The sequence below is a fragment of the Tachyglossus aculeatus genome, chromosome 11 (assembly GCF_015852505.1).
Source record: "Tachyglossus aculeatus isolate mTacAcu1 chromosome 11, mTacAcu1.pri, whole genome shotgun sequence".
Taxonomy (NCBI): domain Eukaryota; kingdom Metazoa; phylum Chordata; class Mammalia; order Monotremata; family Tachyglossidae; genus Tachyglossus; species Tachyglossus aculeatus.
Window position 1 is genome coordinate 41,616,807 of NC_052076.1, and position 60,948 is coordinate 41,677,754.

The 60,948-nt window shown below is 44.3% G+C and overlaps 1 long non-coding RNA gene across 2 annotated transcripts; it reads right to left on the reverse strand.

Moving 5' to 3' along the window:
* Window positions 1-20,679: 20,679 nt before the first annotated feature.
* Window positions 20,680-60,176, reverse strand: LOC119934618. Of its 2 annotated transcripts, none has more exons than XR_005452984.1 (3): window positions 60,095-60,176; window positions 38,045-38,182; window positions 20,680-20,950 (listed from the first exon to the last, which is right to left on the reverse strand). It is a non-coding gene; the product is annotated as an uncharacterized LOC119934618 (long non-coding RNA). The 2 variants fall into 2 exon arrangements; XR_005452986.1 differs by lacking the exon at window positions 20,680-20,950 and adding an exon at window positions 22,585-22,735.
* Between the last annotated feature and the right edge of the window lie 772 nt (window positions 60,177-60,948).

Genomic DNA, 60,948 nt, shown 5'->3' on the forward strand with positions numbered 1-60,948 from the left:
AACCTCCCTTCGTTCGGGCTCTAGCTCCCTAGGCTCAAACTAGACCTTCACCTGATTGGGTCTGAGCCACCCATTCCTTAAAGGAGCCCACCCACTTTATTTCTGATTAATCCAGCCTTGAAGGTAGCATTCCTGGCTCCAGAACTAAATGCCGCAGTCCTCAAATGAATCTCTCCCTTTCTCATTGTTTACATCCTGCCAGCCAGATAATAATAATAATGATGGCCTTTATTAAGTGCTTACTATGTGCAAAGTACTGTTCTAAGCACTGGGGAGGTTACAAGGTGATCAGGTTGTCCCACATGGGGCTCACTGTCTTAATCCCTATTTTACAGATGAAGTAACTGAGGCACAGAGAAGTTAAGTGACTTGCCTGAAGTCACACAGCTGACAAGTGGCAGAGCTGGATTTGAACCCATGACCTCTGACTCCAAAGCCTGTGCTCTTTCCATTGAGCCACGCTGCTTCCCATTTTCATCCTGTTTTCATCCACATGGCAATGTTTATAACTGAATTGACTTGTACTTATTTGGCAAGTCAATATGTCATGAGGCACCATCAGGTGACTTACTAAAGACCAAATTTAGAATTTTTGCCTTTGTCATTTGATTATTGGAATCATTTTGCAATTTTATGTTTTTCTGAAAGGATTTGGTTTCTGCAAATGCAGGATAATTACTACACACAAGCCTATTGTCTCTGAGATCTTGGCAAATGGTCTCTATCCCACTGATGTTGTGATTTGGGAAAATGCTGAGTTGTTTTGTGAAATGGTCGATCCTTAAATGGGGTTTGCAAACATGAACTTAGATTAGTGAACCTCACTGGAGCAAATCATCTCTTGGCAACTGAAGGGATGCTATTTAGTTTGGAGGATGAAAGTTTAGGGGGAACAAAATGGATTTTCTCTCACAATGTAGCAAAGGCATTTTAAAAAGTTTTCTTTCAAAATGAAATAGATTGGAAAATAAGAAACAATGATCAGTATTCTCCCATAGTAAGTGAGTTCTGCAATAATAATAGTAATAGTAATAATGGTGGTATTTACTAAGTCAAAAGTGTTTATTGAGAGCTTACTCTGTGTATACCATTGTAATGACTACAATAGTGTTGGTAGAAATGATCCCTGCTCTCAAGGAGCTGACAATCTAGTCGTACATGCTCACTATGTGCTAAGCACTGGGCTAGAGAAAACGTAATTGATTGAGCTCTGCCCCTGTCATGCATGGGTCTAACAGTCTAAGAAGGGATTGAGAGAGTGTATGCCTGTTTGAGAGGGTATAGGTGCATAGAAGTAATTGAGACTCAGCTGCAGTTCCATGACCTTTCTTCTTCTCCAGGAAGGACAAATCTGTGTTTATTCATTCATTCATTCAATTGTATTTATTGAGCGTTTACTGTGTGCAGAGCACTGTACTCAGTGCTTGGGAAGTACAAATCGGCAACATATAGAGATGGTCCCTACCCAACAACAGGCTTACAGTCTAGAAGGGCTCACAGAAAGAGCAATTTCATAGTACATGAAGGGGAAATGAATGGAGGCTTATCCCTAAGCAATCAATCAATCATTGGTAGTTATTGGGTGCCTACTATGTGTGGAATCCTGTACCAGGCATTTGGGAGAAAATACAGTACACCATCATCCCTGTCCTCAAGAAAGGCTTGGAGTCTGGAGGGTGAAATAGAGCAGGATCAATGGGAATGGAGTGGGGTCTTGGTCTGCATCTAATGGCTGGTAAATCTGGATATTGTTTGTTTCCCTGGCCCATTGGAGTGTGGAAAATGGCAGAGGGTTTTGGCCATTTGGGCTTCTTCTGGAAGGTCAGGCAGGATGGCAGTCTCCAAGCAGTGATGCTGACTGAGTCAGGGACCCATCTGTTAGGAGGTGCAAGAACAGAACCCTGAGAAATGCTTCTCTGGGGTGGTGATGGGGAACCCACTATTTCTTCTTTACTCATATATCTTGTAGTCCCTGGAACCCAGGCCCTGAGAGGGAAAATTGACTGACCAGTGGTCCAAAACCAAGATATCCCCCCTTCTCTGGCAAGGGAGAGACTTGCCCCCATTTGCCTCTCTGGGATCTAGCCCAGCATTTTTCATTCCCTAAAGGAACTGCTCTTCATCAGTCGTATTTATTGAGCACTTACTATGTGCAGAGCACTGTACTAAGCACTTGGGAAGTACAAATTGGCAACATATAGAGAAAGTCCCTACCCAACAGTGGGCTCACAGTCTAAAAGGGGCTCTTGTGAATGGAACTCAAAGAAGTAAGGGGGGAGAAACCCTAACCATGCACTCTGCTGTAGATTGTGGCTGTTGGAAGCCAAGGAAGCTAAAGCCCCTGGTCTTTCCAATGTGGGGTTCCCTTTGGGGAGAATTGGAGATCTCAATTTTTTCTGAAAAATTGAAGAAAAGAGGGCTGTGTCTCACAGTTCCTAATTCAAAGCAGAGAGCCAAGGCTGGCTCATTCTCATTTCTCAGTCTCCTCCTCTGCTAAACTGACCCAGGAGCCAAAAGAGTTGCAATTCATCACCTGTTTTCACTTTTCAATCAGAATAGGTAAATTGAAGCCCCCTCTGGTCCTCAGGAGCCAGGGAAGGGTAAGGAGGAACCTCCACTTGGAAATACGATGTGATGGGTGATAGCACTGGGTAACATCTTGTGGAGTAAACCTAGGCATCATGGGCAGGTTTTTATTTTAGTGAAACTGAAAACAGGGTTTGAGGCTACGTAATCCCAGTATCTGATGCCAGGGGTTTTACGTGCTCCTCACTTGAAAATTTGGATGGCACATCTTTAAAGCTTCATTATAAAACTATCCAAATAGGGTTCTTTGAAACTGTTGGGTTATCGCATCTTGGAGATGCCTTGGGGGTTACTCTTTTAAAACTTAGAATACCAAATCCTGGAGTAGAGCAAAAGATTTCCGTTAGACTTAGGAGAGATAATGGCTGTTTAGGAATTTCTCAACTTTTTCACTATGCCTTCAGTGAATTTCAGTGCCAAGCTGGCAACTACTTAGTCTAGGAGATATCTAAAGTCTAGGAGATATCTAAAGAACCTTATTCTCTTTTTCTTCCACAGTCAAATTCTGCCATTTTTTCTCTTACAACTTTCCAATACTTATCTTTTCCTGTCCAGTCCCTTAGTTTAATAAGGTCTGTCATCTACTACCTGGACTCTTGCCCCCAGCTTCTCACAGCTTAAACAAATCCAGTCTCTCACCATGATACCTTGAAACTGGTAGCACTCCCCTCTTCACCCCCCCCCCCATATTATCTTAGTTTGTCTACACACCATCTCTGTGAATTAGGAAGAGACAATTGGTATTACCCCCATTTTACAGATAAGGAGACTGAGGGACAGAACAATTCCCAGACCTATGCCCTTTACACTAAACTATTGCTGCCTCACTCATCAATGTGCTAAAATGACCATCCTTACCCACCTCTTCAGTATTGCAGTTTTGTAACTGTATCTGAGTCACCAGCCTCTCTTTCTGTTCCTGATGGAGAGGTCCATGGTGGAGCTACAAGAGATAAGAACTCTACTGGAACTTTACCCAAGAGCCAGTTGGAAGGCACAATTCCTGAGGCCACCAAATAACCCCTTGGAAGAAAACAGCATGAGGGAAAGCCATAAGTGAGACTAAGAGTGAAGGCCCAGGGCCTGGAGCAGTAGCTGGAAGGGCACTGGTTCTGGAATCTACCGTTCCTGAAAGGAGTACAGAAGGTGTCACTGATAGAACTGCCTGAAGGCTGAGAGACATCTGAAATAAGCCAGGCCCTTCTTGACATTAGCTGCTGATAGGTGACTACTTCAGAGGCCAGCTTGGCTGCTTTTCCGCCGAGTTGTACTGGATCAGTCACCAGGAAGCTCTCTTGACATGTGAGCAGCACTACAGAAAAGCTTCCAGTGACCCTCTCTGCTACCTCAGCAGTGGCCATCATCCCCTCACTTCCTCATCCCCACCTCTTTTCCCCCTTCAGCTAAAGATGGAAGGAGGGGCAGGAGATGGCAGAGCAAGTCTGGGATGAGCTCCACTTCTCTGTTTCTTTGAAGAAATGCAAATCTAGGCACTGGTTTGCTGTCCTTTTACAAGGTCTCTGTTCTACAAAAGTAGAACAGGCTTAACTACACAGCTGAGTCCCACAGTTCCAATGACAGAAGAACTGCAATGTACAGGAGTAACAGTTAAACATAAATGGCAGAAGTAAACAGTTCAACCTCACAGCTAGTAGTAATAAGGATTTATCAAATGATCAACTCTCTCTCTCTTTCTCTGTATATATATATATATATTATATATATATATAGCATTTGTTAAACATTTGCCAGCCATTGCACTAAGCCCTGAGGTAGATATAAGATCATCAGGTTGGACACAGTCCACATCCCACATTGGGTTCACACCTTTAATCCCCATTTTACAGATGAGGTAACTGAGGCCCAGAAAAGTTAAGTGACTTGTCCAAGGTCACTCAGCAGACATGTGGCAGAGCAGGGATTTGAACTCAGGTCCTCTGACTCCCAGGCTTGTGCTCTTTCCGCGAGGTCCCAGTGCTTCTCTACTGCTTCACTGGACAATGAACAAATATCCTATCAAAGGGGTTTGGGTTTGCAATGGGAAGGAAAGTTATTTTCCTTACTGAGGATTGGATCCAAACCTGGAAATAATTTAAAGTTGCCTATGAGATCAATCTACCAGGACATGGTTGAAGCCACCGGCACAATAGATTCCACTTAGCCCTAGCCTCCATTAACTCCCAATCCTGAACATCTTTTCCAGAATTAGATTAAGTTAAACAGATTTAGGGGGGATGGAATTTCACATGAACTATTGAGCTCTTGCTTCAAAATATCAATTAATTTTACCATATTGAGCCTTTCATTCTAGCAACAGAAACATTATGAGTTTAATGAAGCCTTCTGTTTCTCATGTCAGCTATGGGCCTGCAGGGTATTGGTTCATAGTCTGGCTGCCAGATTTGAGCTTCAACCTCTTCTCCTCAGTAAGTTCAAGTCTCTTTTCCAGGCCACAGTCGGGAGCAGAGTCTCTCAGTTCCTACTTGACTGCAGCACCCCAAAAAGCCACCCTGTCCAGGAAGCATTCCCCAATCAATCCCCACCTTTATAAAGGGGTCAGAGCATTTAATCAGTCTCCCTTAGCATTTGCCTTTATATCCATTTAGTCATTCCCCTTATTAATTGCTTGCTAATTTATTCACTTGGGGCTTGCTTTTGTTATCACTTGCATTTTGATTACCTCCTGGTTCCCGTTGTATAAATACCGTACCTGCTTCTGTCAGTATCCTTCATGAGGACGTAAGCTCCTTGAGGGCAAGAACTGAATATTCTCTTACTGTCTGCCTCCAAACATCTAGTACAGTGCTCTCCCCAGCATAGGCACTTAATAATGATGATGGTAAGGGTGATGATGAAGGCATCCCCTGACCTCTGAGTGAAGCAGCTTGGTCGACTGAGTGGCTCCAGCTGGTAGGTAAAAACGCACACAGGAAGGCTGGAAGTATCTTGGGAGAATGCGGGGGTAAAGGGGAGTATGCTCACAGTTCCCCCCGCCCTCAGTCACTCTGGACTTGCCCTAAATATGGTTCCGTGACTTGGATTGTCTTTGGGCAACAGGACTTCTGCATGGCAGATCTAAGGTGGGGGTATCCGAAAGGGAGGTCCTCCCCATCTGTGCAAAGCTTTTTATTTTTAATGGGATCTGTTCAGCACTTACTAGGTTCCAGACACTGTACTAAGTGCTGGAATAGGTACAAGCTAATCAGGTTGGACACAGTCCATGTTCCATATGAGGCTCACAGTGAAGTGATTTGCTCAAGGTCACACAATAAGCAAGTGGTAGAGCAAAGCTGTGGAAGTGTCCCCTTGGGGTCTTTCCATGCCTATTTTATAACTTGGCCCCTCACTTTGTTGTGGGGCAGCAGGGGAGAGGGGTGAGATCAGTGATTCCAGGCTAGGCAGCACGCTCAGAGCTTTCAAAAATCCCATGACCAATGTGATGTAGCCTTTGTCACCCAGAAAATCAAACTTTCCTGCTTTGGTGAACAAAGGAAGTAGTAGCACAGGAAGGAATGGGCTTTTTGGGACCTGAGCAAGGTGGAAGGTGGTCATGATGGATTTTGGGGTCTTCTTTTATGGGTCTACTTCATGGCAGGGTAAGGAGAGAGAGTCACCTCTTACAGTTGCCCACCCCACGACCACACTCATCCACTCTGTTAGTACTGGGTAACTTACGGGCAGTGGTGAGTGATTGCGCCATAGTAGTGTCAATGAATTAGGAGAACCCAAGATCCACCCCCCTCCGGCTTTCTTCACCTTCTCATTTTCTCCTCTCTCTTCCACCTTGCTCTCCTTTTCTCTTTCCCCTTACCTTTCTTTTTTCCCCCTTCCTCTATTCCTTTCCCCTCTCTTCTTTTCTCCCTCTTTGCCACCCTCCCTTCTTTCTGATACCCATTTCTTTCTGCCCTGACCTCACTCCCCTTTCTGCCTAAACTGACCAGAATTCTGGTCACCTGAATTAAAAGTAGCCTTACTCTCAAATGTGGAGCTGCAAGATAATCTCTAAGATAGACAAGCCCAGTGGCCTTTGGAGGTGCCAGCCTCTAAGCAGAGTCTACCTGTTGTTTAGTTATGATTACTCAGTAGACAGAATTATAGGCCATGCTGAGCCTTATAATTTCCCTCCAAAGAGCCCAGCTTGGATTTACCTGCTCCCAGGAGAGGCCTAAGACCTCAATAAATATGGCAGATTGATTGGTTCACATCTTAATTATGGTTTTGAGACTATAGTTCAGCTAGTCCTCCTGTTCAGGTTTACATCGATTAATTATGACATTGAAAGAAGATAAAACTTCCTGGTAGCAGCCCCGGGGTTTTTCAGCCTCATTTCTCAATGGCTTTTGTTCTACGACAAGATGTGCCCACATCCGGTGCTCGGTGTTCTGAATGCGTGTTGGAAAGAAGAGGGAAGTAAACTTTCTCTTTGGAGACTCATGGTCATACGGGACTCATTACTGTGTGGAGTGCTTTTTTCCTAGCCCTGCTTTCTCCCCTAACCGGGTGACTCCGACGACGGATGAAGGGGGCCTGGAGGGGTGTGGCTGTGTGATTATTGCAATCCGCCCTTGGAGGAGGTGCACGTCTGGGGGAGTCACGCTGCTGGTGCCAGCTTATGTGCGTGCTTCCTGCTCTGTAACCCCAGGCTCACATCCGGCAGTTGCATGGCAATCGGCATTGGAAATGGGCCCTCAGCTTGTCTACTCCCAGGAGAAGGGGCTAGGGGGGCAGGAGGAGGGACTGGCTAAGTTCACACCCTCCAACCACCACCCAAGATCTCTAGACTACCCCTCTGTTCCTACCATCTCTGTTTTACCCACCCCCCCACCCCCACCCCCCACAGACACACGCACACATCCCCACCTCCACCCATCGCATGGTTTTTTTTTTTCCTTTCATTCAGGACTTTTACAGGAGCATTTCATTATATTAGCTATTGAGCATCATGCTTCCAACTGGCCCCTACTTGCTCTGCAGGGTGGTCCAGGTCAGACTGCAGTTGGACTAATTTTCCCAACAGGCTGGACAATTCCTAGGATGCTTGACCATTGGGGGGACATTGTTTGACCTCTTGGCTTGGGTAACATTCCTGTGATGTTACTATAAGTTGGGATAGGTGGTAGAGGAATCAATCAATGGTATATATTGAGCACTTACTATTTGCAGAACACTATACTAAGTGCTTGGGAGAGTACATCGGAGTTGGTAGATATGTTACCTGCCCATAATGTGCTTACAGTCTAGAGGAGGAGACAGACAGTAATATAAATAAGGGCTATTCCACAGGCAATCCATAACCACACCCCAAAATATGGGCTTGATTGGGGACTACCAAAAAACTACTAGATTTATTTCTGGCATACTACATCACCTGGCATAAACCTGTATGGAATGGGGGGCTAATGGAGAGATCTTGTTCAGATCAAGCACAACTTTGGGGCCTCTCTTCCCCCTCTCCCAGACACTTAATCCTTGCCATCTCTGGAATGCCCAGGAGTACCTGACCCAATCAATCAATTAATCAGTTAATATTATTCATTAAGTGCCTACTGGAAGCTAAGAACTTGGGAGAGTACATCATCCCTAAACTCAGGGAGCTTAAAACCTAGTGGGGGAAGCAGACAAAAAAAGTGAATTACAAATGGGAAAGCAGTGTGGCCTAGTGGGAAAAGCACTGGCTTGGGTGTCAAAAGACCTGGGTTCTAATCATGGCTCCATCACTTTTCTGCTTTGTAACCATGGGCAGTCACTTCACTTTTCTTCTGTAAAATGGGGATTCAATACCTGTGCTTCTGCCTACTTAGAATGTGAACTCCATGTGGGACCTGATTATCTTGTATCTACCCAGCACTTAATACAGTGCTTGACAAATAGTAAGTGCTTAACAAATACCATTATTCTTATAATAAATCATAGAGTACAAAGATGTCTTTGTAAGTGATATGGGGGGTTGTGAGTACTTAGATGTTTAGGTGACATGGAAGGGCTAATAAGGCAGTTGGGTGACATGAGGTGGGCCTATGAGAAGTCAAATGGAGCGGGCATCCAGGAGGAGACGTGATTTCAGATGGGCTAAGAGCATCCACTGTCTGCCCAGAAAGGAAAGCCCACTGTGGCTCTGGACCAACCCCAGTTCCGAGAATCCCTGAGCAGCCTAGTTTGGGGTCTCCCTCAAAGTTTCTGTTCTGCTCTGGAAGTTCCCAGCCCAGTGTGGGGCCTGAGATCACCTCCCAACATCTGCATTCCTGTGCTAGAACCAGATGCTGACCAATAATTCTCTTTTCTTTTCTGCAGCCTGGGGCAGATTTGGGCTCCAATCAGAATAGGGCCCTTCTCTTCAATCTATGGTGGAACATTCTCAGGAGGGGATACTGCCCACTAAGTTCAGTCATACAAGCCCTGGGTGGCTGCATTCATGAGTGTGCCTCCAGAAGGAAAACAAATCTGATCCAAACCAGAGCTGGCCCAAGGAATTTGATGTTATCTCTCCGCAACGCTATATGCACACTAAGGGAAACAGACGTTTTCACATCTCAGTAGTGAGACATTTGGACAAGTTCTCTGTTGCTTGAAAGATTTTGGATTAAATTGCCACGAGGGATCTTAGAAGTATACATCTCCAAGCAAGAGCCTACTAGAGTGCTCTGGATCCTGGGGGCCTCCAGTACTCATTGACTGGCTGACAAAAAGACAGATGTGCCCTCGTCCAGCTGGGCCTCTTCTTAGGTTACAAGAAGTGGATTTAGAGGATCGGAAAAGACACCTTGGTTTGGGCCTTAACCAGGGATCATTGGCTGGTCAGGGCCACTTTAGCCCTGTGTGGCGCTGAGGGAGCCTAGTCCCAAATCGGAGCCAGAAGGGGGACGAGATAAGGACGCCACCAAAGCCTTCATGCAGCTTCCGTGCTGCCAGGTTCTTGACCTCTGACCCCGGTGATTCCTAACATTTGCTGCCTGCTGTGCAATCCTGGACATCATTTAATTTTCTTTGCCTCAACTTCTTCATCTGTACAATGGGAATTACAACCTTGTTCTCTCTCTGTCTGGGACTATGAGCCTTATGTGGGAGAGGGGCTGGGTCTGGGTCTGATTTGATTTGATTGTATCCATAATAAAAATAATAATAACAATAATGGCATTTATTAAGTGCTTACTTTGTGTCAAGCACTGTTCTGAGCACTAGAGAGGTTACAAGGTGATCGGGATGTCCCACGGGGGGCTCACAGTCCTAATCTCCATTTTACAGATGAGGTAACTAAGGCACAGAGAAGTTAAGTGACTTGCCCAAAGTCACACAGCTGACAATTGGCAGAGCTGGGATTTGAACCCATGACCTCTGACTCCAAAGCCCGGGCTCTTTCCACTGAGCCATGCTGCTTCTCATAACACTTAATGCAGTGCTTGGCACATAGTAAATGTTTGACAAATACTGGAATCATCATTACTTTGTTATAAGAAGCAGTGTGACAGTGGAAAGAGCACAGACTGGGGTTCAGAGGTTCAGAAGTGGTTCTAATCCCAGCTCCATTTATCAGCTGCATGACATTGGGAAAGTCACTTAACTTCTCCGTGCCTCAGTTCCCTCATCTGTAAAATGGGGATTAAGACTGAGAGCCCCAAGTGGGAAAACTTGATTACCTCGTATCTACCCCAGCACTTAGAATGGTGCTTGGCACATATTAAGCACTTAACAAATACCATCATTATTTTTATTATTATTATTATTATCATTATTATTGCATGGTTTAGTCCAAAGGGCTTTTGTTTAAGGAAACAGACATGATTTGTTTTCCTTATTATTATTCAATGATGACTTTAGATAATTATAACAGTAATACTTGTGGTTTTGTTAAGCACTTAGTTTGTGCCCAGCACTGCTTTAAGCACTGGGGTAGATACAAGATAATCAGGTCCTGAAGCAGCATGGTCTAATGGATAGAACATGGGCTTGGGAGTCAGAAGGACCTGAGTTCTATCATCCGCTCTGCCACTTGTCTGCTGTGTGACCTCGGGCATGTCACTTAACTTTTCTGTGCCTCAGTTACCTCATCCGTAAAATGGGGATTAAGACTATGAACCCCATGTGGGACATGGACAGTGTCCAATGTGATTAACTTAATACAATATCCAACTCAGTGCTTAATATAATACTTGGCTCATAGTAAGCACTTAACAAATACCACATGGGGCTCACATTCTAAGAAGGAGGGAACACAGGTATTTAATCCCCATTTTGCAGATGAGGAAACTGAAACGTAGAGAAATGAAGTGACTTGCCCAAGGTCACAAAGCAGACGAGTGGTGGAGCCAGGATTAGAACCCAGGTCCTCTGACTCCCAGTCCCATGGTCTTCCCACTAGGCTGTGCTCCTCCTCACCCTGTCACACACTGCTGTGACTTTTTTTAAGAGGTTGGTTCTCCCTTTGCCATTTTGTCAGGAGCCATGGGACAAGGAGGCAGTAAAAGTCCTACTTTTTCCTCAAGAGACCCTAAATGATGGCTGGATTGTAATATAGATTGTCTCTCCCTTGTCAACTCCTTGAGGGCAGGGATCCTGTCCACTAAGTCTAATCATACCCTCCCAAGTGCTTAGTACAGTGCTCTGCCCACAGTGAGTGCCTAATAAATACCTTTGACTGATTGGTAGCAGTGGTATAGGGAATGTCTATGTCTCCTCTAGGATCAAGGTCATCAGAGCCTTTGGGTGTTTCCAGTGTTGGGACTTGGCAATATCACTTGCAAGATTTCAGTATTAAATCCAGTTGGCTGAATAAAAAAGTTGTGCAATGTTAAGTGAAACTATATCACCAAAGCAAGGGGAGGACACACTCTGACACAGAATCATCAGTCAATCTGCCAAAGTGTCTTCAGTCTTGGGTGAAATTGGAAAAAAAAAAATGTGGTTGCCAAATGCTGTGTCTGGTTCTCTGGTTTACATTCTGGTATCCAGGAATTGCAGGGACAGACATAATTTCTCTTTCAAGCTTTACTCCTGAAGAGGGCCTTTCGATGCCCTCACTAAGGTAATGCACAGTGCTATTTTCAGCAGAACACACACACACACACTTTTGCGGGACCCTTACTTTGTTCCTGGCTCTGGTGGTGAGAGAAGGTCCAGCCTGCCAGTCTCAGCTGTTATATAATTGTTCCCTAAAGTCTGTAAACTTCCAGATCAACCCGAGGTTAGCTCCACCAGCTGGTCCTTGTGATGTCAACTTCAGCTTGAGAAAGAGCATATGTGGGGTTTGGGTTGGCTTGAGCACCACTGATCCTCCCTCCTGCCCCTGAATCCTCCAGGGAGGCTCAGAGGGCTTTGATCAGATGCTGGTGGAGAGCGGATGTACCAGCAGCAGGCCTGAGACATCTGTCAGCCCAAGCAGGCTGGAGAGGAAAATCCCAACAATAACATTGTGTGTTCTTGGATTCATTGTGGGAAACAGCTGGGATGAAGTGGACGCCTGGAAGACTGGTGTAACTGCTGAGACAGATTTACTGTTCCTGCAAGAAGCCGGAAAAAATCCACAACCCTCCTGTGACTTTAAAAGAGCTGCAGTCTGAGTGGCAACTTCATCCTTAATTCTTTTAAGGCTCCTTACTGCCGAGAGGAGCTGCTGCAGCGTGATACCTTGGCAGTAATTACTAATGGAGGCCAATGTCTGGCTTAGTCTGCCAAGGGCCTGGGAGCCCAGGAAGGTGCAACCCCCCCCCCCCCCCCGCCACTCCTCTCTGGTTAGGGAAGGAGGGAGGATGTGGGTGAGGACAGACAGGCAGGGTGGAATGAGCACATGTGGCTAAGTCAGCACTGAGTGCTCCTGGGGTTGGGGGAGGGGAGGAGAGACACAGAGAGAGACAGAGACAGAGAAAGAGACAGAGAGAGGGAAAGAGAAACAGGCAGAGAGACAGTCTCAGGTCTGAAAGCAGGCCAACCTTGAATCTATAGAGCACTTTTTTGTTTCCAAGGCACTTTTCCCAATTACCTATCTTATTTAGCCCTCCCAACAGGTCCAATCTCCACTTCGCAGAGAGGAAAATGAGGTGGATGGAGGAGAAATGCAGCATTGAATGTGGGGCTCCACCTGTCTTCTTGAAAACCCTGGCATGGAACCCAGAGGGATCCCAGTTAACCAGTCCCTCCCAACTGCATTGGTAATTATTCAGTGTTCACTATGTGCAGAGCTCTAGAGTAGATACAAGCAACGTGGCTCAGTGGAAAGAGCACGGACTTTGGAGTCAGAGGTCATGGGTTCAAATCCCGGCTCTGCCAATTGTCAGCTGTGTGACCTTGGGCAAGTCACTTCACTTTTCTGGGCCTCAGTTACCTCATCTGTAAAATGGGGATTAAGATGGTGAGTCCCCCGTGGGACAACCTGATCACTTTGTAACCTCCCCAGCGCTTAGAACAGTGCTTTGCACATAGTAAGCGCTTAATAAATGCCATTATTATATACAAGATAAACAAATAGTACCCCAAGGTGAGAGGAGAGAGATGAATGAATAATTAAGGGATCTAAAAAACTGGCAACAAATTACAGACACTGAGAGCTGAGGAAAAGGGGGGCTTAGTCTGGGAGGGCCTCTTGGAGGAGGTGAGCCTTCAGTAAGGCTTTGAAGGGGGGAAGTGTGATTGTTTGGTGAATTTGAGGAGGGAGGGCGTTCCAGACCAGAGGTAGGATGTGGGCCAAGGGTTGACGTTGGAACTGGCAAGAATGAGGCACAGTGAGAAGGTTAGCACCAGAGGAGTGGAGTGTGCAGGCTGGGATGTAGAAGGAGACAAGAGAAGTGAGGTAGGAGGGGGAAAGGTGATGGAGAGCTTTGAAGCCAATAGTGAGGAGTTTTTGCTTGATATAGAGGTTGATAGGCAACCACTGGAGATTTTCGAGGAATGGGATGACATGCCCAGACCATTTCTATAGAAAGATAATCTGGGCAGCAGAGTGAAGTATGGATTGAAGTGGGGAGAGACACTGTTAAACTTGTTTTTTTCAACCCACGGTTAAATTGTTTCATCATTGATGAGTTTTAAGGGTTGAGGTAGAGCCACTTTGTTTTCCAGCAGCAAGAAGCTGGCCCAGCCACCCACAACGTGAACAGTGGAAATGGCAAGGGACTGGGAGTCAGGAGATGTTGCTTCAAGTCTCAGCTCCCCTAACTGCCTGTGGTGTGGACTTGGCCAAGATAATTTCTCTGGGCCTGAGTATCCTTCTCTGTAAACTGAGGATGAAATACCTATTCTACCTTTCCCTTAGATTGTGGGACCTATGTGGGCCAAGAACTGTGTCCAAGCTATGTACTGTGCTTGGCACATTAGGATGTGTTTAATAAATACCATTATAATTTTTATCATCATCATCATCATCATCATCATCATCATCATGGCTCCATGGTACTTTTGGGGCACCTTCCCTGTGCGGATCACTGTACTAAGCATTTAGGGGAGAACCCCAGAAACAAAAGTCACGGTCCCTGCCTTTTAGAGATTTACAAATTAATGGGAGAGAAAGGCAGACAAATTATTTTACGAAGAGCGGTAGCAGGAGAAAGAAGAAGGATACTAGAGATATTAGAACAACTACGTCAGATGAGGTAGCCAAATAAAAGGCTGAACGCACAACAGGGTGGCTGCTCCACCTGACACTTGCTGATTAACGTCTGTTTCTAGATTGTAAGCTTGTTGAGAACAGGGAACATATCTACCAACTCTGTTGTATTCTCCCAAGTGCTTAATACAGTGCTCTGCACATAGTAAGCTCTCAGTAAATACCAAGGATGATAATGATGAAGAAAAGGTTCCCATCTTTTCCAATCACTAAATTGTTCTCTGAGACTTGGATTTCCTGCCACCCTCTAAGGTGATGGTAAGGGAGCCCAGGGAAAACTTCTCTTCATTCCGTCGACCCTCCTGTCCCATAAACAATGGCTTAGACACCCAGACGGACATGTGCGCACACACACGCGCGCGCGCACACACACACACACACACACACAGAGTTGGATGGCTGGCAGTCGTGAGGAGAGCATCTGATTCCACTTACTGCCTCATTTTGTACTTGGGGGAAAGAGGAAGATTTTCTTTCCAGTAAAACATTTCTAACCCATATATGGTGCCACATGTCCTTGACAACATGTTTACAAGTTTTGTTTCCTCTTAATCATTTTGGTGGCGTTTCTTCAAGTCCCCTCTGACACTGACAACTGTGAGTATCTGACCCGCCCTCCTCAGGACCCCACCTCAGCCTTGTGCAGCCAGAGAAGTTGGGATCTTTATTTAGGGAGTGTGGGACCGGGGCAGGCCAAGCCCACCGGGCTGTTTTCTTTTTCCAGCATGAGAGGGCACAAAGATGGCACTTGGGAGGGAGAACAGGAGGAGGGCAGGCCGTGGGGCGTGGGAAGAAGGCCTGGGGAATGCCCCCTGTAGCTGGCAGGGAGATGGAGCCAGGGCTTTTTAAAGGTATCAAAGTGTCGAATAGAGGGAACTAGCCCAGGCCCATGCCCCTTGTTTTTCCAGTTGCTTAGCTGCACTCAGAGTATTTCACATGTTTCATCAGCTCAAGCTGCGGGCACCAACAATTGGCTTGACTGGAGACTGGGAATCTAGGGGAGCCCGACCCCTCCTACCCCATTTAGGTTTTTAGGGGACAGTGTGGAGCTAACACAGGACCCAAATCGATCCTTCATGTGATGATCTGAACTTCCAAAGGAAATAATCTACTTATTGATTCTCAACAGCTTATTTAAGGACCATGGGGAGCCTTTGCCACGAGCCTTTTTCCACTCCATGAGGATGAAGTAGAGACCCCCACTCTGATTCAGATCCAATATTCTGCCCTCCCTTCACCCCCAGGTGGGACACTCACTTAACCCCCCAAGCTGGGATGGCCATGAGACAGAACAATCCAGAATGGTCAGGAACAGTGCAGAATGCTCGGATCAGACTGGAATGGTCAGGATTAAGAGAAGCAGCATGGCCTAGTGGATAGAGCACAGGCTTGGGAGTCAGAAGGACCTGGGTTCTAATCCCAGCTCTGTCATTGGTCTGCTGTGTGACTCTGGGTAAGTCACCTAACTTCTCTGTGCCTCAGTTACCTCATCTGTAAAATCATCATCATCATCATCAATCGTATTTATTGAGCGCTTACTATGTGCAGAGCACTGTACTAAGCGCTTGGGAAGTACAAATTGGCAACATATAGAGACAGTCCCTACCCATCAGTGGGCTCACAGTCTAAAAGGGGGAGACAGAGAACAAAACCAAACATACTAACACAATAAAATAAATAGAATAGATATGTACAAATAAATAAATAAATAAATAGAGTAAAAAATATGTACAAACATATATACATATATACAGGTGCTGTGGGGAAGGGAAGGAGGTAAGATGGGAGGATGGAGAGGGGGGCGAGGGGGAGAGGAAGGAAGGGGCTCAGTCTGGGAAGGCCTCCTGGAGGAGGTGAGCTCTCAGCAGGGCCTTGAAGGGAGGAAGAGAGCTGGCTTGGTGGATGGGCAGAGGGAGGGCATTCCAGGCCCGGGGGATGACGTGGGCCAGGGGTCGATGGCAGGACAGGCGAGAGCGAGGTACGGTGAGGAGATCAGCGGTGGAGGAGCGGAGGGTGCGGGCTGGGCTGTAGAAGGAGAGAAGGGAGGTGAGGTAGGAGGGGGTGAGGTGATGGACAGCCTTGAAGCCCAGGGTGAGGAGTTTCTGCCTGATGCGCAGATTGATTGGTAGCCACTGGAGATTTTTGAGGAGGGGAGTGATATGCCCAGAGCGTTTCTGGACAAAGATAATCCGGGCAGCAGCATGAAGTATGGATTGAAGTGGAGAGAGACACGAGGATGGGAGATCAGAGAGAAGGCTGATGCAGTAGTCCAGACGGGATAGGATGAGAGCTTGAATGAGCAGGGTAGCAGTTGGGATGGAGAGGAAAGGGTGGATCTTGGCAATGTTGTGGAGCTGAGACTGGCAGGTTTTGGTGATGGCTTGGATGTGAGGGGTGAATGAGAGAGCGGAGTCGAGGATGACACCAAGGTTGCGGGCTTGTGAGACGGGAAGGATGGTAGTGCCGTCAACAGAGATGGGAAAGTCAGGGAGAGGGCAGGGTTTGGGAGGGAAGACAAGGAGTTCAGTCTTCGACATGTTGAGCTTTAGGTGGCGGGCAGACATCCAAATGGAGATGTCCTGAAGGCAGGAGGAGATGCGAGCCTGGAGAGAGGGGGAGAGAGCAGGGGCAGAGATGTAGATCTGGGTGTCATCAGCGTGACTCTGGGCAAGTCACTTAACTTCTCTGTGCCTTGGTTTTCTGAGCCATAAAATGAGGACTGTGAGCCTCATGTGGGACATGGATTGTGTCCACAGGGGATATAAAAGATAACCTGTTTGGACATAGTCTATGTCATACACTGGGCTCACAGTCTTAATCCCCATTTTATGGCTCAGAAAACCAAGGCACAGAGAAGTTAAGTGACTTGCCCAGAGTCACACAGCAGAGCAGCAGAGCTGGGAGTAGAACCCAGCTCTTTCTAACTCCCAGACTCTAGCTCTATCCTCCAGGCCACACTGCTTCTCTTATAAAAGCAAGAAAAATTGTAAAAAGACAATACAATAGTAGGAAAAACACACATTAGGACTAAGGTCTGGTGTGACATGACCAGGAAGGTCGTTCAATCAGTGATATTTATTGAGCACTCACTCTGTGCAGAGCACTGTACTTAAGCACTGTGGATAGTACTATGCAACAGTAGGTAGATATGATCTCTGTCCCCAAGGAGCTTGCAGAGTAGCGGGGGAGACAGATATTAAAATAAATTTTAGTTGGTTAAGTACATGAGACTGGGGTGAGATGAATAGGTGACTCAGAAGGAAGGGCTTAAATAAGGAAGTGAGGTTTAGTCAGAGAAGGCCTCCTGGAAGAGATATGTTTTTAGTAGAGCTTTGAATGTGCTCTGTCAGATTTGACTGGGGATGGAGTTCCTGGCTGGAGGGAGGACTTGGACAAGGAATCGGCAGGGAGAAAGATGAGACTGAAGTACAGTAAGTAGGTTTGTGTTAGAGGAAAGAAGTGTAGTGTGCGGGCTGGGTTGTGGTAGACAGGAAAGGATTAGCCAGCAGAGATGATCCTCAGAAACCTACACAACTTCCTCCTGAATAAATGCCATAGGACTTCAAAGAGGTCACCAAAATCCCCATCTTTAAGAAGAAAGAGCAGGCAGATTACAAAACCTCCACTGTTACTTGGATCCTAGCCAGAACTCCTCAAGACAGGCCACTGAACGATGCAGTCAGCCTTGCCCTCTCTAAATTATAATGAAGTTTCAGGACAAAATGCAGGTCAGAAGCCAATTCAGAGTTGGAGGTGCCTGTGGGTAAGGCAGAAATCTGTGTGGTGGGTCCAGTCCTGTTCAACCTAACCTATGCCACCATTTTGGCTATTATGATGAGGAGCCTGAAAATCGGTGTTGGAATGTACTTCTGGTCTGCTGGGAAACACTTCAAACTCAACAAGCTACATGCTTCATCAACGGCCATTCGGACAGTCACCCAGGACCTGTGATATGCTGGTGACTGAGTCCTTGAGGCACATACACAAGAAGACATATAGGTGATAATATGTGATTATAGGTGATGATCTCACTGCGCCTCAGTCTTGCCTGTCTCGCTACCAACCCCTAGCACACTTCATGCCTCTGGACTGAAATGCCTTCCCTCCTCAAATCCGACAGACAATTACTCTCCCCCGCTTCAAAGCCTTATTGAAGGCACATCTCCTCCAAGAGATCTTCTAAGACTAAGTGCCCCCTTTCCTCTTCTCCCACTCCTTTCTGCGTCATCCTAACTTGCTCTTTTTGTTCTTCCCCCCTCCAAGCCCCACAGCACTTATTTACCTTTCTGTAATTTATTTATTTGTATTGATGCCTGCCTCCCACCCTCCAGACTGTAAACTTGTTGTGGGCAGGGAATGTGTCTGTTCACTGTTGTACTCTTCCAAGCACTCAGTACAGTGCTCTGCACACAGTAAGTGCTCAATAAATACAATTGAATGAATGAATGAAGGATTATGAATCTGCACAGAATCTGCATGGCACTGTAGTCTGAGGAAAACCAAGGCTCATTACCAGTCTACCTCCTGGGACCCTACACACGAAGATTTATCAGCAATTCTGAACATAATGCTACCCCTGAACTCTGCTCCCTAAAAATAATACAATTCAATGATATATGGGCAGATAAAAAAGTAGAGAAGAGAATTTAAGAGGTCAGCATTGCTTTTATGAGCAGCATGGCCTAGTGGAAAAAAACATGGACCTGGGGGACATGGGTTCTAATTCCTGTTCTGCCACTTACCTGCTGTGTGACTTTGGACAAGTAAATCACTTGACTTCTCTGAGCCTCAGTTCCCTCATCAATTAATTAATTGTATTTATTGAGTGTTTACTATGTGCAGAGCACTGTATTAAATGTTTGGAAGAGAACAACATAAAAGAATTAGCAATCACATTCCCTGCCCATAATGATTCGATACCTGTTTTCCTGCTACTTAGACTGTAAGCCCCATGTGGAATGGGAATGGGAGGGAATGGGAGGGAAGGAATGGGAGGGAGGGAATGGGAGGGAAGCCCCCTCCCTCCAGGCTCGCATCTCCTCCTGCCTTCAGGACATCTCCATCTGGATGTCCGCCCGCCACCTAAAGCTCAACATGTCGAAGACTGAGCTCCTTGTCTTCCCTCCCAAACCTTGTCCTCTCCCTGACTTTCCCATCTCTGTTGACGGCACTACCATCCTTCCCGTCTCACAAGCCCGCAACCTTGGTGTCATCCTTGACTCCGCTCTCTCATTCACCCTTCACATCCAAGCCGTCACCAAAACCTGCCGGTCTCAGCTCCGCAACATTGCCAAGATCCGCCCTTTCCTCTCCATCCAAACCGCTACCCTGCTCATTCAAGCTCTCATCCTATCCCGTCTGGACTACTGCACTAGCCTTCTCTCTGATCTCCCATCCTCGTGTCTCTCTCCACTTCAATCCATACTTCATGCTGCTGCCTGGATTATCTTTGTCCAGAAACGCTCTGGGCATATTACTCCCCTCCTCAAAAACCTCCAATGGCTACCGATCAATCTGTGCATCAGGCAGAAACTCCTCACCCTGGGCTTCAAGGCTGTCCATCACCTCGCCCCCTCCTACCTCACCTCCCTTCTCTCCTTCTCCAGCCCACCCCGCACCCTCCACTCCACTGCTGCTAATCTCCTCCCCAAACCTCGTTCTCGCCTGTCCCGCCATCGACCCCCGGCCCACGTCATCCCCCGGGCCTGGAATGCCCTCCCTCTGCCCATCCGCCAAGCTAGCTCTCTTCCTCCCTTCAAGGCCCTGCTGAGAGCTCACCTCCTCCAGGAGGCCTTCCCAGACTGAGCCCCTTCTTTCCTCTCCCCCTCGTCCCCCTCTCCATCCCCCCGTCTTACCTCCTTCCCTTCCCCACAGCACCTGTATATATGTATATATGGTTGTACATATTTATTACTCTATTTATTTATTTATTTATTTATTTTACTTGTACATTTCTATCCTATTTATTTTATTTTGTTGGTATGTTTGGTTCTGTTCTCTGTCTCCCCCTTTTAGACTGTGAGCCCACTGTTGGGTAGGGACTGTCTCTATGTGTTGCCAATTTGTACTTCCCAAGCGCTTAGTACAGTGCTCTGCACATAGTAAGCGCTCAATAAATACAATTGATTGGAATTGATTGTCTTGACTCTACCCAAGTGCTTGGCACATAGTAAGTGCTTAACAAATACCATAATTATTAGGAGGCTGACAAGCGGAACTTTGCTACAGCAGGATATCAAATTCATGCAGCACCCACTCATGGAAAAATTTCAAAACTGGGAGTCAGGAGACCTGAGTTCTAATTCCACCACTTAACTGACATGTGATCTTGGGAAAGTCCCTTAATTTTTCTGTGCCTCAGTTTCACCATTTGTAAAATGGGGATTAAATATCTGTCCTTAGACTATGAGCCTCATGAGGGGCAAGGACTGCATCAGACCAGTTTATCTTGCATCTATCCCAGCACTAAGCACTTAACAAATATCACAATTATTCTGTTCATTATTATAGCTCAAGTAGCATCATAGCATGGTGGATTTTGGAGAAATTATTACAGCAGGCAGACCAGCTAGTAGGCAGTGATTGGGTTTCTTTCACAAAGATATGAAGGATGTGAGGCAGATTTGAAAAGAGACAGACCCAGCAGATGGTAAATATGGCTACACAGCAAGTGTGTCTCTTCTCATGCACACAATGGGGAATCGTCTGTGGTCTCTCACTGGTCTTTTCAGCCACGCTGCTGGGCATGGATAGTCTCACCATCAGCATCACCTTCAAAAACAAAGGACAGATATAATGTGCACCAACCAGGAAAGAAAGAAAAATTATGGTTTTTGTCCATCTGGAATACCGCCAGCAGTTCTGCTTACTGGATCTTGAGAAAATCAAACAAGAAGTAAATGTACAGAGAACAGCTGCTTTCAAAATTAAGGTAGGCTGAATAGGGAAGGCCCCTCTCAGGGTTGCACCTAGAGAGTTTCCAGAACCCTATCAGTCTTGACTGTGGGAGGGAGTCAAGCAGAGGCATACCTATTCCATTGCTAGCTTGGTCAGTGGCTAGAGAGTGGAAGGCAATCTGCTACAAGTCAAAACTCCCCTGTGATGGGCAGCAGCAGAATGGGAGAAAGTTGAGGGGGCGACTCAAATTGACTACATGGAAGGATGCAGTGGTAAACCACTTCTGTATTTTTACCAAGAAAACTCTATGGATACCCTACCAGAATGATTGCAGATGGAGGTGGGGCATTCTGGAAGAGATATGTCCATGGTGTCCCCATGGATTGGAGACGACTCGACAGCATAAGACAAAACAAGAAAAGAGAAGGGCTTATTGTCTAGAAATACCAAGACTGAGAGATGTTGCAGTTTATAAAACATGAGAATTTTGGAGAGAGCGAACAAGACGTTGCTTTTCAAACCCTAGAAAATTGAAGTTTGAAGAGGATAGGTTCAAGATAAACAAACGAAGGCACTTTTTTACACGTGAAGACAATGGAATTTGTTACCACAGCAAGCTGCAAAGGCAGGAAACATCAATAGGTTAGTAAAAGGTTTAGAAAAATTTGTGGATGGGAGTTGTATATAACAGGATATTAGAGAAGAACATTAAGGGTAGAGTACTAATGGTAATTTTTTAAAAGCTTACTAGGTGCCAAGCACTGAACCAAGAGAGAAAACACGATGGAAAATTGAATTTGGGAAGAGGAGCTGAGGTGGATGAATGGAGAACTAATTCTTGTGATGTTTGTGCACTTTGTGCATAATCCTATGCCGTCCCCCTGTGGCCCTCCCCCGCCCCCAGGCCCCCAGGACACACATTCCTTCAGGAGCCCCCCCTCAAGTTTCCCTGGCCTCCTCAACCATTCATCCTTGCTCTTGGCCACCCACACGCCCACCTGCCAGCCTGGTGCTGACATTTCACATTCTTTCATGCAGCTCTAGGCTACCTGGGTTCACTATTCCCAGAGCCCCAGGGGGGACTAGTTCCCATTACAAAAACTCCACCCACAGGAGCCATACTCATATTCAAACTCGTTCTTCATTCAGTTAAAGACTCTCTGGTTGTCATGGAGGGAGGTTAAGTATGGAAAGACATTCTGAGCTGGTGCAGTCTTCCTAACCTAACTCTTATTCTCTCAACACTTGGGCAGAAGGAATAAACCAACAATAATAGCCGGGGGTGCCATAAACACAGCTCTCCTTAATGAGATGTGACTCTTGACATTTTGCTTCTCTGTTCATATTCTGTGTAAAACATAGGACATGCAGGCAACAGCTTACTGACCAGAATTGGACCATTTGGGAGTGGTTCCTTTTAAGGTCGAAGTAATGCTATTTAATCCGCATTTACAATACTTGAAGCATTCATTCATTAATTGGTTCAATCGTATTTATTGAGTGCTTACTCTGTGCAAAGCACTGTACTAAACACTTGGGAGAGTACAATACAACAACAGACACATTCCTGCCCACAGCGAGCTAAATACTGTTCCTGGATTCAGGAACTTTCCTTGGCCCACAGGGGGGTCACAGAAGAGAGGAGAAGAAGAGAATACCCTGGAAAAGAATAAAAAGATAAATGAAAGAAAAGCAACAACAATTAAATCAATCGATCAATCAACAGCAATAATAAGATGAACAGCACATGAGGGCAAAGAAAGAATTATCTTCAAACTCCTTCCTGTTCCCCAAAAGACCATACTTGTCCCAAACTTCCCCAACCTTACATGCTGTAGATGAAAAAAAAAAAAAAGATGGTATTTATTAAGTGCTCAGTATATGTCAAGCACTGTTCTAAATGCTGGGGTAGATACAAGCTAATCAGGTTGGACACAGTCCCTGTCCCACATGGGGCTCACAATTTTAATGTCCATTTTGCAGATGAGATAACTGAGGCACAGAGAAGTGAAGAGACTTGCCCAAAGTCACAGAGCAGTCAAGTGGCAGAGCCAGAATTAGAACCCAGGTCCTTCTAATAATGTTGGTATTTGTTAAGCGCTTACTATGTGCCAAGCACTGTTCTAAGCGCTGGGGTAGATACAAGGTAATCAGGTTGTCCCACGTGGGGCTCACAGTCTTTAGCCCCATTTTACAGATGAGGGAACTGAGGCCCAGAGAAGTTAAGTAACTTGCCCAAGGTCACACAGCTGACAAGTGGCGGAGTCAGGATTAGAACCCACGACCTCTGGCTCCCCAGCCTGTGCTCTTTCCACTGAGCCACGCTGCTTCTTCTGACTCCCAGCCCCATGGTCTATCCACTAGGCCATGCCGCTGAGGTTCACCAGACTGCTGTCCTCCTGCACCCTCCTTCCACTCCTGTGGGGGTTAGGGGGGAGAGAAAGGAGAGCAGCTTTGACTTAGGGTGGACATTTGTCCAGTTTTATACTGGGTAGTTTAATGATAGCATTTATTATGCGCTTACTATGTGCAAAGCACTGTTCTGAGCGCTGGAGAGGTTACAAGGAGATCAGGTTGTCCCACGAGGGGCTCACAGTTTTAATCCCCATTTTACAGATGAGGTAACAGGCGCAGAGAAGTTAAGTGACTTGCCCAGAGTCACACAGCTGGCAATTGGCAGAGCCGGGATTTGAACCCAAGACCTCTGATTCCAAAGCCCATGCTCTTTCCACTGAGCCACGCTGCTTCAACTTCCAACGTGGCCTAGTGGATAGAACACAGCTTGACAGTCAGAAAGACCTGGGTTCTAATTCCAGCTCTGCCACTTGCATGCTGTGTGACTCTGGGCAAGTCACTTCATTCTCTTTGCCTCAGTGACCTCAAATGTAAAGTGGAGATTAAAACTTTGAGCCCCACGTGAGGTAGGGACTGCGTCCAACCTGATTTGCTTGTATCCACCTCAGCACTTAATACAGTGCCTGGAATATATTAAGTGCTTAACAAATCACAATTATTAACTGGTCTGTCTCCAATCCTGAATGTCACTGGATGCCTTTATGATCACTGCTTTTATTTTCAGTGCCCAGCCATGCCATGCCATGACTCCTGCCATCTATTCTATGACTCAGATGCAGTGCCCACGTTCAGAGAGGCAATGGGTCTAAGAACACAGAAGCTCTGGAGCAAATGAGAGAGTCAGGGATGCCCCCCTTCCCCCCAACTCCTCACAGGAGGAATGTTCTAGGCTTGGGTAGAGACACACAAAATGATTCAAAAGACACCACTATGTTCTACTGCATGCCTGGCATAACATATGTGGTGTCATGTGTGTCAGTGTGCAGTGCAAGTGGCAGCTCACTGGCCACCCTATTTTGAGTCCAATAGTGGCAGCAAAGTGTGGATGGCGGCACTTGGGGGCTAGAAGCAGGGGAAGGGGCATGAGGCTGGAAGACTTTTGAGTGGTCAGGCCCCTGTAGTAATAATAATTATTATTATTATTATAATGTCATTTAAGCGCTTACTATGTGCCGAACACTGTTCTAAGTGCTGGGTTAGGTTGTCCCACATGGGGCTCACAGTCTTAGTCCCCATTTTATGGACGAGGTAACTGAGGCCCAGAGAAATCAAGTGACTTGCCCAAAGTCACACAGCCGATAAGTGGCAGAGCCAGGATTAGAACCCATGACCTCTGACTCCCAAGCCGGGCTCTTTCCACTAAGCCATGGAGCCTTAAGCTGCTCTCATCCTTCACCTGACCTCCTTTGCTCGTACACCCAACTAGTTCCACTTCACTGACATTCCTACTGCCCCACCAAACAGTAGCATGGAGCTGGACCACTGGGACCAATATGTTTTTTTCTTTGCATTAGAAACAGACCAATCTCAAGACCAAAACAGACTTGCTCGAAGTTTGAATAGGAAAATTTATCCTGGCAGGGAGATGTGATAAAAAAAAATGATAGGTGCAGTGTAATGTCTCATAGCAAAAATGTCAGCATGACATTTTCATAACATATCATCCTGTTCCTCTCCTTCTCCCCCAGCACCCGGCCCCCGGCCCCTTCAATCTCAATCAATCAATCAATCGTATTTATTGAGCGCTTACTATGTGCAGAGCACTGTACTAAGCGCTTAGCACTGTACTAGAAAGCGCTTAGGAGATCCTCACACTTGGCCTCTCTATTGGATGACCGCTTTCACTCATTCTCCTCCTTTGACAGCTGTAAGACGCACAAGTGAGATTGAGTCTCTTATAAGGGGTATATCTTGCAAAACAGAATCTTTTGGAAAGAAAATCCCTGTGAAATGCTTGATGAATCCTAGGGCTTGGGTTGTGACAGCCATGAGCTCCACGAAGCTCTCCGTTTATTTGAATATGTCCACACTTTGTGTAACCAAATAGTGTTGAGTTGATGAACTGGTAGTTTCCCAAACCAAGAACCTTAAAAATAAAGTCCCCAATTAGAGAAGTTGATTTATTAGGAAGACAGTTTCCCTTTTCTTATAAAAATTCATAAGCATATTATTTCATGGACTTGGAAACAAAGTTCTTCATCATTTCACAGAGCTCTGGCTGAGGGTTTTTTGTTGTTGTTGTTGTTGATTACTTAAGGGACAACATATCAGGATTTCCCCCCTTTAAAAAACATAAATAAAAATCAGCAGAAAAATACTGATACCAAATCCCACAATTCAGGCTTTGTCCTGAAGATTGAACTCTCCTCTAGGACATCTTGGCTATCCAATGGAGTTGGGGCTCGTGTTCAAGGAAAAATGTTAAATGAAGCATTTTGCTATCCTGCGGATAAAACTGCCAAACCACTGAGGCTTTAAGGAATGGAAAAAGTGTGGTAGAGTGAGAGAAAGGTGAATGATCGCACTCCCCCATGGAACCCACAATTGCACAGTTAGTTCTCATCTATTCTGCTGTCCAAAAGCGTGCCTTGGGCAGAACGTAGAACAGGGGCACCTTACATGTCCTGGGGAAGATTAGAGGCTCTGTATGCTGAGCTACAAACACCAATCAATTTAAAAATGGTATTTATTTATTTAAATAAGTATGGCATTTATATATGGCATTTGTTAAGTGCTTACTATGTGCCAACCATTGTTCTAAGCCCTGGGTTAGATACAAGTTAATCAGGTTGAACTCAGTGCCTGTCCTACATAGGGCTCGCAGTCTAAGCACTTACTGTGTGCAGAGCACTTTGCTAAGTCTTTGGGAGGGTGCAATAAAGTAGATAAGGAAGAGAGTTATCTTTATTATTATTGTTATTATTATCATGATTACTTTTGGTCTTACTATGTGTCAGGCACTGTTCTAAGCACTGAGGTAGATCGAAATTTATCAGGTCATTCACAGTCACTGTCATATATGGGGCTCGCAATCTAAGTAGGAGCAGTTATAATTTATTGAGTGCTTACTGTGTGCAGAACATTATACCAAGCTCTTGGGAAAGCAGAGATCACAAACACACATCTGACAGTGTTCCTAATGGCAGCAGCATGTCTCAGTGGAAAGAGCCCAGGCTTGGGAGTCAGAGGTCATGGATTCTAATCCCGACTCTGCCACTTGTCAGCTGTGTGACTTCGGGCAAGTCACTTAACTTCTCTGTGCCTCGGTTGCCTCATCTGTTAAATGGGGATTAAGACTGTGAGCCCCACGTGGGACAACCTGATCACCTTGTATCCTCCCCAGTGATTAGGACAGTGCTTTGCACATAGTAAGCACTTAACAAATGCCATTATTATTATTATTATTATTATTATTAATCCTTACTGTGCCACTTGTCCACTGTGGACCTTGGACAAGTCATTTCACTTTTCTGTACCTCAGTTACCTGACCTGTAAAATGGGGATTCATACCTGTTCTCCCTCCTATTTACACCGTAAGCCCCACATGGGGCAGGGACTGGGTTCGATCTGATTATCCTGTATCTTGTCCAGGGCTTGGCACATAGTGTTATTATTATTATTAGACCAGGACTGAGTCCATGATGCTGTCTGCTTCTAACAGGGAGGGACAGTGTAAACACAAATCTTCTTTCCAAAATCTTCCTCCCCTACTCAGTTGACTGCCCCCTGCACAAAGGACAAATTGCGCTTGAAAAAAACCAGTCCAGACCACTGTCACTGGCCATCCTGCACCACCTCTTTCTCAGACTGCTGTCCAGTCCTCCACCCTGACCCTACCCTTCCTGGCCATCCTGGTCGGGTATGCTGGGAGAGTCTGGTCAGACTCCATCTATGCTGCTGTTGGTGTGAGCAGGCTCTGACACTCCTCCCAACTGGTCATCCCTCCAGCCCCAGGCAATCCCATCCTGGCATTTATTTTATTTTTTATTTATTTATTTATTTATTTACTTACTTACTTATTTATTTATTTATAAATAAATAAAATAAATATTTATTTATAAATAAATTTATTTTTCTAAAATAAATTTTAGAAAAGCAGTATGGCCTAGTGGAAAGAGCAAGAGTCTGGGAGTCAGAGAACATGGGTTTGAATCCCTGCTCCGTCACGTGTCTGCTCTGTGACCTCAGGTGAGTCACTTAACTTCTCTGGGCCTCAGTTCCCTCATCTGCAAAATGGAAACTCAATACCTGTTTTCCCTCCTACTTAGACTGTAAGCTCTGTGTGGACCTGATGATCTTGTATCTACCCCAGAGTGCTTGACCCATAGTAAGTGTCTTCCCCTCCCCACAGCACCTGTATATATGTATATGTGTTTGTATGTATTTATTACTCTATTTATTTTATTTGTACATATTTATTCTATTTATTTTATTTTGTTAAAATGTTTTGTTTTGTTCTCTGTCTCCCCCTTCTAGACTGTGAGCCCACTGTTGGGTAGGGACCGTTTCTATATGTTGCCAACTTGTACTTCCCAAGCACTTAGTACAGTGCTCTGCATACAGTAAGCACTCAATAAATACGAATGAATGAAAGAATGAATGAATAAGTGCTTAAGAAATACCACAATTATTAAGAAGGTGCTTTGGGGACCGGTAGTGGGGAATCTTTGGAGTTTTGTGGGGAGGGAAAGGAAGGCAGTGGTGAGGATTTGGAGTTTCAGTGTTAGGAAGCTGCTCTGATAATTCCGTAATGGTGAGTTCTGCTTTACCTGAGGTGGTAGAGTTCCTTCTCTGACTTTCCCCTTCTCTCCATCCCTCTTCCTCTCCTCTCTGCCCTCCTCATTGTCCTAACTTGTTTGGGTATAAACCAGCCCAGAAGATACATGCTATTACTTACCCTTTTGGGGAGTAGATTTTCTTTATGGCTCTGTTTGAGCATTTACTGTGGGCCAGGCACTAAGCGCTGGGGTAGACATAAACCAATCAGGTTGGACGCAGTCCACGTCCCACGTGGGGCTCACTGTCTTAATCCCCATTTTACAGATGAGCTAATTGAGGCACAGAGAAGTTAAATGACTTCCCAAAGGTCACACAGCAAACAAGTGGTGGACTCCCTTCTGACTCCCAGGGCCATGCTCTATCCACTAGGCCACACTGCTTCTCTATTTTCCATGTTGCAGGGGGGCAAATAGAGGAAGGGTGTACTTTGCACCCCTTCTATGCCCCCTGACCCTCACACATGCATTGGAGAATCATGGGGTGCAAATCTGCCCTACACTCTCTGAGGCCTGACATCAATCAAACTATGGTATTTATTTAGCACTTATTGTGTGCAGAGCACTGAGCTAAGTGCTTGGGAGAGTACAATACAACAGAGTCCTTAAACATGTTCCCTGCCCACAACAATCTTATAGTCTAGAGGTAGCAGATAACAGGCAGGGTAAGGGTGTGGGTGAGAGATAGGGTTGAAGTGGGGGGGCACACTGAGTGAGATTAGCCTCTGAGCTTCCTACCAGCAGTCACTGTGGCCTATAATGCTGAGTTAGGCTCTGATACTAAGACTGTGAGCCCCATGTGGGACAGGGACTGAGTCCAACCGGATTAGCTGGTATCTACCCCAGTATTTTGAACCGTGCTTGACATATAGTAAGCACTTAACAAATACTATCATTATCATCATTCCTAAATTTGTCCTGCTGAACCACATGACTGGTTCTTTTTCCTTATCTGGAAGATGGACCTTCTGTTAAAGCCTACCTGGGGCAACTGATAACGGTCCCCACTTCACTCTGCTGCCTAGATCATTTTGCTACAAAAATGTTTAGTACACGTTTCCCCACTCCTCAAGAACCTCCAGTGGTTGCCCTTCCACCTCCACATCAAACAGAAACACCTCACCATTGGCTTTAAAACTCTCAGTCACCTTGTCCCCTCCTACCTCACCTCGCTACTCTCCTACTACAAAGCCTCGTTGAAGGCATATCTCCTCCAAGAGGCCTACCCTGGCTAAGCCCTCTTTTTCTTACCCTGGCTAAGCCCTCTTTTTCTTTTCTTCACCTCCCTTCTGCATTATCCTGACTAGCTCCCATCATCCATATCCCCCATCCCAGATCCGCAGCACTTATCTACATATCTGTAATTTATTTATATTCATGTCTGTCTCTCCTTCTAGATTATAAGCTTACAGGGAAGGGAATGTGTCTGTAATATTGTTATATTGTAATAATGATGGCATTTGTTAAGCACTTACTATGTGCAAAGCATTGTTCTAAGCACTGGGGAGGATACAAGGTGATCAGGTTGTCCCACATGGGGCTCACAGTCTTAATCCCCATTTTACAGATGAGGTAACTGAAGCACAGAGAAGCTAAGTGACTTGCCCAAGGTCACACAGCTGACAAGTGGCAGAGCCGGAATTTGAACCTATGACCTCTGACTCCAAAGCCCGGGCTCTTTCCACTGAGCCATGCTGCTTCTTTGTACTCTCTCAAGCACTTAGTATAGTGCTCTGCACATATTAAGCACTCAATAAATTCTACTGGCCAACTAAACTGATTAACAGTACTCCTTGCCACTCCCCTTTTGGCCTAAATCTTTCGAATTCTGGCATGGATATAGAGGTTATTATCTTCTTGGGGCTGCTTTACACCAGATTGTCTACACCACTGGTGGCTTACTGCTCTCATGGTTAGAGAAATCTCCTCCCACACTCTAGTTAAAAGCTTTTATTTTCCCTGGCCTTTTCGATCTTAACCTAGATTGCCGAATACAAGACTAGACCTTCGAGCCTGGAGAAATCCCCATATTAGCCATCAAGTAAAAGCCTATAAAACAGAATAATTTCAACATCTAATGAAGTGTTGCTTTTTTACAAAATACTGGGAATAATTGCAAAAGGACATTCCAGCAAAAAAGGCAAAGCAAAATAATTTCCCAGTGATGCCTGCCTGGAAGCATTTTCCGGGTGATTCTTTGGACATCTTTGTTGTGGCAGATCACAAATGTCACCTTCGTCATCACCATCAAATGGGGATGCAATTTCCTTGGTCTTTGGTGTGAATTTGATAGAAGGGCAAAATAGCCCTAGATCATCAGCCAGAGCTGAGTGATTTCTTCCTCTGAAAGAAACCCTGTAATGTGAATGGCTAATGAACTGACACCTACTTGAGGCTTTGTCAGGGATTCCACATGTGCTTGAAAGGAGAATCACCTAACCTAACACAGTTTTGAGCTTTTCTACGGATAAGATGCAGGGTAGGTGGAGTATCAGAATGCTGAGGTACAGTATTTGGACATTGGCTGTACACTCAGCTCTGCCAGAACATGTATTTTCACTGGATAGAACACAGTAGTAGAATTAGAGTACCTTCTTCTGATAACGCGTATCTGTCTAGATACAGCGCAATATGGTGGTGGTGGCAGAAGAAATGGATATAAGTATGGTATAAGTGCTGCAGTGCAGGTTTTTCTTAAGGCATATGTTTGGCAAGAAGGTGACCCCTAAGGTACAGGAGAACTGGCAGTACTGATATTTCTTATATTTAGTCAGTGCTGCTAATTATTTTCAGATCTAGCTCTCCTGTGGGACCAAATCTGCCAAGTCCTGACTATATATCTTGTCTGCAGAACAGTCACCTGGGCAGAGCCTCCAGGATTTCAGGTCTCCAGAATCTGTGGAGCAAGATGGGGAGAGAAATCTCCAAAGCCTTATTAAGGTCACATCTTCTCCAAGAGGTCTTCCCCATTTAAGCCCTCTTTTCTCCAGCTCCCTCTCCCTTCTCCACCAGCGGTGCACTTGGATCTATTACCTTTGGGCATTTGATAGTCAGCCCACCCTCAACCCCACAGCACTTATGTACATATTTACCAATTATATATTAAAAGTGATTCTTTTATTTTAATGTTTGTCTCCCCTGCTAGACCGTAAGCTCGCTGTGGGCTGGGAACACTTCTACCAACTCTGTTGTATCGGATGCTCCTAAGTGCTAGGTACTGTGCTCTGCAGTAAGTGCTCACTGAATATGATTAATTGATTGATTGATTGATTGGGAGGAGCGAGAAGCAGCATGGTCCAATGGATAGAACATGGGCCCGGGAGCCAGAGGACTTGGGTTTTAATCCTGGCTCTGGTACAGTCACCATCTTCAATAGTATTTTTTTAATGATATTTGGTAGGTACTAACTATGAGCCAGGCACTGTACTAAGTGCTGGAGTAGTTACAAGGTAATCAGATTGGACCCTGGGCCCTCCTACCTTACCTCACTGCTCTCCTACTACAACCCAATTCACACACCTCTCTCCTCTATGCCAGCCTATTCACAGTACCTCAACGTCATCTATCCTGCTGCTGACAGCTCACCCACTTCCTTCCTCTGGCCTGGAACAATCTCCCTCTTCATATCTGACAAACAGTTAATCTCACCACCTTTAAAGTCTTATTGAAAGCACATCTCCAAGAGGCCTTCCCTGACTAAGCCCTCATTTCCCCTTCTCCTACTCCCATCTCTGTCACCCTTGCACTTTGACTTGCATCCTTTATTTACTCCTCTTCATTTCGAAAGCACTTGTGTATATATCTGTAATTTATTTATTTTATATCGGTGTCTGCATCCCCCTCCGGGCTGGAAGCTTATTGTGGACAGGGAAGGTATCTACCAACTGTACCATATTGTACTCTCCCAAGCACTGAATTCAGTGCTCTGCACGCAGTAAACAATAAATACAATTGATTGATTAATTAATTGAAGTAAAAAATCAGAGGGCAAGAAAGCACCCTACGGCAAGATCTTCAAGGGCTCAGTTTAGTGGCTCTCAGTCCAACACTGGACAATGCTTTGTGGTTAGAACACTGCACAGCAACTTAATTTACTACAGAATATGGATTCAAGGCTACATTGGGCCTGTATCCTTTTGTGAATTCTCCATTTGGTCCTTTTTCCAACAGTAAATTGTGTTCCTGAATATCCCCACAGACCACTCACCCTGGACCATGGAGATGAAACCGATAACAGGGAAGGAACAAGGAAGGATCTAAATACTTTGGACATGCTCCAATAGATGAACACTAATGAAGTCCCCCAGGGAATCAATCAATCAACCAATTGTATTTATTGAGTGCTTACCATGTGCAGAGCACTATACTGAGCACTTGGAGTAGTACTGTATATCAGAGTTGATAGAAGCATTCCCTCCCCACAAGGAGCTGACAGTCTCACTGCAGAGCTCTAAAATGTTTGGGCACTGCACCTTTGACAAACATAACTGACTGGGAAAGAGCCAGGAAATTAATAAAAGCTAAAGGGAAAGCCTGACTTTTTAAATGGGTAAAAGAGAACTATGGAAATTACAGAATCTTCAATTAATACTATTAATAATAATGATAATGATGATGGTATTTGTTAAGTGCTAACTATGTGCCAAGCACTGCTGGAGTAGATAAAAAGTTATCAGGTTGGACACAGTCCCTGTCCCATGTGGGGCTCACAATCTTAGTTCCCATTTTTACACAAGAGTTAACTGAGGCACAGAGAAGTGATGTGACTTGCCCAAACTCACACAGCAGACAAGTGGCAGAGGCAGGATTAGAACCCAGGTCTTTCCAGCTGCCAGGCTTGTGCTCTATCCATTATGCCACATTGCTTCTCTATTACCCTTTGGCTTTAAGATTCTAATATAAACACATCTCGCAACATTTTTTAACTTTCCATTTTAGAATCTCATTATTGCTTGTAAGATAGGTTTTCAATGGTCTCAGTGGTTCCTTTTCAGAGAAATTTTCCTGCCTACCAAGAATCTTCAGTCCACTTGTTTTTTTGACAGGAAAAAGAAAATAAGAATAACATCTTGAGGGCCCAGATCAAATTGTGTCATCATAACTTTGGAGGGCAGTTACGAAATTCCATTGTAAATGCTGCAGAGAGAAGAAGAATGCCCCCGGCATGATAAACAGATTCACCTCAGCAACTGGGACTGGAATCTATGCCACATGAGGAATTGAACTAGGAGAATATCTTTATGTGGAGAAGAGCCCTCTTCTTCTGCCTTGAAATACTGAATGTGGAAGACCTTTTGGGCAATTTCAATTAACAATGCCCCTCACAGAGAAATCACTACTCAGGGAGAGGAAATTTAATTGATACAGACTCTCTGAGAGCATAAGCCCTAAAAATCCAGTTGGCCCATCAATCAGTCAATCAATCAATCCATCAGAGGTATTTCTTGGGAGCTTATTTTGTTCATGGTGTACAAGACATTGTAATAAGCTCTTGGGAGAGTATTATAGAGTACAATGGTATCTTTAAAGTACCTACAAGGGCCAGGCACATCACTAAACAGTGGCATGGATAGATGACACTGCAACCTTGGTGTCATCCTCGACTCCGCTCTCTCATTCACCCCACACATCCAATCCATCACCAAAACCTGCTGGCTTCACCTCCACAACATCGCCAAGATCCACCCTTTCCTCTCCATCCAAACCGCTACCTTGCTGGTTCACTCTCTCATCCTATCCTGACTGGATTACTGCAACAGCCTCCTCTCTGATCTCCCATCCTCCTGTATCTTCCCACTTTAGTCTATACTTCACCCTGCTGCCGGATCATCTTTGTGCAGAAATGCTCTGGGCATGTTACTCCCCTCCTCAAAAATCTCCAGTGGCTACCTGTCAACCTATGCATCAAGCAAAAACTCCTCACTCTCGGCTTCAAGGCTCTCCATCACCTTGCCCCCTCCTACCTTACCTCCCTTCTCTTCTTCTACAGCCCAGCCCGCACCCTCTGCTCCTCTGCTGCTAACCTCCTCACTGGGCCTTGTTCTCACCTGTCCCACTGTCGACCTCCGGACCTCTTCCTTCCCATGGCCTGGAATGCCCTCCCTCCACACATCCGCCAAGCCAGCACTCTTCCTCCCTTCAAAGCCCTACTGACAGCGCACCTCCTCCAAGAGGACTTCCCAAACTGAGCCCCCTTTTTCCTCTCCTCCTCCCCATCCCCCCCGCCCTACCTCCTTCCCCTCCCCACAGCACTTGTATATATATTTGTACAGATTCATTACTCTATTTATTTTACTTGTACATATTTACTATTCTATTAATTTTGTTAATGATGTGCATATAGCTTTAATTCTGTTTGTTCTGACAACTTTGACACCTGTCTACATTCTTTGTTTTGTTGTCTGTCTCCCCCTTCTAGACTGTGAGCCTGTTGTTGGGTAGGGACCATCTCTATATGTTGCTGACTTGTACTTCCCAAGCGCTTAGTACAGTGCTCTGCACACAGAAAGCACTCAATAAATACGATTTAATGAATGAATACAGCATAATCTGATCGTGCAGTCCCTGGCTCACAATCTGAGGAAGGGATAATGGGCATTTAATCCCATTTTATAGATGAAAAAGCTGAAGGACAGAGAAATTAAGTGTCTGCCCTTCTTTGAATCCAACAATTCAAGGAGATTTATTAGAGATTTGCAACATCTTTTTGTCTTCCTTTTTTCTGGATTGGCTGAAAGGAATGTGGTTATACTCACGGATTCTTGGGTGTGAGATTGTGTTCTGGGCTTGCTCTGAGTTAGTTCTGCCTTTAAGTGATTCCTTATTTGCTTGAAGCTTGAAGCAAGCAAGGGCCTCAGAGACTAGTAAGGAGGCAATGAATCAATCATTCGATCAGTGGTGTTTATTGAGTGTTTACTATGGGCAGAGCACTCTACTAAGCACTCTACTTGGGAGAGTACCCTACAATATATTAGGTAGACACAATCCCTGCCCTCAAGAAGCTTGCAGTCTAGAAGGAGAGACAGACACTGAAATAAATACAGGGTAGAAGATGTTCAGATCCTCCATCTCACCCCACCTGTGCCCTCCGCTGTCCAGCCTACGTGCTGGGGGTTTTCTGGTAATTATTTTGTGCCTGCTGATGAAGAAAAGTTAGAATGAACATGGTCTCCCAATCCTTAGAGCAATCTTTCCTAAAGCAGGTTGAGCAGCATGGAGGCCATTCACCCGGATCGATGATCATACATCTCCTCCCCTATCAGGAGGATAAGACCCATTAACCTTCAGTCATCAGAAATATAACTTCCAATACAAACTTCCAATGCATAACACTTGAAGTTCTATGAACAGAAGGTGCAGAAAGAATTTGATGCTCTTTGCAAAAGTATCCAAGAGTGGAAGACTTGGAATCCCCAAGGCAGAGATGGTGAAATTCAAAGCCCCAGAATCTCACACATAGTCTCGAAGTCACGAGCAGGGCTGGAAATAACAAGTCAGACCTTTGAACTCTGGTGACTCAATTTTGACTTCCTTAAGCCTTGCAGAATAACATTAAGACAATTAATCTGACCCTCACACCACAATGTTGACACAAAGAGTCGCTTTCTCTTCACATCTGATTTGTGGAGTGTGCTGGGAGGTATTTGGGAACTGTACTTCTTGCCAACTTTTGCACAGATTTGTTTTCAAGTAGAATCTGTACCTGTTCCAAGCGTCAGGAGGGTAACTGGTGTTAATGATGAAAGATCAGCAAAGACTTTCCAGTGCCCAGGTCCAACCAATATACAAAGGTGGCCAAATGTCTTGTCAAATGAAAATTCAGAAAAATATTGGATTTGTCTGGTATGCACTGCACTGTGAAGACACACTTTGCTTTTCAGTGGGTTCTCACCTATCCTGTTTAGTTGAGGAAACTTACTCTGAGGAGCCTGAGCAGTATCTAAAGGTATCTGGACCAGTTCAAGTTTCCTGAACAGACAGCTAGAGCTACAGGGCTAACATTCCATATTTCTGCTTCCTTAGGAGTTTTCTAATTTCCAAATCCTTTATATAATGCATGGCAAGTCGGTTTGGAGGGTATAACTCATGGGGGAAGGGATTTGAGTGGCCCTGATTGGCTACAGAGCTGTGGACAATAAGCTGGGCCGATGACACTATATCCTTGCTCACCTGGATACACCCCATTACTGACCATCTGAGTTCTCCTCTGAAATAGCCACTAGAGAGCCAGCAAGTTGGAAGGCAGCATTGCCTAGTAAAAAGGGCACAAGTACAAGTCTGGAAATCAGGAGTCCAGAGTTCTAATCTAAGTTCCACCACTGGCCCTGCTGTGTGACTTTGGGTCACTCGCTCAACCTCCCTGGGCTTCAGTTCCCTCATTGGCAAAATTAGATTAGGATACGTGCTTTCCCTTCCTTTCAGACTGGGGACGCTGCATGGGACAGGAACTGTGTCTGATTGAATTAATTTGTATCTACCCCAGAACTTAGCATATAGTAAGAACTTTAAGAATACTATAATGAAAATTAATTCATTATGCCTCAGTTTCAGGTGAGCCATCCTTATATGTTCTTACACCTATAATCCCTGGAACCCAGCTTGTTCTGGGCCTCCTCTAGTTTGGGAGGTGTGGTGGGTTGGGTTTCAGAGTGGATGTCAAAGCTGGTGATCTGCACCATTTTCCATTTTCCTTTTCCTGAGTGGTGTCACCTCTACAGGGGGCAAAAGCTAATCAAAATTGCTGGAGAGATTTTTCCAGACCCCAAGTCCTGCAGCATTTATGTACATATCCTTATACCTGCTGCTTCCCCAATCCATAATTTACTTTAATGTCTCCCAGCTAGATTATAAATTCCTTGAGGGTAGGGATGGTATCTACCAACTCTATTGTCCTGTACTTTCCCAAGGGCTTAGAACAGCGCTCTCCCCAATACCATTGATTGATTGATTGATTGATTTGGAGAAAGGCATCCTTCAGTAAGCGCTCAACAAATACGATTGAATGAATGAATGAATCCTCCTCTTGCAGAAGGGAAGAAGGGTGGACTAAAGGAAAATGCTTGTCTTCTTGCTGGCTGTTCGATAGGGCAGATCATGTGCACTGTTTTAATGAAAGAAATCTTATTCATCGGCAAGAACTGCCTGAGACTATTATGTATCCGGTATCTAAATAGTCTAAAATGACATGAATGGGATCAAAACCTTAGGAGGCAAAGGTAATCCAGAGCTGTCCTTTCAGCACCAGTTTTCTCCTGTGAAGCCTGGGTTGGGTGAGATAATGAGAGAAGGCACAAGTCTCATTAAGTGAGGGTGACCTAGAATCTGGCCATTTCCTGTATCTTCCTGCTTAAGGTTTGGGATAGTATCTGGGACCAAGATATCTCCTTCATTGACCCCATATTTTCATCCAGGAGAAATCCCGGCTCTGCCACTTGTCTGCTGTGCGACCTTGGCCAAGTCATTTCATTTCTCTGGGCCTCAGTCACCTCATCTGTAAAATAGGGATTGGGACTGTGAGCCTCATGTGGGACACGGGATGGTGTCCAACCTGACTTGCTTGTTTCCACCCCAGTGCTTAGTACAGTGCCTGGCACATAGTAAGCGCTTAACAAATACCATTATTATTATTATTAAGTAGGAGGGAGAACAAGATAACTGAGGCAAACAGAAATTAACTTACCCAAGGCCATACAGCAACCAATTGGCAGGGCCTGGATTAGAACCCAGGTCCTCTAACTCCCAGGGCTGTGCTCTTTCCACTACGCCATGCTGCTTCTCTAGATCGGATAGGCTTCTACTGAACAAAGCCAAGAGGGGCCCAAAGGAGGGCTTGCTCACCTTCATTCTCAGGCGACATGTGGACAGGATTTCCTCAAGGTGAAGAGGTCATGTTCTGGTCAAGTTTTTCCTCATGGAGGGTGGTTTGAAGCAGTCAGGGATTCTGTCCCTCACCCACAGGCCTCGGTACTGTGCTGTCTGTGTAAAGCAAAAAGGGAAGGGGCCATTGAGTAGTGGTTCCTGGGAAAGTTTCACACTCCTATGGGGCCATTATAGCAGCACTCCCAGTGTCCCTGCATGGCTTTAGTAGGTGCTCAGATAGTCTGGATGTGGAGAAGTGTGCTCGTCTGCAGTGGGTGGGTGCTGTATGTCACTGGAGAATAGTGCATTACTGGATAAGGGGCGCCTAAATGCTCAAGCCTCCGAGTCAGAGGGAGTGAATGAGTGTACGTCTGTATTATGTTGGGGGTGAGGGGAGGATTGTAATAGCCCTTGGTGGTGGGGGTGTGATGGAGAGTTCAAAATCGTGAAATGAATGTTGGCACCTAGAGATTTCTGACAGCATGCCCCTCACCCTGTGTTCACAGTGGATTTTGATGAAGTCATATGATTCCTATCCCTGTAGTAAGCACTACTGGGATGCACTCCCCAGCAGGGGAACTCTTGGTTCAACGTGGATTCTTCAGCCCACCACCACTCTATCCATCCTGAGCAGCCAAGGACCTCACAGAAGACAGAGAACCAGATAACTCTTGCTGAGAGGGTTACAGACTTCAGAAAGAATGGAATAAGGTCACTGGGGTTCAATGACCCAATAGATGATTACACATTACAATCACGCCAAAGGGCCCAGGCCAGACAAACCTTGTGATTCGCTATATTGCTGATGGGTAGGCAATTACCCCCTGGAGATACCACTGACTTTTTTTTGTAAGAAATTCCTTTCTTATGACTTCCCTTTGGCCATATTCCTTAGGAAAGAATTTTTGTGGAAATGTGAATACTCTGTAGCAATTTTTCCATTCTATTACACATAGGAAATATGTATAGAGATAGGTAGTGGGTAATTCACTATGGAATTTTATATCTGAACCCATATGTTCATCTATTTTTAGCTAAACTAAAGCCTCTGTTGCAAAGCTGATTTGAATCATCAGAGTATTAATAATTTATTATATTATTTTTCCAATTGCTGCCTGCCATTTGTTCTGATGCAAAGTAGGCTGATATTCTTAGCAGATAATACTCAGGAACTTTCTTGGTTAAATGACTTTACTCTTAGACCGTAGCATCCAAGGTGAATGACAGATTTTTTTAGCTGACATAGCCAAAGAACCCCAATTTGTTTTGATGTATTTTACACATTAGTGATAACCGAAAAGCAAATCCAAAAGAGTACACATATAAGAACAGGCGTTGCCAGAGCCAGAGACATTTTATTTGCCACATCAACATTTTTTTGAATTTTTTAGGGGGGTGGTATTTGTTAAGCACTTACTAGGTGCCAGGCACTGTACTAAGTGCTGATGTGGATGCAAGATAACTGGGGTGGGGGTGGAACACATAGGGTTCACAGTCTTAATCCCCACTTTACATATGAGGTAACTGAGGCACAGAGAACTTAAGTGACTTGCCCAAAGTCACACAGCAGAAAAGTGGCGGAGCTGGAATTAGAACACAGGTTCTCAACCTCCCAGGTATGTGTTCTTTCTCTACATCTGAGTGGGTAGAACCCCAAGGGAAATGTGGTTGGAGTGAGGCAAAAATGAGGCCAAGACATCAAGCTCCAGGTTCTAGGGGGTGTCTGTTGAGTGGGCAAAGAAAGGACTATTATCATTTGTCATAACAACCCCCAAAGTCAGCTGATTTATTCTTGCCATAGAGCCAAACATAATCCTTCGAAAAAAAGGAAGGTTCAAGAAGAAGAGAAACCTCTTTTCTGTACTTTTTTTTCAGTGGTATTGGTTAAGCTATTACTATATGTCAAGCACTGTTCTAAAGTGATTCCAGCCCCACCACTTGTCTGCTATGTGACCTTGGGCAAGTCACTTCACTTCTCTGTGCCTCAGTGACCTCATCTATAATATGGGGATTAAGACTGTAAGGCCTATGTGGGACAGGAACTGTATCCTACCTTTCATTCATTCAACTGTATTTATTGAGCGCTTACTGTGTGCAGAGCACTGTACAACCTGATTAATCTGTAACTACCCTAGCTATTAGTAAAGTGCCTTGCACATAGTAAGTGCTTAATAAATACCGTAAAAAAGAGAGGTTCAAGAAGAATGACTAAAGGCTAGTTTAAAATGGCTTATTTAGGCATATTAGGTTTATTAGCTTATTAGGCTTATTTTGAGCTCATCTCCTACTCCAAAGATTTCCATGTGAGATAGCGTTGGGGTAAGCCAAAAACCTTGAGGTGTGCACTAAAGATGCAAAAGGTTTCTCTGAGGTTTCTTAGAGGAGCAGGGAAGGAATATCCCCTCTCTCTCTTTAAGGTGTCCAGGGGAACTAAGCCTACAAACTCCACTGTACTCTTCCAAGTGCTTAGTATAAGGTAAGCACTCAATAATAATAGCAATGATATTATTATTACTATTAATGTTATTATTGTTATGGTACTTATTAAGCACTTACTATGTGCCTAACACTGTTCTAAACACTGGGGAAGGTACAAGTTAATCAGGTTGGACATGGTCCCTGTCCTACATAAGGCTCACAGTCCAAGTTCCCCCAGTTCTAGACTGTGAGCTCGTTGTGGGCAGGGATTGTCTCTCTTTATTGCTGTATTGTACTTTCCCAAGACTTAGAACAGTATTCTGCACACAATAACTGCTCAATAAATATGATTGAATGGATGAGGGAATGAATGAATAAGTTGGAGGGATGAGGATTTAATCCCCCTGTTATAGATGTATTAACTGAGGCACAGAGAAGTTAAGTGACTTGCCCAAGGTCACACAGCAGACAAGAGGCAGAGTTGGGATTAGAACCCAAGTCTTCTGACTCCCAGGACCATGATCTTTCCACTGGGTCACGCTGCTCCTCTTTTCAAAGGAGTGAATATATAAACTGGGTGAAAACCACCACACAACAATGCTCTGAATAAATGCCATTGGCAACAACTCACAGTCAATCTCCATTACTGACTTCCCCAAACTCGACCCTGCCAATAATGTCAAGGAAAAGGAAAGTGGCAAAACAGGCCCTTACCTCTTCCAGAGTTTCCACCGGATACTGCCCTGTTCATCATCATCAATCGTATTTATTGAGCGCTTACTGTGTGCAGAGCACTGTACTAAGCGCTTGGGAAGTACAAGTTGGCAACATATAGAGACAGTCCCTACCCAACATTGGGCTCACAGTCTAGAAGGGGGAGACAAGCAACAAAACAAAGAATGTAGACAGGTGTCAGAGTTGCCAGAACAAATAGAATTAAAGCTATATGCACATCATTAACAAAATTAATATAATAGTAAATATGTACAAGTAAAATAAATAGAGTAATAAATCTGTACAAATATATATACAAGTGCTATGGGGAGGGGAAAGAAGTGCCCCTTAGGGAGAATGCAATCTGCCACTTCTTTCTTTTCACCTCCAGTGCTGGCAGTGCTGGAGGCCCCCATCCTCCCTCTAGACTGGAACTCCTGCCCACCTCGTGTATGCCAACAACCACTCTCCGTGCCTACAAAGTCTTATTAAAATCGCATCTCCTCCAAGAGGTCTTCCCCAATTAAGACCTCATTTCCCTTAAGCCCTCTCCTTTTTGCATCACCATTGTCCTTATATCTGTACCTTTTGAGCACTTGATAGTCACCCCAACTTCAGTTCCAAATTATTTATGTTTATATCTGTAATTTATTGTAATGTCTGTCTCCCCCTCTGGACTGTGAGCTCCTTGTGGGCAGGGAGTGTTTCTACCAACCTTGCTGTATCATACTCTCCCAAGCACTTGGTACAGTGCTCTGAACAAGGTAAGTGCACAATAAATACCCCTGATTGGTTAATTGATTGGAGTCACGTTTGAAAGAGCTTTTTCAACAGTCAGAAATTCTCTTAGTCTCATCGGTTAGCAAAGGCCCAAAACAGACCCAGCATCTGACCCTGGTGGTCCTGGCTTCAAAAGGCTGAGATAATTTGAAGGCCTTGCATGCAAGGCAGCAGAATAACTGGGGTGAAATTCAAGAAGAATAGCCGAGCTCATTGGTCTTATCCTCAAAGGACTTTACAATGAGAAACTGGCTTTCAGTTTGCCTCTGACTACAATTCAAGAGATTGGTTTTAAATCTGGAGAATCTTCTTGTGGTCTGGTTTTTTGACTTTCTAAGGACACTGCCACTCCCCATCAATGCTATCTCCGTAGTTGAGGCTAACTGAGATATTATTGTTGACAGGCCTGGGGCTGGAGATTAGGGAAAGCCAGAGCTTGGTAAGGGGGTGGAAGGGAAGTAATCCTCATGGATCAGCCAGCTCAATTATGATGCAAATCATTGATCTTGTACAAACATCTGAAGACAGAACCATCATTCTGTTAGTCAAACGGGAAACCACCTACACTCAGCCTCTGACAATAATAATAATAATAATGATGATGATGATGGCATTTGTTAAGCATTTACTATGCACCAGGCACTGTTCTAAGCACTGAGGTAGATACAAGGTAATCAGGTTGGACACAGTCCCTGTCTCACATGGGGCTCACAGTCTTAATCCCCATCTTACAGATGAAGTAACTGAGTCCTAGAGAAATGAAGCGACTTGCCCAAGGTCACAGAGCAGACAAGTAGTGGAGCCGGGATTAGAACCCATGACCTTCTGACTCCCCAGCTCATGCTCTATCCATTAAACCATGCCACTTCTCTAAGGAGGACACAGCCTGTGCATGGCTTGAAGCTCATAAAATCTTCCAATCCTGTTACCTCCCTCCTATCTCCAGTCTCCCCATTCTGAAGCCTCCTGGTAACTGAACCTAAGGGATCAATAGCAGATAAAATATCCAATCAGATTGTAGTCAAGGCCAATTTCAGCACCCAGAACACCAAACGATTCTTTGACATCTACTGGAAAGTCTCCACCCAACTTTCAGGGTTGTTCTATTCATTCATTCAATCTTATTTATTGAGCACTTACTGTATGCAGGGCACTGTACTAAGCACTTGGGGAAGTACAATACAACAGTAAGCAGTGACATTCCCTGGGCCCACAATGAGCTCACAGTCTAGAATGGGGGAGACAGACATCAATATAAATAAATAAAATTACAGCTATGTACATAGGTGTTTTGGGGGTTGGAGCGGGGAAGAGCAAAGGGAGCAAGTCAGGGTGATGCAGAAGGGAGTGGGAGAAAGATCATGTGTTTGGTAGGATATCTGTCCAATACTGGAGTTTGTTTATTTTTCATACATACCTGGCAAGTAATGCATATTGGGGATTTAAATGTCTTCAGTAGTCCTTGGAAGGGTACATGTGGGAAGTAGAGATCATAGTCTTATGAAAGAATATTTTTGTTAATCACTCAAACAACTGATGTACAGATTCCAGGCAAATATCACTTGTACACATAGTTTGGAAGCCTCCCCAAAATAAATGAGATCCAGATCTTCCCTTGCCCTCCAACTCTTCCCAGGAAAAACATTTTTGAGCATTCTATCCAATATTAGCATCCCTTCAAGTTCATTTTCCATCTCTGAAATAATAACAATCCATGATACCCTACACTAGGAATTTGGATTTTGCTATCAGGAAGTATTATTCTTGACCCATGAAAAGGGTCTTGAAGCACTTTGGGTCACACATTTTTCTGATCATGGGGCTTCTAGCATTTAAAGCCCCCAGGATGGGAGTTTATTCACCCCATTTTCTGCCACCACATTTATAATAATAATAATAATGGCATTTATTAAGCACTTACTATGTGCAAAGCACTGTTCTAAGCACTGGGGAGGTTACAAGGTGATCAGGTTGTCCCACGTGGGGCTCACAGTCTTAATCCCCATTTTACAGATGAGGCAACTGAGGCACAGAGAAGTTAAGTGACTTGCCCAAAGTCACACAGCTGACAATTGGTGGAGCCGGGATTTGAACCCCTGATCTCTGACTCCAAAGCCCGTTCTCTTTCCACTGAGCCATGCTGCCTGACATTAGTCAGGCAGAGTCACTGAAATGAAAGAGCATTAGTGCATGGATTTGACTTTCAAGCCCCACAGTATTTACATAGATATCTGAAATTTATTTTAATGGCTGCCTCCCCATCTAGATTATAAGCTCCTTATGGGCAAGAAAAATATCCAACAATTCTCTTGTATTCTCTAGTACAGTGCTCTGCATACACTAAGCACTCAGCAAATGCCATTGTTTGACTGACTGATTTGACTCTCCTTTAATGGGAAATGAAGAACTAGTTCATTACCAGCTTCACGTCCATAAAAGAGACAACATGACAGGATTGGAAATAAAGGCTCTACATAATACCCTGGTCACCCCCTGATCTATTCAGTGGCCAGAGTCAATGATATCTGCTGAGTGCTTACTGTATACAGAGCACTGTATAGGGGCTCCTCCCTCTCTCCCATCTCAATTTCCTCATCTGTGAAATGGGAGTATCTGCGAAATCAGCAGTAGAGACCTTGTAAAGATAATCAATACAAGTCTGAAAAGTATCTTGAGCTCCGTAAAAGGGGACAGGAGGATGATTTTGCTACTTCTGTTTGAAGATTTTGCCCAAGGAAAACAAACTTTATAGTCAGTGATTAAAGTCCTGCAGCACTACTGAGAGATGTCAGAAATGAGAGTGATTTTTCCATGAATACCAAAGCACAGACCATGGCTAGGGAGGTTTGAAGGAATGGTATTTCAGCCTAAATTTTGAATTTCCTGCCTTTTGGTGGTTTAACCTCTCAGAGCAGTACATGGCCTATATTTTGTGTGTGGTCACAAAGTTTCCTGCTTCCAAACCAATGGGCTTTGTTATTTTAAACTCAATTTATGCCTCTGATTTCAATATACATTTCTGTTGGAATTCCATGGTAACATATTATTAAAATGTACCCATATTTCCAAGTGTTACTGATACTTTTGATGTTTGATTCCAGCAAATTAAAAAAAAATCCTTTGTTGAGGAGATCAGATTCAGTACATACGAGTAACTCCCCCAAATCCTTCCAACCATTTAAGATCTAATCATTTCTTTGATACTGATGACAGTAATTGTTGATATCAGTCAGTTGAAAGGAGGCCAATATACAGTAAGGGCAGAATTTGACTTTATTTTCATTGTGCTGAATTCTCGCTGTGCCCTCCCCAGCTCCCACCGCATGGAAGGGCGAACACTCAGGCCTCCTTAAACTTAGATTGTTGTGAACAGAACCTGTTAGCATGGATGCTAAGGAGGAGGGATGAAAGTGAAAGGGAAGAAAGCCTCTCTCCCTGTCAATCAATCAATCACATTCATTAAGCACCCACTGTAAGCAGAGCATTGTACTAAGCACTTAGAAGAATACAATGTAACAGCGTTGGTAGACACATTCCCCATCATGTGAAACTATCTAGTGTGAGAATATTGTAAAGAACTACAAAGCAGTGTAACCCACTAATTTAATCATCCTCAATCAATCATTCAGTGATATCCAGTGAGCGCTTACTGTGTGCAGAGCACTGTACGAAGCACTTGGGAGAGTACAGTACAAAGGGGTTGGTAAATGCAATCCCTGACCACAAGAAGTTTATAATCTAGTAGAGTTCCATCTACAGTTATCAGATTTATCAGTTATGCAGAACCTCTTGGAGGCAAGATGCCCAATCTCTCTCAAATTTCAATAGCCTTGTAAATTATTGTGGGCTTATAAGCCATAGCAAGAGAGAAATCAAGCTCAGGCAAGTAAGAAATTGAAATATGACCCACAGAACTGATAATTTTCAGGCTACTGATGCTCATGGCAAGGCATTAAGTTTATCAGTATTGAGTGAGAGGCTTACCCTCTTGTTCTAAAATCAAAAAGATAAATAGATAATACATTCTTTTTGAATTGATTATTGTCCCCCTGGGAATGGTGGGAAATGGTGCCTACTAGTTCTAAGTGGGACTCTTCTATGGGCCACGGTATTCCTTGTTGAACTTTGTAAGTCATTTGCTCTTCTAACAGCCTTGAATTCACAGGAAAGATGAATGTAACGGTGTTTGTCTACCTCATAGCAGTGTGCGAGTATTGATGTTTACAAGGCACTTTGACATGGTTGAGTAAAAGCCACTATTTAGGTAGCAATATTAGTTTCTACTTTGCAAATGAGAATTTGGAGAGAAATTCCCGAAAGAACTGAAGAGTACAGCCCTGTCTGTGCCTTACCCCTAGACATGAGTGAGCAGCCAATGAGAAGAGTAGAATGCTAGTTCTTTAATATCATCATTTCCAGGAAGAAAATTCCCTTTTCACACTCACCACCACTATCTAAGTGGAAAATACCAGGGAGGAGGCAAGGAGGTCTGGAATAGGAGGAGCTTGAGAGGAGTTTTGCTGAACCAACCAACCTGTTTCCTGGGCAAAACTGGAAAACACTCTTGGTGCCAATCAATTCCTCCATCAATCAACATATGGTAACACTCCTTTCCTCCAATCGTCTATATCTTTCCTACCTCTACCAGGTCTGGCTTAAGGAGCAGAGTTCATTGGCTTCCCTTTTGGAGGCTCAGTATTACTGCATGAGTGCTTCTCAGAGTGATCATTTCTTGGCACTATTACTTTAACTGAAATGCAAAGAAGTTACATTTAAAAAGTTCAAAGATTTCAGTTATTATTTCTATCTGATCAATTTTTCTTAATTGTCCTGACAGCAAACTGTCTGGACTTATCACCCGAAGAATATAAATTCTACCATCACAGAACTTGGGTGCTAACAAGCCTGCATGGAATGATATATTTGCTTTTCAGAGGGAGGGGAGAGGGAGAAGGAAAGGGAGAGACAGAAAGAGGGTAGAGAGTAAGGTGTGGGGGTAGGGCGGGGGGGAGGAGGAGGGAGAGATTCAGCAGTCAAAGATGATCTAGGGCCCACTAAACAACACTGGTATGACTCAGATTCTGCTTATCTGGGTGATGTATTCACAATGCTCCAGTGTGTTTACTGAAGAACTAATGCAGAGGAAAATCCAGAGAAAAATGAAGCAAAACAAGCCATAAAGCAAAGCAATAAAAGCCACAGTAAGTAATCTTCCAGAGTAAATGTTCCCACAAATGAAGGTTCTAAGGTCTTGATTTTTCAGGCCTTCCTTGGGCAAAGCTCTTACTGAAACTACTCGTTGAAGAGATGAAATATTCTGCCTAAATTCGTAGTACTTTCTTTCAAGGTGAAAAAGCTGCCTTGATAAGGAAAATGGGGATTAAATACCTGCCTCTCTCCTACTTAATAATGATAATAATAATAATGGCATTTATTAAGCGCTTACTATGTGCAAAGCACTGTTCTAAGCGCTGGGGAGGGTACAAGGTGATCAGGTTATCCCACGTGGGGCTCACAGTCTTAATCCCCATTTTACAGATGAGGGAACTGAGGCCCAGAGAAGTAAAGTGACTTGCCCAAAGTCACACAGCTGACAAGTGGCGAAGCCGAGATTTGAACCCATGACCTCTGACTCCAAAGCCCAGGCTCTTTCCACTGAGCCATGCTGCTTCATGGCACACAGTCAGTGCTTAACAAATACCATAAAAAGGAATATTTTTTTCCTCATGTGTGAGCCCCTCCTTCTCTCTCTCTAACCATTAACAAAGCCAAATTATTACAATGTTGGACCTATAACCTGCATGTAATATGAGGGAAAAAAATCAGAGATCCCCAGAGTCCTGCTAGGGGCATCACATATTTGTTTTGCTAAATCAATGTCAGGGAGTATACCAGTTAGTACGCCAGATTTTCTTAAGGATAAAGTGGGGTCCCAAAGGACAGTGGGAAAGGGAGTGGAGCGAAAGATCTGAACGTGTACATGAGGTAGGAGGAGCTTAGAATTTAGGCGGAGGAGAAGGCAGGAATAGGAAGAAAAGTGAGAGACAGGAATACATAGATGAAAATCAGAAGGAGAGGGAGGGACAGATGGGCAGGAAGAAAGGGAAAAAGTAAAGTCTTTTAACATGATCCGCTCTCCTTCAGCCTTGGCAGGCATCCGAGTTCAGCTCTGGGTTCTAGGATCCATTATGGGGAGGAGGAATAGGAGAGAGGGCAGGAATGTCACTGGAGGATGCTGGATGGGGTGTTTAGATGGGGTGCTGGGGAGTGGAGAGTAGTTAGAATGGAGAGACAGGGGAGAAGAGAGAATTGGGACAAGGAGCCCAAAAAGCTAGCTGCAGCAGCATCATTGTTGCCGTAATAGGGAAAAGGTGGGGAATCTTTCTGAGCCTGTTTCTCCATTGCCCAGAATGGAGCTCCATTCTTCTTCTTTGTCTCCCTCAGGCCCAGTCTTCTTCTCTCCCAACCCCTCTACTCTCTGTTTCAGCTCCTCATGCCTTGGTCAATCAATCAATCATTGGTATTTATTAAGTGCTCACTATGAGCAGTGCCCTGTACTAAGCACTTGGGAGAGTACAATATAATAGAGCTGTTAGACATAATCTAATCTAATAATCTAATCTAATAAACTCCAAGAAGTTTACATTCTAGTGGAAAGGCAGTATATGAGAATCTAGAGAATATATAGATATATAAATCTCTCTTCTCTCTCTATATATGCATATATATAACCTTCTCTTCCTCCTCCTCTTCTTCCTCCTTCTCATTCTTCTTCTCCTCCTCCTCTTCTTCCTTCTTATTCCTTCTTCCACTTTTCCTAGCGGAAAGAGCACAGGCCTGCGAGTCAGAAGACCTGGGTTCTAATCCTAGCTCTACTTCTTCCCTGCTGTGTGATCTCTGGCAAGTCTTTTAACTTTGCTGTGCCTCAATTCCCTCATCGGCAAAATGAGGATTCAATACCTGTTTATCTGTTTATCCTGTTACTTGCACTGTGAGCCCCTTGTGGGACCAGGACTGTGTCCAACCTGATTAGTGTGTATCTACTCCAGCATTTAGTACAGTGCTTGGCACATGGTAAGCATTTAACAAATACCATTATTTTTTTATTATTGTTATTACTTAGGAGCAATCTACCTGTGATCAGGGAGTCCATGACTTTTGCTTTATGGATATGAATGGGAAAAAATCAATTGAGCATCCAAGACTTCCTCTTCCTGAGGCAAGAGAGAGGACTCAGCTGAGCCACTCCAAGCTGAGAAAATGAGCAGATTTCAACAAAAACAAAGGTTAGCTCTGGGCAGGTTGCAGCATCTTTGCTTGGAGGGTGAGTTTCAGAGCTCTACCAGCCTCTCCACTGCTTCTGGCCCCGCTCTCCACAAACCTTTTTCCAGAATGAAAAACCTGAGCTCATCGGCCTATCTATTGCACCCCTTAAGCACTTCGATGCACACCCCAGCCCCACATCACTTATGTCGCCGACTTGTACTTCCCAAGCACTTAATACAGTGCTCTGCACGCAGTAAGTGCTCAATAAATTTGAATGAAGGAATGAATGTAAATATCCTTACACGCTTCTATTTTCCATATCTGTAATTTATTTTACTATCTCTCTCCCTCTGTAATAATATTGCTAATAATAATAATATTAATAATAGTACTTGCTAACCACTTACTATGTGCCAAGCACTAAGGTAGATACAAGTCATTCAGGTTGGACAAAGTCCCTGGCCCACATAGGAATCACTGTTAAAGAAGGAGGGAGTAGGATTTAATCCCCATTTTACAGATGAAGTAACTGAGGCACAGAGAAGTTAAGTGACTTGTCCAAGGTCATACAGCAGACATGTGGCAGAGCTGGGTTTAGGACCCAGGTCCTCTGACTCCCAGGCCTGTTATTTTCCACCACGCTGTGCTGTATCTCTGTAGACTGTAAAATCCTTTTGGGCAGGGATCACATCTAATTCTGGTGTACTTTCTCAAGCATTTAGTGCAGTGCACTCAATAAATACCTTTGCCTTTTACTCTCCCAAAATTCACGTGCCCCAGTTCCTAGCACTGCACCTCTCTCAGCCAGCTGCTAGTGGATGGAATCCCTTCTTTCCTCCAGGGAGCAGAAGGAAGTACAAAATGGAAGAGGAAAAAGGATGAGTCAAAGCCAAATGTTTCAGTTGGTGAAGAGCAGCTGGGATCTAAGATTCCAGCTTCCTTCCTCTTCCTCCACTCTGCAAAAGTTCATTGGGTCGGCCACAGCAGAAAAGGTCAAACTATTCCCCTGCGCGTTCGTACAGATGTCTTTGCTTAGTGATGGTTCGTGCCAGAGCAAAACAGCACCCAGAATGTTGCCAGGAGCAGGCAGAGAATGGTGCCTGGAGCTGGTTATATATTACAGATTTCCCAGTTCCTTGAAAGAAGCTGATTATATAACGCCTCTTCATTCCCATCCTCTTCTTGAAGTCAGGTCTCATTCAAGCCAAAGTGGAAAATCTTCTGGGTCCCAGCTGTCTGTTTGCTGACTCTGTACTTAGCACAGTGCTCTGCACACAGTAAGCGCACAATAAATACGATTGATTGACTCACTGTTAGGGTGAGAGCCAGCCCCTCCTGATCCCTTGAGAGTATGGAATTGCCTTAGCTCTTCACTCCAGAATCAGAGGTTGCATGTGTCAGCCTTGGGCTAAATGGCTTCCACTCCTGATGTCCTCTTCTGAAGGCACATGCAATGAAAATGCTTTCTAATAGACTTAAGTAGGCTATCTTCATGAAACTTTCTTCTCCAGTTCTAAAACTGAATACAGTATCTTCATTAGTTGAGTCCCTTCTAGTTATTCCTCTGATGAAAAGGCAGTTTTTCCTCTACACAATAAGGAGGAAAAACAAAAAGGGAAACATAAAAAATGTGAATTTATACTCCATAGAAACTGTCACCTTAGACCCACAGTTCTCAGAATTTCCAGCTGTCTATGCTTCTCTACCCTAGCCCTAAATCTGACTAGAATCACACCAAAAAGTGCAAACACAGTAATGACCCAAGCATGTCTACCTTGAAGGAAAAAAATCAAATGTTTGCCCACATACTTGACTTTTCCTGTTCATCTCAACATGACTGCAAACTCCAAGAGGAAAGCCATTATGATCAATCAATCAGTCAATCAATCAATCATATCTATTTAGTGTTTTCTGTGTAAAGAACACTGTACTAAGTACTTGGGAGAGAACAGTATAACAAAGTTGGTAGACATGTTACCTTCCCGCAGTGAGCTTTTTTCAATCTGATTTACTACAAAGCCTCCAATAATTCTATTGGCCCAGTAATATCAAGTCCTTTGTGCAGTCTATTCACTCAATGAATGCTCCATAAATACTACTCTTTGTGGAAGATCTTTCTTCATCAATATTTATTGGGCACCCATTGGGTACAATACATTTTACGAAGTGGTTGGAAAAACTCAACAGAAGCATGAGACACATTCCATCCTATATCCTAAAGGATGCAAAAATATTTCCAAATGGGGTAATCAGAATCAATAAAAAGGCTGCACAATCGATCGTACATATGTACGGAAGTTGGACAGGCCCAGATGGAGAGAGTAGATTATGTGTGAAAGAGCTGAAACAAAGTGAAAAATGCAACTCCCTCTGCCCCCAAGAGACTCTTTCATAGCTTTGTGCAAATCCTTCCTCACTTTCTCTTGTGGCAGTGAGATGCTGGGAAACCAGAAGTGCCACAGGAGTGTAGGTTGCTTGCTTGAAGAATGAGAATATTTATTTATTTATTTATTTATTTATTTTATTGGTACATATTTATTCTATTTATTTTATCTTGTTAATATGTTTTGTTTTGTTGTCTGTCTCCCCCTTCTAGACTGTGAGCCCGCTGTTGGGTAGGGACCGTCTCTATATGTTGCCAACTTGTACTTCCCAAGCGCTTAGTACAGTGCTCTGCACACAGTAAGCGCTCAATAAATACGATTGAATGAATGAACGAATGAATGAATGAATGAATGAATGAACCTCTCTTTCAGGGCCAGAGAGTGTTGGGTAGAAACGTAATAAAGCTCAGTCTATTGTGCCAAATTTCAGTGCCAAATCAGTGCCAAATTTCACTCCCAACCAAGGCCAGTTTCAGACATATGGTTTCCTGGAGGCAGAGGAAAATTTATCACCCTCCCCTCTTGATAAAACCATCACACGGATGTCCACGTGAACCTCTGAATCAAGCGCATTTCCCTGAGGGTCCCCTAATCCTACTTCTACTCCTGATTTCCCCACGTACCCCCCCCCCCATTTTCCAAACAGTGAAAGCTCTTGTCAATCGTGGATATCAGCCCAGTCACCTACCACTGAACCCAGGGAGGGGACCAAGTGCCACCGCCTGTCGGTGTGTGGGTGGATAAGTCCAGCGGGGATTCTTTCACTATGTCTGAATTCAGCAGTCAAACCAAGGGACCCTCCCAGAGCAACCCCTGCCCGGAGTTGCTCAATGGAAAATCCAATCCCATATGGGATACTTCCCTCCTTGATATTCCTCTTCCCTGAAGAAGCTAAAGTAGGGGTGGTCTCGTTGAATCTTTGGGTTAGGCAGCCAGGTACTAGCGAGGACAGGGAAATTGCACTGCTCCCAATGAACACCCCCCTTTGACAGGAAATGGGAGGAGGGGCCTCGCATAGAGAGCCCCACAACTTTGCCCCTGATGTAGGTGAGCTTAGAACCTCTGCCACTGAATTATCCACAGGTTTCTCAAGTGTGGCATAACCTTGAAGAACACGTACAGTGTTTGAAGTGACGAGAAGTAGCATGGTCTATTGGAAAAAAAAAATGAACCTGGGAGTCAGGGGACCTGAATCCTAATCCTGGTTCTGCCACTTGCTTGCTGTGTGACCTTGAGCAAGTCACTTAACTTCTCTGTGCCTCACTTGCCTCTTCTGTAAAATGGGGATTAAATACCTATCCCCCCTTAAACTGTGAGTCCCATATAGGATAGAGAGTGTGTCCAACCTGATTATCTTATATACGCCCCAGTGTTCAGTACATTGCTTGGCACATAGAAAGTGCTTAACAAATGCCATTCTAGTAATAATAATAATGATGGCGTTTGTTAAGCACTTACTATGTGCAAAGCACTGTTCTAAGTGCTGGGGAGGATGAAAGGTGATTAGGTTGTCCCACGGGGGGCTCACAGTCTTAATCCCCATTTTGCAGATGAGGGAACTGAGGCACAGAGAAGTTAAGTGACTTGCCCAAGGTCACACAGCTGACAATTGGAGGAGCCGGGATTTGAACCCATGACCTTTGACTCCCAAGCCCGTGCTTTTTCCATTGAGCCACGCTGTATTATTATTAGTAGTACTAATCAATAAGTCGATCATATTTATTGAGCACTTACTATGTGCAGAGCACTGTACTAAGGACTTGGAAGAGTATAATGCAACAGAATTTGCAGACATGATCCCTGCCCATAATGAGCTTACAGTCTATATGGAGACAGACATTAATATGAATAAAAAATAAGTACTAATATTATTATTTTGAGGCTACTGGTATTCAGACAACATCTCTCCTAGGTGCAAGATCAGTTGGAGTGAGAATTCAGGAAAGTTCACATAGGGAGGGAGAAGACCTGAAATATACACTGTCTATAAGTATATGTATATATATTTATATATACATATAGAAAGGGAGTGAAAATTCAGCATGGAAATAAGTTGAATCATATTCCCCACATGCTGGCCTGCCCTATGGTAGGAACTCTGATTTATAGAGTTGGAAACTGTCATCACCCAGGTGGAATTCTCAAATATTTTTGTGTCTCTTCTGCACTTGATGTATATGTCTCTGACTCCCACAGATATTAATAGAAGTTTCACAGATGTGCAGAGGAGAGATGAAAATGAGATCTAAATATGACATCATGGTATGTAAATATGCAGTGAAATATGAATTGACTGCACATCCATGAGCGAAGAAGGCATTCAGCTTGCTGAGCACCTGGTGGTTAACCCTTTGATTTTCATGTCTTCTGGGAGGGTGAATGCACTTTCATGGTTTGACGTGGCCTACAGCCCACAGCCCACAGAGGTGAACTATGTAGGGCTTGGGTTTCTTCTGGTTTGATATTCTGCTGAATGTGAAATGGAAATATTCAAGGCAATGAAGAAAAAGAGAGTAAGATGCCCAAGCTTCTTCCCTTAGGCTCAGGCATAGAACTATGCCTGCATCAACTGCCTCCTTCCTCCACACCACCTCTTTCTTAATAATTGTGATATTTATTATGTGCTGACTATGTGCCAAGTACTGTTCTAAATGCTGGGGTATTTACAAGATAATCGAGTGGGAACCAGTCCCTGCCCCACATGAGGCTCAGGTACTTAATTCCCATTTTGCAGATGAGGTAACTAAGTCACAGAGAAGTTGTGATTTGCTCAAGGTCACCTTGGAACCCAGCTCCATCACATCTGCTGTGCCACCCCCTCCCTCCTTCTCTTCCTCTCCTCTCCCCTTCTTTCTTTCCTGCTTCCCCTCCTCTCCCCCTTCTCTTCCTCTTCTTCTCCCTCTTCCTTTCTCTCCTCCTTCCTTCCCCCCCTTTCTCTCCTCCTCCTCCTGCTTCTTCTGCCTCTCCTTTCTCCCCTTCTTTTCCTCCTTTCCCCTTTACTCTTTCTACCCCTCTTCCTCCTCCCCTTTGCTGGGCAAGGCACTGGGAGAAGGTGAGTTTGACAGGAATGGAGATTGAGAATGTAGCTTGTTCTGTATTCTGCATTGAAAGTTTCAAAAAACCACTCCTTGTTGGGATTATGAGGATCTGTAGTGTTGTTCAAATATAACGTTTTGTGCTCTAAGTAGCTCCTTGTTCTTGCAGACATTCTCATCTCATTAGTCTTGGTGTTTTCTTCCCATCCCTCTTTTTCATCATTTTCAAATAAACATAACTGGCACAGTCTCATATCTATCCATAAATCTATATATCTCTCCTAATAATAATAATTATGGTATTTTTTAAGCACTTACTATATGCCAGGCACTGAACTAAGCACTGGGGTGGATACAAGGAAATCGGGTTGGACACAGTCCCTGCCCCACACGGGGCTCTATTTTAAGGATGAGGTAACTGAGACACAGAGAAGTGAAGTGGCATGCCCAAGGACACAGAGCAGACAAGTGGCTGGATTAGAACTCATGACCTTCTGACTCCCAAGCCCATGCTCTAACAACTATGCCATGCTGCTCTCCTCAAAGCAATATATAACAGTCCTGAAATGCAGTCAAACAACCAACATCAAGCAATGCTTTTCACATCCCACATACACAGGGCAGCGCATGAGAAAAATGGTTGTCAGCATGACACCCAAACAACTTCTCTATGGTGAGCTGAAATGGGGCCGCTGAACAAGGAGCGGACAGAAGAAATACTTTAAAGACATAATGAAACAAAACCTCAAATGACGGAGCACATAGCCAAGAGTAGATGGGATTCAGGCCCCAGAATACAGGGGGTCATTGTTTTGGAGCACCGATGGTAACATCAAGAGCCCGACAACAAAACAGAGCCAGGCACTGTAGGTAAAAAATGCAACTATGCAGCAAGGGGCAATTTTTCCAGGCACAGAATGCAAAAGGGATAGCCAGTCATGCATCACCTATCAATGACACCTGTACACATTTCACTGTCTGTAACATTGCCTTCAAACCCAAAGGAGGGCTGCTATTATGTCAATTTACATCGGTGGGGCCTCATCGCTACAGTTGGGGACTCTGGAATTTTCTAGTCTTCCCCTGTAATAAATGCCAACTCCTTTTTGGAAGTATTTTTGCTCTTCCACTAGTGCTTGAAGGAAAAGCCCGCTGCAGAATCATTTGCAATGAGCTGCCAGTTGACAACTTTGGCAAGCTTCTTGGCAGCTTTGGCTGATTAATGACCCTCCTATCTTTGGGCAGTCACAAAGCAGACTAATCCATAGCTCTGCTGTTTCTAATTTGGGATTGGCCAGCTTTTCGTCTTCCATCTGACAACCTCACAAAAGAGAAAATTCAGAGTGGAGAGACTAGGGCCTGGGGATTCTACTTGGAGGTTTGGATTGGAGTTTCAGGAGAACAGCATCAAGGGATTGTTGTCAGGGCTATATATCTATGGTTCTGTTGTGTTTACTCAAGAAAAAGGTACATTTGATTCCCAAGATATTTACAATAATGGGAAACACACAAAGGCGCAGGCAAAGGGATAGCTAGTTGTGCAGCACCTCTCAGTGACACCTGTGCATATCTCACTGTCTGTAGCATTGCCTTCAAGTACAAAGGAGGACAGCTTTTGTGTTAATTTATATCGGTGGGCCCTCATTGTTACAGCTGAGGTCTCTGGAATTTTCTAGCCTTCCCAAGAAAAAGAAGCATTTAATTCCCAAGGTATTTCAAATAATGGGAAACACACAAAGATCCTCTCGCTTTTTAGCATTGTGTCTTTGAGGGGAAACCACATTGAAAGAACACCGGTGTGGGACAGACATAGAAAGAAAAGTAAGAATCAAAAGTAGCCTTGAGGCGTATCCATGAAGACTGTTCTCGATAACGCGCCAAATTCAGCTCTCAAAATTAGCCTCCAAACCTTTCCATTCAGGAACAACCCAGCCCCTTTGAGCAGATACCTGTAAAGTTTACTTCCATGAATCCATCTCAGTTTTGCAGTTATTGGAGAAAATGGAAACCATAGTTGCACCTTGACAAACTGGAAAGCGTGTGTTGCCCTGAGCAGCCTCAACTGTTAATGAAGTAGCTTTGAGATGTTTTCTCTGGGTGAGTTTGTTTCCCTAGGCAGTCAGAGGAACAGAGAGAGGCAGAACTCCAAAATCAACACAGAGCAATCCCCCATCCCTTAATCACAAGAATCCAACAGATTATATATATATATATATATACATATACGTATATATATTATCTATCACTCTCTTTATTACTATTATTAATAATAACAATAATAATAATAATATTTGTTAAGCACTTACTATATGCCAAGCACTGTACTAAGTGTTGAGGTGGACACAAGATAATCAGGTTGGACACGTGGTCAGTCCCTCTTCCACATGGGGCTCATGACTTAAGTGAGTTTGTAAGCTTAAGAGCAGCAAGGGCCTTGCTCTCCCAAATACTGAGCACATTGTCTAGAACACAGTATCAGAACAATGAATACCATTTTTTGATTGACATAATGGCTGAAAATCATAGATAAATTATTTTAATTGCCCTTTGCTCCTCATGAAAATATACACAATATACAAGCAGCGTGGCCTAGTGGAAAGAGCATGGGCTTGGGAGTCAGAAGTCATGGGTTCTAATTCTGGCTCCACCACTTGTCAGCTGTGTGACTTTGGGCAAGTCACTTAATTTCTCTGTGCCTCAGTTAACTCATCTGTAAAATGGGGATTAGGGCCTTGAGCCCCACATGGGACAACCTGACTACCTTGCATCTACCCCAGCGCTTAGAACAGTGCTTGGCACATAATAACTGCTTAATAAATACCATAATTATTATTATTATTATTTATACACAAACACACACCCACACCTAACCCCCCACACACACAATCCCCAAATTTTTATATCTTTATGTTATCTATATCATCATGTTGTCATTCGCAAAGTTGAACTTCCCTTGCTCAGCAGGTCTGGGTTTATAATCTTAGGCCTGGAGAGGATTTGGGGAGGTCCTGATGATGATGATGGCGGCATTTTTTAAGTGCTTACTATGTGCAAAGCACTGTTCTAAGTGCTGGGGAGAATACAAGGTGATCAGATTGTCCCACGTGGGGCTCACAGTCTTCATCCCCATTTTACAGATGAGGTAACTGAGGCACAGAGAAGTTAAGTGACTTTCCCAAAGTCACACAGCTGACAATTGGCAGAACCAGGATTTGAACCCATGACTTCTGACTCTCAAGCCCACGCCCTTTCCTTTGAGCCATGCTGCTTCTCTAACGCGGTCCAGCCCTCTGCCTCCAGCAGAATGAATGACTAAACCATTCAGACCAAAGGGTTGCCTTTTTTCTCCTTAAACATAGTTCTGGTTGGAGAGTCTGCAACCTTCATCAGTAGTGGGTTTATGTAGTTTATCACTCTGAGACTGACATTAAAGAAATTCTTCCTTCTGTCCAGCGCTATTCTCTCCTGCTTTAGTTTCAGACCATTTCCTCTTCTTTGATCCTTTGAGGACTTGGAGAGAACTGGTCAGCATTCTCACCATAAAAACCTTCCCAGGTTAAGTATCTGAAAACAGTTAATAATTCATCTCTAAGCAGTATCATCTGCAGGGAAAACAGTCCCAATTCCTTTGATATTTCCATCCCTTTTAATGTTCTGGTAGTTCCCTCTTCTGAGTCCCCTCCAGCTTCTCTACACCCTTTAAAGTATGGGGACCCAAACTGGACCCATTAGTCTAAGAAGAGTCAGTCAGTGCAAAGCACAGAGGAAAGGTCATATCCTGGCTTTTGCTTGTCCCACTCCTATCAATACAGCCAGTTCCATGTTATTTTATTGAAGAGTGACACCTAAGCTCACGATGGATAATAACTCTTCCCACCCCTGGCATTTTCTGCTTCACATGTACCTAGGCAGCCTTGCCCATCCTCTCTTTGGGTTGCTTGTTTTTTTCCCTAAAATGTTACCTTGCACCTATGTACCTATGAAATTTCATCCTTTTTTTATAGATCCGTTATTATTTATTTATCTCAAATATTTTCCTTCCACACCGTACCACCTATGCTCCCACCTATGCACTTAGTCCCACACAATAAGCTCTTGGGTACTCACCCCACCTCCATCAATCAATCAATCAATTACATTTATTGAGCACTTACTGTGTGCAGAGCACCTTACTAGAACTTGGGAGAGTACGTTACAACAATGTTGGTAGACATATTTCCTGCCCACAGTAGTGGCCACGGGAAGCAACGTGGCCTATTGGAATGAACACGGGCTTGGGACTCAGAGAACGTAGTTTCTAATCATGGCTCAGCAACAAGTCTACTATGTGACCGTGGGCAAATCACTTCACTTCCCTAGGCCTCAGTTACCTCATCTATAAAATGGGGATTAAGACTGTGAGCAAATCTTTAGCTGATAAAATCAAGAGCAGGGCTTTTAAGGGATTGGAATTACTCTTGGGGAAGGCTTTCAGCCGTCAGTTTCTTCACTGGCAGTCAAACAAAGCCTCTTGGTTCTCCCCCTGGACAAATCAATGCAGCCAACATGGCTCAGAGAAAGAGGAAAGCATGTAAGCCATCTGTAGTCCTGTGGTTGGGCTAAAAAGAAAACAATTTTCCCTGGGGGATATTACAATCAAGGCAACAGGTATCTTCTGCAAATCCCACCATCCAAATGAGAAGTACTCAACTATACTCTCACAGCCTGGAAAGGTTAATGCTTCACTACACACCAAACCAGCTGGTCAGAAGAGACCCAAGCCCCAGGGGGAGAATGGAGCTATCTATTTTCCAAAGCACAATGGGATCAGCCCTAGTTACGTACTGTACTTTCCAAAGACTTGGAATATAAATTTTCACTGTGAAAAATAAAATAGATTGATCAGGTAGATGCAGCATAAAAAAGACAATTATTTGTAAGTTTCACATCCTCTTTCCCTGCTATAGAGTTGCCCAAACTCTTCTGGGCAAGGCACAAAGGGGTTGAAATCCAAACCTGGAAGAAATATGGAAAGCACTAGAGATTGAAGCCAATTGAAATCTGTGGCCACATAGTCCTTGCAAACAGAACAAAATCTGGAATGATATAAGGTTTGGTTCCAGGCGGGGAAAAGTAATCAAATCCAATGAACTCAGCCTGATATTTTGAAACCTGCCATCCCAAACACTCTGCTTATTTAACATGTCTATTGCTAAAGCAGCTACCTTCAATTTTAAATCCCTTCTGTCCTTTGTATTTTCATTCTCCAACTCTTTTTTTCATCCCATTATCCTTCAAACCCTAAATCACTCCCCCACCAATAACAGAAAAAAGAAATCCATGCAATTCATCTTACAGGCATACACATACTCAGACACCACACACAACAACCAGACAAAACACATACCAGCCACAGACTCTTTCTCCTCTGCATTCCTGTTCCCATTGCTTACCTGGCCAACACAGCTGTTTTGAAGTGTTTCTTGCTCTGCTGTTCACTCTTTGCCCAGGGTCCAGAGGGGCTGAGGGCGGTCAGTGAACTCCGCTCGGCTGACAATATTGAATGAGGCAGAGGCAATATACCTGAGCTGCTGTTGACCACTTTATGACAAAAGGGGATCAAAGTCAAAGGGACAGAGGGTATCAATCCCATAACCCTCTCCATCCCCCCATCTTACCTCCTTCCCTTCCCCACAGCACCTGTATATATGTATATATGTTTGTACATATTTATTACTCTATTTATTTATTTATTTATCTTACTTGTACATATCTATTCTATTTATTTTATTTTGTTAGTATGTTTGGTTTTGTTCTCTGTCTCCCCCTTCTAGACTGTGAGCCCGCTGTTGGGTAGGGACTGTCTCTATGTGTTGCCAACTTGTACTTCCCAAGCGCTTAGTACAGTGCTCTGCACACAGTAAACGCTCAATAAATATAATTGATTGATTGATTAAGTGCCTACTGTGTGAGGAACACTCTTCCAAATGCTAGGGAAAGAACAATAGAATTACTAATCATGATGGGATTTATTAAACACTTTGTGTCAAATCCTGGGTAGACCCTGGGGCAGATACAAGATAATCCGATCGGATACAGTCCATGTCCCACACAGGGCTCACAGGCTAAGAGAGAAGGAGAGAAGGTATCTTAACACCATTTCATAGTTGAAGAAATTGAGGCACAAAGAAGTTGGATGACTTGCCCTAAGTCACACATCAATCAATCAATCGTATTTATTGAGCGCTTACTGTGTGCAGAGCACTGTACATCAGACAAGTGCTAGAGCTGGAACTAGTACCGCGAC